The following is a 71,375-nucleotide window of genomic DNA, read 5'->3' as shown; positions in this document are numbered from 1 at the left end:
AACAGGACTGGGAAGATTTGCTCTGCTACTGATTTCCTGTGTGTCCCTGGGCAACTCACTTAACCTTCCTGCATTTCAGCTTGACCTGCATTAAAAAAACAGTGTTGATACTGTTTTTCTGCTTCTACAAAGAGCAATGAGGCCAAGACCCTTAAGAGATTGCCTGTATGCTTTGGCCCTTGAGGCCTTTTAAGTCTTTATATCTTTAAGCCTTTTAAGATAGACATCAATTCAAATTAATGTCAAACAATTTTCACAGGGCCAAGCAAAGAGATGGATCTTTGTGTCGGAGAGGTCACCGCAAAACTATGTGTTGTTCTGAATTGTGCCAGAAATTCTCTGTAGTTTTATTTCCACAGCAAGGGGCTCTGTTTACATCAGCATGTACAAACTTTAAAGGATCTTCAGGCTTTCTGCACCAGGCTGGGAAGCTTGCAGCAAAATCCTGGGATGAGGCTGATATTGTCCAGTGTGCTGGCCAAGTGTACTGTACAAACTCTGCAGTTTTCTGCACGTTCAAACCGTAACCAAACTAGTTTAGAATGTACAACATCTAGGAGACATGGAAACAGGCACTGTACTAGGGATGATCTCCTACAACATCGGTGGAACATCGTTCTGCACAAGAAGGAGTTCATGATATATTCCCAGATGTCACCACCCAATAACAGAGGAGAAAACCTGCGGAAGCTCCTTGTTGGTCTCAGTGGTTTTGCACATAATAACCCTGTGGCAGCTACTGTCATAACCACTGATCCCTGTTCTTACTTTTCCTCAGCCTGGAAAGGGAATATATAACATCCTTGACACTGAACTGGCACTTTAATTTATTTTCTTATAATCTGAATAGTTACAAAGTCTTATCTTGCTCGTCTTCTAATTTGCCTTCAGTTGAAAGAAAAAACCCCAAGCAAACAGAAAGCACCTCTCAGCAGAAAGAATATTCTCTGGAGGTACTTGAAGAAGGATGTCAAGGAGGCATTAATGTAGCTGAACAAACATTTACCTCCACAGACAGTATGAAAACTTATTTCCTGTGCTCTGCATATCTGAAACAGGACAAAACAATCTTGTTTCTGTGCTTTGTTCACAAATCTGTTTCCATCTTTAATATGGGCTTTGGACAGAGGAGGTCAGCACTAGTAATCTTCATCTACTTGTCACTCAGATACAGTCTTATCATAACTAGGCATCAGTAATGCCTTCTTAATCTTGCCTTTACATGGAAAACAAACCTATTCTTGGTGTATAGAATAGACCTTATCTTAGTGCTCCAGTTTCAACCTTTCTCTGGTTTGTGTCTAAAGTAGGAAGTGCCCAGTTTTTATGGATTTACCTTTCAGATTATAAAATATTACTCCTGGCACTTAGAAACCCATTCAGTTTTGCTTTTGTTGCTGCAAACAAGAAGTGATATCATCCCCACCGTTCATGAGTTTTTTCTTTGATGTTAAGTGCTTTGTCTTGTTCAGAAGCTGTAGGGATGGATCTGAAAGGTCCTTTCCATGCGTATTGTAATGCACAGCTGTCCTCATGACCTATAAGCACAGAGCCCAGTTAGCATTTCCATGTGTTATTCCAGGTTACAACTTTGAAATGTTCTAAGATTTAAAATGTAAGGACCAATTTCCTCAGTGTACTGCACAGCCACAAGCTCATTTCAGTGCTTGCAAATACCAAGTCTCACTGGATGCAGAATATAGATTTTGGGGGGTTTTTTTCTTATTAAAACAGTTTTGGGCTGCAGACCTTAATACCCTATATGGTCAGATATGAAGACATTTCACTACTAGGAGCACTGCCAGCTAACGTCCTAATCATTCCTCTGTTGCAGTGGATTCCATTCCTTGGAGCACAGTATGGAAGTCCAAAAAGATGAGCTGAATTTCAGTCCCTCTACCCTGAGGATGTCAGGAGTTCCAAATCCAGCTCTGAATTATACTGAGTGTAGAGCCAAGTCGAACTTCACTGTGATGTAGGATTTTATGAATATCCCTAGGAGACTAACGAGAAAGTCATCTTTTCATACTGTATGACAAGAAGCTGTAATAGAATCCTGCACAGATAACCTTTACCGAGACAGAGGGAATACAAGGTTCATCCGTATGAAATACCAAGAACATGAGCTGTGCAACAGGCAAACAGAAGCTTGAACGACTTACAATTTTAGGTGTCGACTGGGGGACTAACAAATTAATCCAATTATTAAACAACCCTGGCTTGTCAACGTTGCAGAAATTCCCTCTAATTGCGCACTGCTTCTTTCCTCTTTCCACCTCACCTCTGCCTGCATCTGCTTCGGCTTCAAGCACTGGAGAAGAATGAGATCAAAGCTGAGATAAGGCAAACAAGCATATATTTTAAAACAAGTAATCAAGCATAACTATATTTCCACACTGTGGCATCCGAATTATGCACACGCGTGTGTACACCCCTCCAGCATGTCCAGAGCCTGCCTGGTAAACACCGGTGTGTGATTTGTGAGCTCCCAAAGTTTTGGGATGCCTCCATGCTGTGCTGTATGTGTCCTCCATGGTGACATGTGTCTTCAGTACACTGGGTTCCAGTTCTGGCTTGTGTGTGTTGAGAGACAGAGGCAAATGATGGAGCCTCTGAAAGTGTGCAGGAAAATAAGTCAACCTTCAATCTGAGAGGAAGAAACGCTTCTCCCAGAAATAAAGAAAGAGATGCTCCTACCTCAGAATTAGGTGGAAACATTTCTTCGGCAGCTGTTCAGGTTCTTTACTCTTTCTTTTTCTACTCCACTAGCGTGTTTTAAAGTTAATTACCACATTCAATAGCCTGTTCACATCACGTCAGCGAGACTCTAGAAGGAAGTCTGTAGGTCTGTGGTCCATGCTAAGGCAAATTTTACAAGAGCTTGCTTTCCCACCTGAACCACTGCAGAGATAATAAAACATCTTTCCTCCCTGTGCTGTTACTAGAGACTGTTCATTACGATTAGACTTCACAGCAGCAGTTCTGAGTCATCTCCACACACAGAGGCTTTCCTGGTTGAACAGAGGAGGTTCATTAGCATCCCCAGCAGCTACTCCAGCCCAGCCACCCGGGCTGTGGTGCTTAACACCCTCAATCATTTGATTTGCCTCTTCAGATCAAATTAAAGGAACTTTACGTTAATAAAAGTAGTGCTCACCCTTGGGTGGATTCCTCGTTTTCCTAAATCTTGTCTCTTTACATTCCAGACCCTGGCTACTCTGAAAACCATTACTTCCAATAAAGGCCCTTGAGGGCAACTGATGGCTCTATTTAGTTCTCCTCTGCCATCCTGAACTGTAAAAAGGGTTTTAATCAATAGTTCCCAACTATGCTAAATGTAGTGTAAAAAGAGGTGCAGGAAGCAGCAAAAAGACACTGAGATCTTGCATGTTAATTTGTGTGCAAGCAGATCTGTATTTGCTCACATTTAGGCACCGAGTGGTGAAGAAGTGCAAGAGTGAACTATCTTTGCCCTTTGTTTCTGTTCTTTCCCTGCCGTACCAGACTTTAGTCCCATCTCATGATGGCCTGTTTATGAAGGACACTGACCTGCTCAATTCAACCCTTGAAAGACCTACAGTGCTGTTTTGCCAAACCAAAACTAAAAGCAATCTTTGAAAAAAAACAGTTAAAGAAAATCCACACACACTAATCCTTCTGTCTTGGCAGAACTTCAAAACGTGCCTCAATGCATGAGTAAGCACTCAGACATCTCCATGCATCCCATTTTTCTCTGAGACCTGGGTCTGTGTTTGCCATGGTCTGGAGCCTGGGGGTGGTCCCGGGGTGTCACTAGCTTGCATCGTTGTCATCTCCTCTCTTTGGGCAAGGAGCTGACAAGCGCTGGACACAGTGGCACTAAAAGGGTTTCAGCTCCCCCCCTGGCTTTACAAACTACCATGTCAAGTGAAAGTGAGCTTGAGAGAGGTGTCCAAAAAGATTTCCTTGGGTGCTATCAGACCTTCTGCTGTGCAGATATAAAGGGTGCTGCCAGCTCCCCATCGCTTGCTCTTAGTGTCTCCTCACTGTGTGTCAGTCAAGTCTTGCTGAAAACTAGAGGCCATCCTGCTGTGTGAAAGCAGGTTTTGAGAGACGCAAATCAGGCTCATTACCCTCCACTGTCAGCCAGCAGCGATGCTCTGAGCTACTGATGATTCAGCTCTGCAGTTGCTGTTAGATCCTTCTCTTGTTTTCCCAGGACAGCCCTCCTGACGGAGCAGAACAAACAATCGCCCGCCCTTTGTTGAACAACGGCACAAATGGGAGCTGTCAGCAACATCTCAGACCATCATTGAGGAACCCTGACCACCAACAGGCCTTTAAGAAACTCATGATTTATAATTTGCAATGGGAGCTATGCACTGATTTCCCCCCACCCTGGAGTGAAGGATCCAAAGCCGACAATGCTGTGTCCTTATCAGCAACAACATTTGTTGCAGAGTGGTCCAAAAGTGACTGATGCAAGGTTCTGTTCTCTGAAGTGCTTTGTCCTATTCCCAGATGAAGTACGCTTGCATCCAGTCAAATCCTTTGAGCTTTATCAGTGGGTGTATATATCGATGTGAGAAAGAAAGAAAACAGCGATGGACACAGTGGTAAAAAAAACCCTTAAGGCTCCTTCATTCCTTATTCCAAACCAATATATTATGTGGCAGATGGCTAGCTGCATTTGAGCTGTGGTATTAACTGTATTGACCATATAAAGCATGCACTTCTCTACCCACCATCCTAGAAGTAGTAGTGGATACCTACTATCAGTTTTCCAGTAACAGCAGAGATAACAGGCTCCAGAGATGCACAGACCCTTTGTAGACAAAGAACAGATTATTTGGCTCTACTGACAACCCAGATAAGAAATTCAGTAGTGCTGCCACCAGTAGGATGGAGAGAACTGGAAAGGACCCATTAAATTTTTTTCCAGTCTTCAGGATGTGGGTTTCTAAGCAAGATCACAGGTCCCAACACACTGTTGGTCATGGCAGATGGCTACTGGGCATTACAGCTGTGCAGAGCAACATGGAGTTGGGATTATTGAGCCTCAGCCTCAATTACCCGCAACGGCACCATCACTGCTGAAGTCAGAGGTGGTTTTATTTGAAGTGATTGCGTGGGGCCCATTGCAGGACGAGGCGGTTTCTCCTCAGCCCTGCTCAGCTTATTACTGGCAGGCAGATGCTGCCTGAGAAGCAGCTCTAGATGAGATGGTGCAGTCTAGTAAAGGACACAGCAAAGGAGTTTCAGAGTCTGTGCCCAGCTGCACTTTTGCCTCCTCGCTATGAGGCACCTGTTTCTTGACATGGGCTCCACTTTGAAAGATTTTGGCTACAGAGAAGCAGTAACTAGGCATGAAAAAGTCAAGAGCTGGGTCTCATGGGGCCGGGCCAGATGTTTTTGCTCCTTCCCTCATAGCGAAGCTCCTGTGAACTGGGGTCTCCCACCTCTCCCACAAAAGCTGCCGACTTCACTCATAATGATAATAAGAACACAGACTGTGGCGGTTGTTTAGTTAATGAGCTTCAAATTCTTGGGGGAAAATAAAGGTTCAGAGACTTGGCTGGAGAAGTGAGTGATGGAGCCAGGACCCACGACCTCCTGGTCCCACACTTGATCTGAAGGAGAAGATTGTTACTCTTGGCACAAGAGACCAGCAAAAAGCCGCCACCTCGTGTGTTCTGGACTTCTTTACCTGCTTCAGTAAACCATCCACATCCACCCTGGCTGGGAAATACAACTGCTGAAGTCAAGTTGCTAGCAGGTGAAGGACAGGGTTGTTATTTATTTTAGTTTAGCCTATTTAAAAGCTTATAATTACTTTTCACATGGCTATTTCATTATTGTTTATTTTGGACTTCAAGCAGGATTTTCCCTTTTAAAACTGCACCCACTCAAACTCGGCAGCTGCCTTAACTCATGCAATAGGAATGAGCTGAGATTTACAAGGAAAGGGAATGCATACCTTCCTATGAAATGTTTCCATCTTATCAGGATCTATCAACAACAGTCACCCTAAAACTCTAAATCTGGGAAGGGATTATGCTTTTTTCCAGATGAAAAGTAATTGTGTCTGGGATATGCTGCACTAGACTATAATAGCTGGTGCAGCGTACATCAAATAGGACAAACCACCAGGTCTCCTCCTTGTCTCTGCTTTGCCTGTAAAATCATCTATGGGCTTTTAACTTCAGACAGTCTCTTTGGAAGCTATTTAAGTTGTTATGGAAACTGTATAAGGGAGTGAGTTGGCTCAAAAGGAAGCCTTCACCTCAATTGTTTCTCAGGTTTTTTGTGGGGAAAAGCCCCATGCTACATTCGGTGGTGGCAACAGCTCCTGAGCCACCTTGGTCTGCAGCTCAGTGTCAAGGCCAAGCACAGGAGCTGTGCCCATGGTCCTAGTGGGGACATTGAGCTCAGGTTGCTGTGAATCTCCTCAGCCTGTTTCTTTCAGCTGTGCTACAGTAGCTTATGATCTGTTGCAGGTATCTGGTGAGAAACAAGGGTTTTGTGAACAGATGTTGGTCAATAGTTCCTGTTTCTAGACCAATGTACCTCCACCCCTATGAGCATAGCCCGGTGCTGTTGGCTCTGGGATGCAAAGGCTGCTCCTGTACCAAGCTCCAGTCTTGAGAAGCAAAAGCAGCTGCTGTGCTGGCAAAGGGACAGTCACCTTCTGTCTGTGCCCCGAGTGAGACCATGGACCAGCAGGGAGCTGGGAAGTCCACAGAGTGCTGCCCCATGGCCCCTGTGGCTAATCCTGCACCGAGGGAGCCGCTGGTGCTGCCAGGGGTGCACACAGGTCTGTCCCTGCGAGCCTTTCACCTATGGTGCACAGCAGCCAGCGGGTTGCCTCTGGTTACATTACAAATGAAACAGTGATGACTAATGAATCCATCAATGAGAGGGACAACAGGGAGAGTGGGGAGCTGTGGTGACTCACAGAGGGGCTAGAAACTGGAATAAAAGCTCCCGCTGGGAAATACATGGGCTCCTCCTGTGCAAAGGAGGTGGGACAAGGACAGCACTGCACACTGGCTCTCTGCTAGTGTTGGGGGACACTGGAGGAAAGTGCACAGACCCCTCTAGCTTCCAGATAGAGGATTAAATCAATTCATTTGACTTCGTCTGCATTTACACCATCCCCCCTCAAAATGTACAAGTCCCTGAGCTTCATGCATGCTGCTCCTGTTTGGCTGCACAGAAGAGGTTCCAGGCACAGGCAATGACATTTTGACAAGAGCCTTCAAACCCTGACTCAGAGGGACGTGGCAGCAGTGGGGAGAAGAGCTCAGCATGATTTTCAGGGTAACAAACGTCTCAACAGAGGAGCCAGGTGGGCTGCTAGAAACCCCATATTTGGAACCATAGTGGCCTGGAGGGAGGGTGTCTGTTTCTAGAACTAGAAATGTAAGTGAAAAAACTCCTCCCGGGGACATCTAGTGGCATGGAGGTCCCCATGGGCTCAAAGAGCTGGACATAGGTGACTGTGTGACAGGAGTGGGGCCTCAGATGTTGGGTTCCTGCAGAGCTCCCCTGCTTTCTGTGCCGGCTGCCAGGGCTGGACCATTGCTGCAGCAGCATCGCCAGGGGTGCAATCAAAAAAGTCATCGGGCATCATGCACAAGCTTTTTTTTTTTTGGTGCAAAAACCTGAGCCTTCGATACTTTCCTGGTGAACTGAGGGGGAGCATGTCTGTCCTCTGGGGAACGGGGAGCAATTCTGAAGGATACAGGGTTCTCAGAATGTTAAGCCTGTGCCTCCATCGAAGAGGTTAATAGGCTGAGTGGGAGAGAAAACCCGGGCTTGCAGGTTTTCTATCGATTTAGCTGGTCGAACTTGCAATTATTATTATTCTTTTAATCCAAAGTATTGTGCCGTGAGCTGGCGGAAGAGGAGACTTTGAGTTTGCCAAGGCTAATTTTAGTAAGAGACAGCCTTACACCATTTCCCTCAAGGCTAGCTACATTAACAAGAAATCAACCACAGATTAAAATCACCCAATTACCATACTATAGCAAATAAAAACACTAGCCAGAGATGTAATCTCACGTGCTATTAAAATGCACTAACACACAAAAACACCATTCACAGATACCATCTCCTAGATGAATGTCACACACAATAGCCCATCTAAAAGCGATTACTTACATTGTTTAAGGAGTTACTCTGACATTCCAGAGTGGGCTGGGGTGGGTAAAGAGTCCGGACAGTCAAGAGACTTGATGCCTTGTGCTTTCACGTGTTGCTCTCAATCTAGCCCGATTTCATTAATGAGCAGAAAATGCGGGCTCTTGGTGTATAGTAGGTGAAATATGTGATACGAGCTGCAAGTGTGCTGCAAATTTCTCCCAGAGCCAGAGAATGGGTTAAACAGGGTTCAGATCGCAAACGATGTGCGAGCTGAGACTGAATTCTGCCCACCTTCTCCTGTCCACACCACCTGCACATCGCAGAGCTCACCACACTTCTTGCTACAAGACAAGCTCCCTATTAGGCAAATTTGGTGATTGTAACTAGCAAAATAACTATTTTTCTATGTTCCGGAGATGTTTGTGTCCAGGGCTCTCAGTGTGATCATTTTCCTCAAACGCACTAACTATTAAAGGATCTTCCTGTTCCCCAAATTTTGCGTAACACAACTTCTACCTTTCTCGTAGGGTGTCGATTCACTTTCATGCTAATGGTAAAACTTCCATGACAATTCCCACCGCAAATTTCCAGTCTTCATGTAAAGCAGGAAGACTGATGGCTACAGTTAGACTGAGACATTACAAAGAAATGAGACAAGCCTGGGCTTACCCTCAGCCACTTCAGAATTGTAATTTCCTTTTTCCACCAAGGTATTTAGGGGAAGGGTGGGACTATATATTTTGTAATCACAGAGAAAAACAATATTTTTAGCACTACCTTGTGAAGTCTGCTCCAAAAGACCTGATAGACGTTAGTGGATGTTCTCTTCAGATGCCTGGAGGATAAGGATTAATTAATTTGCCTCACTGAGGGAAAATAGCAAATTAAGGGCACAATGATTGAAAAGGTCGATGTGATCTAGGAACTAAATGCCAAAGACTATAGTCTTTTCTCCTTGTGTGTAGTGACACTCCAGGTCTGGAGCCAGCCATTCAAATGCAAAGTACTTGCCCGAGGGCTCAGAAGACCTCATAGCTCTGCAGGGACAGCTTTTGAGCGATGGCCACAGGATGGCCCGGCACCTGCTGGCACTGTGGGCATGGTAGACTTGACCTACCATCCTCTATATAGCTAAGGTGCCATAATATCCATCACGGGCTGTTCAAATCTGTCCAGGACCTTGGCACTGCTGAAGCCGTTCCTCCTGCACCACTCCTGCTGCTGTCGGTCCTCCTGGCCATGCACACAGTGCGGAGCTACCGTTAGAGCTCAGCCCCATCACCACCTGGCCATCTTCTCCTTTTGCACATCTCAGCTCCCCAGATGGCTCTGTCCTGCCAGGGACAGGGCACCCAGGCTCCGGCTGTTGGCTTGGCCCTAGCAGATGTTGCTGTACCTGCTTTCAGACCGTGCCAAGGGCCTTTCCCCCAGCAGAAAAGGGAATTAACTAAATTAAAATCCATTGTCTTAACACCAGCATGCACAAAATACCTGCCATGGCCATGCCACTGGAGCAGCGCCTTAGCAAGTCCTCCTCTGGTCCTTCGACCATCCCTCAGATCTGAGGGAAAGCTCAGTCTGACCAGCAGCCACACAAGCTATTTTGGGTTTGATATGCAGCAGATTTGATAAGAAAGCTCTCAGGAAAAAACAAATTTCCTCTTGGACTCAGTAGAACTGGGCACATATTCCGGCACACAGAGTTCCTTTTCCTATAAGCGCATGAAGTAGCCTTCTAAAATTAGGAATGAGAGGTGAAGCTCTGGCCCCACTGCAAGCAGGGTCCTCTGTCCCCAAGACCAGGATTCACCTCAGGGGTACAGCACGTTGATGGTGGAGAGTTGAAGGTGGCAGAGGACCCTGTATGTTCTGTGGTGCTCCCCTGGCGTGCCTCCTATTCAGATGCCCATTATTAATGTGAGTCAAAGGTTTACGCTGAGTCAGTGTAGGTGCTGCACAATCTGCCGCCTGCCTGATGATACTGAGGATTATCTGGGGAGCTCACAGCACCTTGCAAGAACAGGGGCGTGAAAGGGGGTAGAAGTGAGAAGCAAGGCGCCTCAGTATGGCCACGACTCGGTGCATTTGTGTTTGCATCAGACTCGTCTGCCTCATGTTATTAGTGTGCAATTCAGCATGGCTCCAGCCCAGGCTCCCATGAAATCATGGCTACCTTTATGTAGCATCATCTGCCTTCTGGCCCCAGGTGCCCATTGCACCTGACTGGTGTCTCCTCTGATCTGCTGGGTGGGGGAGATGGAGCAGAAGCCACCTCGGTGCTGTTGATGCCTGGAGGTGTTTGTGCTCCAAAAACCTCCGCTGTGTGGCAAAGTCCCCTGCTGCAGCCTCACACCGCGGCTTTGCACCATGCAGGGAAACCAGATCCTGCGGAGTGGATAAGAAAAGCCTGTGGCAGCAGGGGCTCGGAGGTCACTGCCAGGGACACATCAAGAGAGAGGTGCAGGTTAGACAGTGATCTCCACTGCTTGTGAAAGTGATGTTCAATTATGGGAAAAAAAAAGTTATAAGAAGAAAAAAAGTCTTGATAACAATCTTTTATCTCTAACTATTATTCTGATGCTCCCTCCTGTTTCCTCTGCTGCCCTCATGTTGTGTCATTTTGTAACCTGTATTCACCATCAGTATTGATTTACAGACAAGCAGCTCAGTATTTGGCCCAGAGACAATGAATCTCTGGTGTTCAGCTGTTCCAGCCAGTGTCGTGTTCCACATAAAGTGCCTCAGTTTTTTTCGCTGGAATCATCGCTCATATTCAGCAGTTTAGCAGTTTCCTTTTTCCTTGATCTAAGAAAGGACACTAACTGCTTCCCTACAAATGCCAGCACTTCAGCGGTTAATAACCATCATCTTCTGGATCTCTCCAGGATCTCCCTCTGGAGATGCACAGAGAGGAGCAGAGGGTCCTGCCTGCCGTGAGGGAAGAGGATTGATTTCTCCCCTCGCTTACTTCACACCTCCATGGCACACTCACATGGAAGGACAATATGGGGACAGGCACTTTTTAACAGTGGTGACACCTGTGGAAGCATCAGGGATGCTCCCGTGTCAGCTGGGTGCCCTTCGCACCATCCTGCAGCCCCCGGAGCAGAGCAGAACCCCTGCGCTGCCCTGTACCCTGCAGAGCAAAGGGTGGGCACAGTTCTTGTGGGGCTGGGGACGGCTGCCCCAGGGAAGAAGTGGCAGCATCTCCCTATAGCAGGAGTGTTTCTGTCCCTTCTGCTGTCTTCCCCGCTGCAGGTGGGTGCCAAAGGGAGCCCTGGGCTTCTCCTGACTGCTGGGGGCTCCTGGAGCAAGGAGACACCCCAAGGCTCTCACCAGGGTGTTCAGGGAGCTCCAAGAGAGAAATAAGCAAACAAAGATAAATATTTCGTCACTCAAACCCTGATTTCTCATTGCACTGTTTTTCCAACAGAGCATAACGGAGATTGCTGGGGAGCCATGAGTCATGGGTGGCTCCCCCTCATGGCTTGTGAAGCCACAGAGGAAGAGAAAGTAAGAGCCAGGAGGCTGCACTGCTGCTGCCACGGGGAACCTGCTGCAGGCTCCCTGAGCCCGGCCAAGCTGCTTTGAAGCAGGAGAATGAGGAAGCCAAAAGCCGCCAGAGAAAGGCAGAAGTGACCATGGCAAGTGTCCCCATCCCTCTTCCCAGTGACCTGCCCCAGCACGGCGCTCTGCTGCGGCGCTGCTGGCAAAGCAAACAAAGGCAGCAGGGAAAAGGGGGAAAGCAGGATGTAGCCCCACCGAGCAGGCACCGCAGGGCTGTCCGGAGGGTGCCCACCTGTTCACCTGCGGCAGGGACTGGTGCTGCTCGGCAGCCACGGGAGGAGGAATGATTCCCTGCTCTCTGCGCACGGCTTCTGCTGCTCCACAGCCACATACCAGACAAATACTGTTGCTTATCGGTTCTCTGCAAGCAGAGGATTTTACAAATTCCTCTCTCGCCAAACACTGTGTTGAAGACTGTCACATCTGAGGGCTTGCCAAGGACCTGGTCTGGCCAGCTGCTTGATATCAGAGTGTTTCATGCTTTCCAGCCTGTGATAAGCATCTTGGCAGGCAGGGTTAAGGCCAGCATCCCAGCTAGTCCTGAGGAAGGTCTTGCATGCCCCAAAGCCTGGCTGTTCCTTCCAATTATGTCAGTTGGGCTAATAAAAGTGATTACCTCTTTCTACCAATCCTGCCTTTCTCATTGATCCCACAGGCCGTTCTTCAAATGTCACCCAGCAAGGAAGGGGCACACATCCAATTATAAAAAGAGAAAAGATTAGCGTGATGACAAAGCAGCGGGGTCAGTGATGCAGATATGCTGCATGAAACAAAGGAGACGTGCCTGTGTTTGATATCCTCTAAATGCAAGGTAGCCAGAAGGAGGAATTTTGGGGTGTGCTGGGGCTCTCTCAAGTGCTTTAGGAAGTGTAAAAGGCGCAAACTTAACTGTCTTTCTAACCTCCCCGCTGAGGTTTGGGTTTATATTTGTTTAAATAGGAAGCCTTGAACATGCTGGAAAGCTAATCACTACTCAAAAGCGCAGATGAAGGCATGCAAACCTCAAAAGCAACTCAGACTTTGGGTGATGCAGTTTATCTTTATGCGTGGCAATTTCCTACCTATATTTTGGACCTGTAGTCACCAGTCCCACGTGGTGTGGGTCACAGCTGCATAGCCAAGGGCAGAAATCAGCTCAAGCCATGGGCTCACCCCAGCACACCCCACACAGGTGAATGGAGGTTACCAACACAAGCAAGAGCTGCAGAATCAAGGGAGAAAAATCAGCATTTCTCTGCTTCCCCCACCACACTCTGTTAACCAAAGCAGAGGTTTAGGCTTCTATGAATATAGTACAACAAAGACAAAATATTTAGGTGTAAGTCAAGCTGATTTCTGTACTCTGGGCCACAGAGACTTCCACAGTCATGAAGCAGGCTCAGGAGAGGGATGCAGGACTGTTACCAGGGATGTGCAGGACATACGGGGGCCTTTGATAAAGCACTTGTTATGAGGCAGAGAATTTAGCTGTGACTCTCCCAGAAAAATAGCATTTCCCACCAAGTCCCCAAATCTGCTTCTCCTCCTTTCAAGACTCAGTGTGCCATGCAAGTGATGAGCATTTGTATATCTGTTAGGATAGGGGACCTAATGCTTTTTGGACACTTTGATTTGGTGTCAGAGTATTCCCAAATGTTAGCCTAACCCCTAGGAAAACGTACAACAAACGTGCTAGGTTATCCCCAGAAACTTACCCTGTGCACTTAACCTTTTGGATCAGCTCTTAAAAAAGAAGGGAAAATAGGGAGCTGAGGACAACGCTTAGTTCCCAGACCTTCTGCTTTTCCTTCCCCCTTCTGCTCTGTTCTCCCGCTGCTGCATCTCATCTGTATCTCTGTTTTTCCAGCAGTTTCTTGTTACGCTTCCCATGCGAGGTGAGCACCCCCAGGCCCCATGCAGAGAGGGTGAGCGGGAGCCTGTGTGCACGGGAGCTGGGGAACAGATATTGCACCCAGTATGTGGTAACTGAGCCTGCGGCTTCAAACGACCCAGACCCTCAGCTGATGTGAACTCCGTGAAGGCCAGTGGAGTGTTACAGACTCACACTGGCTGCTCACAGTTGTACCTCTTGGTACGTGTGGGAAACGTACAGTCTCATTTATCTCACCTGGCAATTAGCTTAAGTCATTAGCACTGCATATGTGGCTCTTCCAAAATGCTTTCTGAAGGCTGCAAGTGTGTGCAGTGGGAAGGGGAGCCCTGCAGTGTTTCTGTTCACGTCTCTGTATTTTTAAAAGCCCTGAGGTGTGCAGATGAGATGTGGAGTGTGGAAACGGTGCGGGGAAGCCACTTGTTAAAGAAGATCCCCACCTAGACAGGAACCTCATACCACTGAAACTGCCTTTCATCTGATTTCCTGATTCCAGCACCTCATTTGCCCCTCTGTTTTAAACCACAAAGCTTCCTCGCTGTACACCCATCTCTTCTCTATAAATAGCTTGTTTAACAGCTAACGAAGGCAGGAGTCCCTCCGCTGCCTTTGCCGTGGAAGGGACACGGTGCAGCACACAACGAGACACTGAGCTGCAGCTACTTCTGGCACAACCAGTGGCATGGGGGTAAATCTGGGCAAAAGCAACTCTTCCTATTCTCCATTTCTGAGGCACAGGGCAACTTTAGAACCACAGCATTCAGGCTTCACTGTCACCTTTGTGAGCCCCCTGAGGCCTGCAGTAACGTGATCTGTTTCTGTGGAAGAGCAGCACGAGACTGGACGGTGTCAGTACAGAGCAGTGGGTAGAAACGAAACTCCAGCAGTGGTGTTATCTCCTGTTAGGCTAAAAGGAAGTTTGCAGGATTCCTTAGTCCTTATTTATCAAATTTATTTGATATTGAGCAGCTCTGGGATTTCTAGGGCTGGGCTGCAGCTCCGGCGCTTGGATGCACCCCCACCCTGGCTGCCTGGGTGCTCACAGGGGTGCTGGGCTGTGAGTGAAGCCACAACGGTGGCAGGCTGGGGGATGGCAGGGACAGAGACCCGGGTGACATCCTGGCACAAAGTACCACTGGTGAGGATGGGGGCTCTGGGGAAAGCTAAACCCCAGTGCCCAGCAGGGACAAAGTCTCTGTGAGCACCAGTGTCCTCAGGATTCTCCTGGTGCCATGTGTCCTGCAGACAGCCCGGCATGGGGGGCATACTGGGTGTATGGGTGGGGTGGGATGTGGGGACACCCCAGAACAGGGAGTTCATGTGTGGTGTGGAGACATGGGTCGGGCAGGGGGTGCAGGGACTCCCCTGAGGCGAGGAGTGGCACCCCTGTGGCATTGCGGGGTGGAAGGCATGGGGACACTGCAGGGCAGGCAGCACGTGGGGGTGCATGTAGGGTGGAAAGCACAGGGACACTGTGGGGTGGGGAGCACGAGTGGGGGGAGCGCGTGGACACAGCGCGGTGGGAGCACGCGTGGAGCAAGGGGACATCAAGGGGCAGCGACCGCGCGTGGGGCACGGGGACGCGGCGGGGGCACAGCACGCGCCGCCGAGGGGGAGCGCGCGGGGCGGGGACACGCGTGGGGCAGGCAGGGGGGTGTGGAGGGCTGCGAGGTGCGCGCGGGGCGCGGCGCGGGCTGCCATTGGCTGTGGCGAGCTGATGTCACGCCGGGTGTCGTTATAAGCTCGTCGGCGCCTAACGGGCTGGGAGTCGGGCGGGAGCGCGGCCGCCGCCCGGGGCGGAACGGGACGGAGCGGGAGGAGACCAGATACAGCGGGACGAAACGAGACGGAGCGGTCCCGTCACCGGAGCGCACAGCCCGTCCCGCACTTGCCGTCCCGTATGCGCGGCTCCCGGTGCAGCGCTGCCGCGGAGGATCCCTAGGCAAAGCCAAGCCCCCGCCGCCTGCCCGGGGGGCTGCTGGGGGACCATGGAGCTGGCAGGCACTGAGCTGGCAGGCACCGAGCTGCCCGGTGGCAACGTCAGCGCCAACCAGAGCGCCGCCGACCCCACGCTGTCGCGGGAATTGTGGGTGGTGGGCATGGGGATCCTCATGTCGGTGATCGTACTGGTCATCGTCTTCGGCAACGTGCTGGTGATCACTGCCATCGCCCGGTTCCAGCGCCTGCAGACTGTCACCAACTACTTCATCACCTCGCTGGCCTGTGCTGACCTGGTGATGGGGCTGGCTGTGGTGCCCTTCGGCGCCAGCCACATCATCATGGGGATGTGGAATTTTGGGAACTTCTGGTGTGAGTTCTGGACCTCCTTGGACGTGCTCTGTGTCACGGCTAGCATTGAGACCCTCTGCGTCATTGCCGTGGACCGGTACTTCGCCATCACCTCCCCTTTCAAGTACCAGAGCCTGCTGACCAAGAGCAAGGCACGCGTGGTCATCCTCGTGGTGTGGGTGGTCTCAGTCCTTACCTCCTTCCTGCCCATCCAAATGCACTGGTACCGGGCAGACAGTGACGAGGCCATCCTGTGCTACGAGAAGGACACGTGTTGCGACTTCTTCACCAACCAAGCCTATGCCATTGCCTCCTCCATCATCTCCTTCTACCTGCCGCTTGTGGTCATGGTGTTTGTGTATGCTAGGGTCTTCCAGGTGGCCAAGAAGCAGTTGCAGAAGATAGACAGGAGCGAGGGGAGGTTTCACACCCAGAACAAGGAGCAGGAGCAGAAAGGGGGAGCTGGGCACCGCCGTATCTCCAAGTTCTTCTTGAAGGAGCAGAAAGCCCTCAAGACCCTGGGCATCATCATGGGCACCTTCACTCTGTGCTGGCTGCCCTTCTTCATCGTCAACATCGTGCACGTCATCCAGGACGACATCATACCCAAGTACGTGTTCATCCTCTTGAACTGGCTGGGCTATGTCAACTCTGGCTTCAACCCTTTGATCTACTGCCGGAGCCCGGACTTCAGGTACGCCTTCCAGGAGCTCCTGTGCCTCCGCAGGTCCGCCCCGAAGATGTATGTCAACGGCTACTCAAACAGCAACGGCAGGAGTGAGTACAACGAGGAGGACAACGGCTACCCCCTGGCATCGGACAAAACCTGCGAGTTGCTCTGCGAAGAGGGATCCTTCCCTCATGCCGAGGACTTTTCGCACTGCAAAGGTACTGTGCCTAGCGGGTAGCTTCGAGACGCGACGGGCTCTGGCGTGCCACACGTTGGTTATAAAGTGGAGCCTTTCTCTCCAAGGAAAACAAACCCCCCCGTTTATAATAATAATGATTCTTTTCTAGAGCGCGCCTAAAATCTAATGGCTGCAAGAAACCCAAACCTCAGCAAACCTTCGGTAAACAGGCGGAGGGTTACCCCGGGCAGGATCGGGGGAGTTACCCCGGGCAGGGTCGGGGGGGTTTCTCGCAGTCTGCCTGTTTAGGGGCACAAACGTGGGTCCCTTGAGGGAGGGGTGGGGAGAAATTTAAGGCTGTGCAGAAAGCTCGTCCCCGGAGGAAATTCCTGCCCGTGGCCGGTGTTTTACTACCTCATGACCTTACTGTTCGCAGCCGGGAGTGGCTGCGGGAGCGGGCTCGGGGCTGCACCGGGGGCAGCGCTGCCTGCGGAGCCGGGCGTCCCGCGGGGTCTTCCCGCTTCCCCTCTCACAACCGAGCCGGTGGCCGTGGGACCCCACCCCAGCCAGGACGGCAACCTCAAGCGGTGGTGCCAGTGCTGTCCCCGACAGGGGACTGTGCGGAGGTGGCACCCTGCGCCAAAATCCATGGGGCTTAAGGGGTGGCAGGAGCAGGGCTGAGCGCGGCTCAGTAGGGCTGTGTCGGCTATTGCCGTCAGTGGGACAGTTTAAACAACGCCCAGGGACAACGAATGCTTTTTTTGCCGAGTGGTATAGGACTTTCTGCTGAAATAATAATAATAGAAATAAACGGACTATTTGCCCAGAATGTGAGACTGTGACTGTGGGACTCAGGAATGTGGTACTGGGAAGTTGGGTGAAACGCTGCTACAAGCACAGACCATCCTTTTGTGGAGGCTCCAACCAAAGCTTTTAAATTGCCCGGTTTGTTTAACTTAGTCTCAAATGACAATGAGCCCGAGGAGGTGGGAAGAGAGGAGGTGTTTTTGTTTTCTGTGGCGGACTGAAGCACAGCTCTGGCCGCGGGACGGCTGGAGGTTGGTTGGTTTGTTGAAGGTTTTTTCCCCTTGCAGCAGGCTCTGCATTTTGTTCCCGGGTTGTGAGAGTTGGCGGCGGGCGCGCAGCGCTGTCAGGGAGGCGCAGACACGGGCGGGCAGGTGTGGGCTGCGGGACACCCCGGGACGGGGACAGGGGTGGCACTGCTGCCGAGAGCTCTGGAAGTCCCTAGCTGGAGGGAAGCAGTGGGGGTGGAAATGGAGCCGCCCTCCTCGCCCCCCCATTGCTTTCACCCGCTGTTGCTGTGTGAAAGGCTGGACTGGAGGTTTGCAAGTGCGAGGTGTTTTCAGAAACATTCGGGAGAGGTGGAGGGGAATGGTGCTCACAGGACCTCTCTGCCCTCCGTGGGGCCGTGGTGTCCCGCGGGGGAGTGCTCGGGCACCGCGGCTGTGCGGGCTTTTCTCCACCCCCCCACGCATTTCCACGCACTTATCCCGCACTCCAGGGGTTTTGCTTGCGCTGCTGGTGGGGCCGTGCTGCGGTCAGTGCGTGGTGTCTGGGGGTCGCTGGGGCCCCGGCAGAGCTTTGCAGGTGCAGTGGTATGAGTCCCTTAGGGCTGGTACCCCCCGCTGCAGACGGCAAAGGGAGTTTGAGGCAGCACTGCAAGAAAGCAGCGTGTACCGTCCCGGGCAGGCTGGAGGCTGGGATGGACCAGAGTTTCTGGCTACCGACATCTCTTTGCAGTCCCTGTGTAGCCTCCCATCTCCTGGCTGCTCTGAGAAGAACTTGCCCCATGCTCTGGTACCATAAGGGGCAGCCCCAGGGAGCCCTGGAGGGGAATGCGCCCTGGCAGGGCTGTGAGAGAGGGGGGTTGCTGCTGATCTCTGCTGCAGCTGCTGAAAGGTGCAGGGCAGTGACAAACTTGTCTTGGAGCTCTCACACCCCACCTCTGGAAACTCCTAGTATTCCCTGCTTTCTTTCCCAAAGCAGTCCTGATCCTGCTTGGAAAGGGTGCTGAGAAGGAGGAACCCCTGTGAGAGTCCTGTTGCCTTCTAGCCCTGTGATGGATGCTGCCTCAGCTCCACTCACTGCCTTTCCAGCGGAATGTACCTGAGAGCCTTCCCTCCTGCTTCTCACTGTCAGCTTCGATGCCTGCACCTGTCTGTACCCTCACCTGCTGCCTCGGTGGGGTTGTCAGCAGTGCCCATGATACTTTGAGCATGAGCCATTTGGGCAAGGCAGGGTGTGATGGCATGGTGTGCGTGTGAGGCCCCAGGTCAGCAGAAACATTTGCTCCTCAGATAAACATTAACAGGCTGTCCCAGCAACAGGAGACCCGGTGTGGGACTAGGACTTGCAGTCAGGTGCTGTTTGCTTCATACTGCACAAGGGGCTGGCGTGCTGTGCAGTGGGTGCTGTAGACACGTTTGGGCTAGAGGTGCACTCTAGATGGGTGCTGGCCATGTATTATTTAGCACTCAAGGGGAAGTGAAAATTAACCTCCTGATTTTAGCAATCAGTATCTCCGGTGTCTAATCTCCTGTGTTTTTCATGTTGCCAGGTGCTTGCTGTATTTTGCAATGCCCAGTGGCAGCTCAGGTTGGCGGGTGGCAAGGGCACAGAGGGAGGACGTGTCCCACAGCGTTAGCTCCTGACAGGGGACCAGGGCCAGCGGGATCAGCAGCCAAACTCCAACCGGTTTTGGGACAGGAGCCTGGGGCACAAAGAAGTCCAGTGTCCACATTGCAGTTGCTGTCTGTATGTTTTCAGTGATTAATTATTTGCATTTCATTAGCACATGTTGTGGAGCAGGACTTTGTTGTCTAAATAACTGGTCTGTTTGTTTGGCTGTGTTCATGCTTAAGATGTTGTGGCTGTGTGGAGCCAAAGCTGAGAGGTGAGGAAGTGCCTAACTGCAGAATCACCACAGTATCCAGAGCACGTGGACGTGGAAGGGACAGGGGACACCGGACTGTTTGCACTGGGCAGTTGCCCTTGGTACTCCAGTGCTCAGCTACAGTGTTAGGAAACCTCAGGCTCGCAGTGGATTCTGAGTGGTGAAGAACTGATTTCTTTCCTCTAAGGCAACATTAGTAAAACTTGTGAAACATGAACTCTGTGGTTCTGGGGGCAGGTGGAACTGAAAAAGAAACATTGGTGAAGAAAATATTGTGGCACCACCGGGGCCAAACCAACAAACCTTTCCCGTTCCATGGTTGAAAAAGAAAAGCTGTGTAAATGGATCTTTTGGCCTGTTACAATATTTTATAATAAAAATAGAATTTTATAGATACACGCTAAGCATTAAAAAAATAGAGCACTGAAGTCAGGACACTAGCTGCTTAAATTGATTTTAGGGTTCTTAGGATTTTACACTAGCAGGGAGTTGGCTCAGTTTAAATGCATCTGATAAATCACAGCGGTGTCTTCATTCGAGGAAAATCTTTGTGACAGAACACTAAATTCTTACTGCAAACAGAGCAGGCTGCCTTCTGTGCTGCTGGTTTGTTCCTTATGCCAGTGTCACAAAGGTGAAGAGAGCACGGGTGGGATACTGCCCAACCCCGCCTGTCAGTGTGTTCAGCTAACTGGAGCTTTGCAGCACATTTGCTGCTTTTGGCCACTTTGGCCAGACAGATTGTTATTGTTTATAAAGTCTTAGTCAAGATGAGCATCACAAACACAGATTTTGTGTTGTTAGAAAATACCATCCTTGCCGTAAGTCAGGCTTGTGATTCAGGCAGCTGTACTTTCCACATCAGGGGCTGTCTTTGCTTTGTCCTCCAAAACAGGCAGAGTACCCAGAGCTGCTGAGTTATGTCAGTCCTCTGCCTCTTGGGAGCATTCCTGGAGAGCTTTTGCTTTCTGGGAAGCCAGGCCTTGAAATACAACCGGCTGCTTGCTCCAGCACTGGGGAAGTGTGGAAGTGCAAGGGGGGCTGGCAGAGGGAAGGTCTGGGAGCAGATCCCCCCGGAGCAGGACTCAAGCGCCTCTTGAGGATCCCAAAGCACTTTGTATTCCAAATTGTTGAGCAGTTCCTAATGCACAGCATTGCCTGTCAGTGCGTATCATGTTGCTGTGAGGTGTTGGGGTGGCCATGAGGAGCTTGACCTCGGCTGTGTAGCCAAGTCTACAGCTGGTGGCCCCTCCTGTGGTTCAGGTGAAGGTGGGACCCCAGCCTAAGGTTGCTACCAAGGCAGTGGGTACAGCAGAGAGGGAATGAAGAGACTTAAGTTCCCAAATGTGCCCAAAAGTTTGAGAACAGGCCAGGGATTAGCAGTGTAGAAAGAAGAGCCCGGCTGCTGGAGAGGGAACGGGTGTGTGAGCAGGGTCTCCCATGTCACAGCCACCAGGCTTTTCAAGGGGCTTATTTCTGTGTTTATTTACTATAAGGGATATGTTTTTGCTGCGGGGGGGAGGGTATTGATGGGGCTGGTTAGGAGTACATAGCAAGCTGCAATCTCTTGCCCTTCTGGTATTACAGTGCTCCTGCTGCCAGGAGTCTCAAATACCCGCGCTGGATAAGGGGAGGGCTTTTGTCCTCCTCCCTTTGCCAGCACTCTGCCTCTGAGAGTTTGTTTTCATTGGTATGATGAATTCATTTCCCAAGGGGATGCTTTTATGAGCATGTTCATTCCTCTGGCAGGAGGGAGAATGGCCCGTCTTGCATGTTCCCTTCTCTGTTCTCTGTCAGCAAACAGAAAGTGCCACCCTTCTAAAAGCAGAAGGGAAGCAAAGGTTTCCTGACCAACCGAGTCAGCGCCTGCCTGTGTCCCTGGGCAATGGGAATGGAAAGAAGGAGTCAGGGAAGGTGCCTGCTGGGCTGATCACTAGTGTCACCCCAGTCTTCCCCCTCCCCAGCTGCCTCTGCAGAAGTATCCAGCCTTGGTGAAGCACAGTCCATGGGGCTGGATGGGATCCACCCAGGGGTTCTGAGGGAGCTGGTGGAGGTGCTCACCAAGCCACTTTCGATGATTTGTCAGCAGTCTTGGCTAATCAAGGAGGTCCCAGTTGACTGGATGTTGGCAAATGTGATGCCCAAATACAAGAAGGGCTGGAAGGAGGATCTGGGGAATTACAGGCCTGTCAGTCTGACCTTGGTGCCGGGAAGGTCATGGAACAGATCATCCTGGGGAACATCCCACGGCACATACAAAACAACCGAGTGATCAAGTGCAGTCAGCATGGGATTATGAAAGACAGTCCTGCTTGACCAACCTGATCTCCTTCTATGACAAGGTGACCTGCTTAGTGGATGAGGGAAATGCTGTGGATGTTGTGTACCTGGCCTTTGACACCGTATCCCACAGCATTCTCCTGGAGAAGCTGCAGCTCACGGCTTGGATGGGTGTACTCTTTGATGGATAAAGAACTGGCTGGAGGGCCAGGCCCAAAGAGTTGTGGTGAATGGAGCCAAATCCAGTTGGCAGCCAGTCATGAGTGGTGTCCCCAGGGCTCAGTATTGGGGCCAGTTCTGTTTAATCTCTTTATCAATGATCTGGATGAGGGGATCGAGTGCACCCCTCAGTAAGTTTGCAGATGACACCAAGTTGGGTGGGAGTGTTGATCTGCTGGAGGGTAGGATGGCCATACAGGGGGATCTGGACCAGGTGGATTGATGGGCCAAGGCCAACTGTATGAGGTTCCACAAGGCCAAGTGCAGGGTCCTGCACTTGGGTCACAACAATCCCATGCAATGCTACAGGCTTGGGAAAGAGTGGCTGGAAAGCTGCCCGGTGGAAGAGGATCTGGGGGTGTTGGTGACAGCAGCTGAACATGAGCCAGTGTGTGCCCAGGTGGCCAAAAAGCCCACCAGCATCCTGGTGTGCATCAAGAACAGTGTGGCCAGCAGAACCAGCACAGTGATCATTCCCCTTATACTCTGCACTGGTGAGGATCCACCTTGAATCCTCTGTTCAGTTTTGCACCCCTTGTGACAAGAAAGCCTTGAGGTGCTGGAATGAGTTCAGAGAAGGGAACAGAGCTGGTGAGGGGCTGGAGGACAAGTGTGATGGGAGCAGCTGAGAGACCTGGGGGTTCAACTGGAGAACAGGAGCTGAGGGGAGACCTTCTGATCTCTGAACTGCCTGAAAGGAGCTTGGAGCATGGAGGGTGTTGGTCTCTTCTCCCAAGTAGCAATCAATACAATGAGAAAAAATGGCCCAAGTTGTGGCAGGGGAAGTTTAGACTGGATATTAGGTTTGTTGAACATAGCAACAAGCTGCCCAGGGAAGTGGTTGAGTCCCTGTTTCTGGAGGTGTTCAAAAAAAGACACATAGATGACGTTCTTAGGGACATGGTTTGGTGACAGCATTAGGTTAGACTCAATGATCTTGAGGGTCTCTTCTAACCAACGTGATTCTGTGATCCCATACCTCATACCTTGGCTGACCCACATATTTTGTTAACCTGTAAGCGCAGTATTGGTGCCTGCACTTCAGGTTTGCAATGTGTGTGGTACCCAGGGTTGTTCTTCCAGTTCAGATGAGCAAGGGCTGTTTTCAAAAGCCACGCTGGCCTTGAATGTTGTTCTCAGCAGAAAGGTGTTGCGACCCCAGGGTCCTGAGCCCAGTGTTTGGCAAGGACTAAGGTCCTTTACATCACTGTTTTTGCACTTGTGCTTGGTTTCTCAGGTCTATGAGTAGGACCACAGCCACTCTTGGGCATTTCCTCTCTCTGCAACAAAGTCTTCTTCAATGTGAAAGCTTGTCTCCTTTAAGACTTGAGCCCAGCAGCCTGAACACTTCTTCCCTTTGTTATTCTTCTATTTATTTTTTTTTTCTGGAACTGTTTTGAAAGTGAGCATTAGTCCTAACCTTTCTTCCTGGGGGCAAAGAGAACATTTTGCAATGAGCACACATCCCGGGCTGTGAGGACACTGTCATTTGGCAGCTGGGTAGCTACAGTGTCTTGTCAGAGACATTCCTGTGGGGTGACCAGCTGCACGGGGCACCCATGGGAACCCGTAGGTGCTTTTTATCGTATTACAGGATTGGGCAGCAAATATTTCACCCAGCGCTGCCTCTTGAGGGATGCACTGGAGCTGTTCCTCAGGGCACAGGCAGGTGCTGTGGCACAACTGCTGCCTCTCGCACCCTCGGCTGAAGGACAGAGGCTCGTGTTTGCCACAGAACAAAGTGCAGCCAGCTTGGTCAGGAGCACAGATGCTCCCCTGGGGTCTTAGTGACACAGCCTGGGTCCGGACACAGTGCATGCGTGGAACTGGAGTTTACACAGAACTTAGAAGGAGGTTATCGCTCCTGCTAAGTGTTGTAAGAGCAGAATACAAACTTGATTCCCCTAGATTTGGCAGTGGGTGTCTGCTGGAATTGCTGTGTGTAAGGGTGAATCAAGCAGAGTGTTTCAGGGGGCACTGAGTCTCTACAAATGTTGTTCGGCATGAGAAAAGTGGATTTACTGCTTCTGCACGCATGCAATTTCAGGTTTTCTCCCATTTCCTCACTCTCCCAATGACAGAAGCATACAACTGAATTTTGGTGCAATATTGCTAGTGCCAGCGAGAGTGGATTGGGAAATATTTGTTTACTATCCTTGGTAAGGTCATTTTTGCACAAGTGTATATATATATATGCATTATTTATATAGACTGATATATAGATCTGTGTATAAACAAGGAAATGTAAAGATGTTTTGTTGTGCTAGGTAGAGACATAGATGAAGATCTGTATGTTCAAAAGTTCAAGTATTTATTGCAGGTCCTATTGATTGACATTGTGTTTAAATAAAGAGTATTTATGGTATGCTTGCAGTCAAGTGTCAAGGCTGTTTTGGTGGCTGTATTTCCCCCATACTCTCCAAGACTCTTCTAGTGAATCCTTCAGGGCTCATTAAAAAGAAACAGCATCTGAATAGCCTGGTGCTGGTGGGGAGGCACACGCAGCCTCCTCGAGCAGATGAGCGTTTCATTAATTAATCCAGCGCTTTGAGCCCTGGAACCGGGGAGGAAACTGCAGCTGCCCAGCACCTCACTGTAAAAAGGCGTCTCTGCTTTCCACCTCTTATATTGTCAGGGTTTATAGACAAAGTGGTTTTTAAAAATCCACCTGTTTTTCTGTCTGTTTAGACTTGAAACACTGGTGGGGCCACTGCAGCTGGTGCTGGTGCTGGTCACCAGTGTTCCCCTGGACTGGGAAGCAACACAGATGTCCAGTGCAGAGATGGTTGGGATGGGAAATATGAAACACTGCAAAATGTGTGCAGGGCTTGTCTGTAAAGCTGGTGCTGTCTCCGCTCTGAACTGCCCTGCAGAATGGGGGTGACAGGAGCACAGTGCAGTATGTCACTGCTGTCTGTCCCAGGCTGCTTCTATCTCCTAATTAGGATTGGAAGTGCTTCTGGGGGGGTGTCTTTGGAAAAGTACTGTAGTCTCCTGGTCTGTTCTCTGTTACCTGTGGCCCAGCCCTGTTGTCCTGGTGCTCTTATTGCTTCAGGTGGGGGTGAAGAAAGAGTATGGTTAATGTAAAGTAGGATCCCAGCCCAGCATGTCGCAATGACAGGTATTTCACGTTCTTTATGCCACTTAAGACCATGATGAAAGTCTTGGCAGCAGAGGCCGGTGCGTGTGCCCTGCACATTTCAAAACTTTTCCTTTCCAGAAACAACAGTGGGGAGTAGTTGTGCAGCGTGGACAGGGAGGGATTACACCAGGCACTTCTAAACACAGCAGATGCCCAAATTCTAATGTTTTATGGGTTTGTAACTTTGTGCTTTCAAGGGATAGAGACCCCCAGCTAGAAACGCAAGCTGTTGCTGACTGCGGGGGTCCTGAAGAAGGAATCAGTCAGACCTTCAGCATCTGTGGGGGAATTCTGATTAAAAAAGGACATTTCAGACTGGAGAACATTTCATATCCCATCATAGAAAGGTGCTTGGTCCTAATTGATGCTTAGAGCCCAACCTCTGCTTCCCAGCGTGTTTAGTGGTTGCTGCCATCAGCCCCTCCTGGCCCTGGTCCTCCAGTGATGCCAAAGGAAAGGCGTTAGGAAACCGCAGCAGCCGCTGCCAGAGCCACCTGCCATCTCGCAGACATGACTTCATTGCAGGCGTGGGCAACAGGAGCAATATCGAGAGGATCTCTCACCAGCCCCAGATACGGTCTGAACGCAGCTCCCCACTTGTGCCACCTCCTCGGTGGCTCAGAGGGGTCCGGATTCCACTGCCGAGCTCTGCAGCCTCAGCCCAGTCCTGAGAAATGCATAAACAAGCGGCCTCTGGGAAGACCCTGCCAAGTCCTTTCTCCCTCATGTAAATATTTTTTCCTCTTAAGTGTACACAAGTGTGAAAAATCCCTCCTTAATCTCTTCTTTCTCTCTGTCTGAAGGAAATGCTTGTTCGTCCCTGGGTGGGGACTGCCCTCATCTTGATATTTTGCAGCCATCAGTCCAAGCAAGAATGATACTGCCAAAACATTGCTTGTTGCTCCCAAAGCCGCGCTGCTCCTGCTGCCCAAGCCCACTGGCATCAGAACAAATGGTGCCTATGACAGTGGTGTCAGGCTGTCACCGTTCTTAGTGGCTATTGGATGTAGAGTGTGGACAGTAAATCGGTTAGGCAGCCTTGAAGAAGCCTTTAAAACCAGTGGGAAATATCCACGGGGTTGCAGGGTCCCTGCTCCAAAGTCTGAAATGCCCATCCTGTTGTATTGGTGTCATGTCTGGAAATGAGTGGCAGTTTTTCCCCGGGAAAACCTGGACCAGAAGCGCTAGAGAAGTCTCTGTAGGCCTGGCCAACAGCTTGGTGAGAGAGCTGCTGATTTTCTGATACGCGCTTAGCAGAGTAAGGAAGCACGTCTGTGTGTAGCAGAGGGGGTGGAAGCCCCATTGTATTGATGTGCAGGGGAGCGGAGTGGAGGAGCTGCCTAAATACCCCTTCAATGGGGAATCTCTTCTCACTGTTCAGATGGTCACCTGGCTGTTCTGCTTGGGGATGGGTGGGATCAGGTGCAGGCTGCCACCCCCCTCTCCCAGCCCTCTGCCCGGGACCTCAGCTGACCTCTATGTCTCACCAAAATAGGAAGATGTTGCTCTTGGTGGTTTCAGAGAGGAAACGAGTGAGCATGCAGCCAGCCTCGCACAAGGGAACGATGCTGAGATAAGCTTTGACTGTAGGTCTTTTGTGATACCTCATTGTAACACAGATTATTACTGTGATACTGTGAGGCTGGCTGAGCATGGGACAAGTTAGTCTTAAAGCTGGAGTGAAGAGCTGCTGAATGTGAAGGACTATACAAACAGCTTTGTAGCTAAAGAAAAGGATAAAGAAACAATTCCCTTGTGCTCAGATGAGAACCACCCTCAGAGCAGCCCAGCAATTTGATATGGAGAGATGTTGACTTTCTAGGCTGGGCTGTAGGATGCTCTCCCAGATTTGCTGTGCTGGGACCTGCCATGCCTTTCCTGCCCCTGTGTCTTGCCAGGCTCCAAGTCAGCCCAGTTCAAGCAGGACCTCTTTCCACCCAGCTTGTCATCTGTGAAAGCCAGCTGCTGTAACCCGTCGGGTCACAGATTTTCTGTTGGGATGTGTGTTGCTCTGCTCCTGTGCTCTTGTTGAGCCGGACTGCAGTGCCAGCTGCCATGGTGGGAGCTGGGAGGTAACTCTTGAAATCGGTCGTGACAGGGACTTGGTTGACAATCTGAGTGATCTTGACAGGCTGCTTGTAGCAGGGTCAGTCTGATTACACAGGTCTGTGGCATGGGAGGGGAAGGGAGATGCTTTCATGCTTGGTCTGGAGGTGTGAGCGTTCCTCAGCATGACAATGTTTTCAAGCACAGCCATCAGAGCAGTGTCATACCCTAGACTACGGTGTTTTCCTTTGGGTTGCAGTGGGTGCCAGTAGGGACCTGCCTTTCACCACGACCAGCCCTTTGAAGTGCTGTAGCTCAGAGAAACCCCTCCCCTTGTATCCTCCTGGCAAGCACAGGTTGTTCTCTTCTTTTCAGCTTCATAAAAGTGGAGTCATTTGTGAACTTGCTAGGGTTTTGCACAACTGGGGTGTCAGCACAGTCCCTGCCCTGGGCGATGTGGCCCTGAGCAATGTCAGTGGTGGTGGAGAGGCAATGGAGACAAGTCCCACTCAAACCTGGAGGTCCTCCTGTCTCCAGCTGATATACAAATATAGCAATACAGAGTAAGAGTATGTACAGTTATAGATGTGGAAGTGGGGGAGGCGCTAAGCTGAGGCACAATCCACAGCTATTGGAGTTGATTCATGGCATTTCAGCACAGCAGCTGAGGCAAAGGGGAACTGTAGGGGGGACACATGGGAGGAAAAAGGGGGAGCAGAACCGCAGAAGGACATTTTGTGGCCATTCCTCAGTAACTACATAGCACGATTTGTTCAGTTCATTTAAAAGCTGGCTGTGTGGCCCCCCATCCCTCTGGGGCTCCCTGCTGCAGATAAAGACCCTTCTTAAAAGGGGATCCTCAGGGTACCTATTTTTAGCATGGAAACCCCTCTAGGAGTGTCATCCAGCCCAGAATGAACACCTCTGTCCGCAGCAGCAGAGCGATGTACAGGCTGTTCCTCCTGCCGTCCCAGCCCCTCCTGCGCAGGGGCGCAGCTGACATTTGCTAGCAGACTGTAAGGGACAGTTGTGGGCATGTCTCCGCGGCCCGGGAGGTGATGACACACCGGCTGCCACCACGGCGGGCAGGAGAAGGCGGCACAGGGGCAGGGGGCTGGGCTGGGCTGCCTCTCGCTTGGCGGTGGGGGAGAGTCAAGTGATGGAGGCGAGGGGTGCGAGCTGTTCCCAGAAAGGAAAGGTCAGGGTGCAGAGCGGGGCTGTGATCAGCCTCCAAGCCACAGGGCAGCAGGGCTGTGATTTCTAGGCATGACTTGTGGGTGTTGGCCAGGAGACACAGAAATGAATTGGAGAGGAGGAAAGGATTTTTGGTCTGAAGTGTGAAGCGTGGGGTAATGCAGAAGTGCTGGCTGGGGGCATGATGAGGTGTCCCTGCCAGTTCTCAATGTCCCTCTGGACCCCAGAGGGACCCCGGGAGGGGATGCTGGCATTGCATCTGCTCAGGTTTGGTCTTGGGCTGGGCTGGCTCCAATCCACCATGCCGGGGACAAGCAACCGCTGAGCAGCACACTTGGACTCACTGATAGAATCATAGAATCGTAGAATCATTTCGGTTGGAAGAGACCCTCCGGATCATTGAGTCCAACCATAGCTTGCCTGCAGGGTAAGATTTCAGTTTCTACAGATGGCAGAGCTTTGGGGATTTTTCTTTCTGATATGAATATACCAAGCCAAAGACTTATAACAAAGTCAAAGTTATTTCAGAGATATTGTCTTTCTCTGCCTCAGAATTCCATTTAACACGCAAAACTCAGGAGAGGAAAATGATGATAAAACTGTTTGGACAGGGCCAACTTTTTTAGTGTAGGTTTGGACAGTGCAGCTGGAGCTGGGTCTGTAAGGAGCCTTCCATCAACTTTGCCAATAAAGTCATAAATCCAGTATATAGGCTGGTGATGAAAAACTGAAAGAAAGAGAAGGACTTGAAGGAGAATGGTTGGAGGGGCAAATGAGGGCAACCGGAGAACAGAGGCAAAATGAAATATAGCCCCAGGATAGTGTGAAAAGACGGCAAAGAAACAAATGGAGATGAGAAAAGGGACTTAGGAGGGACAATGACTCAAATACCATCAGGAAACTCAAGGTGGAAAGCAAGAGGCTGGATCCCGTGTGGAAGAGGAGGGAGAGGCTGGAAAGGGATTTGGAAGGAGAAGAAACAGGGCTGGAAAATGCCATGACAGCGGGAACTGGGTTTCAGTGCAGGCAGCCTGACTGGTGCCTCTTCCCTCCCACACCGGCGGTTCCTTGCCTGTTGTCAGTCTGATTTAGCAGCTCTGGCGGGAGGAAGGCAGCAGGACGAAGGGAGAGGGGACAGTTTCTCAGTGATATCGAATTTCTGGGGAGCTGTGAGTGAGAGAGGATGTCCATTGGAGAGGCAAAGCATGCACAGCGTGTTCCCAGCATCGAGGGGGTTGTCCAAGGCAAGAGTCCAGCCTAATTTACACTCCCAGAGCAAGGAAGGCAAGTGTTGTTTTATTTTTGAAGACGGTCTTGTCCGCCTCGTGCCATGCTACCCCCTGCAGTGGGGTTCCAGTTTCAGGAAGAGCAGGGGAAAAACAACCTCAACCAAGATAAAACATTCTGCCTTTACCCATAAATGGCATCAAATATTTTTGTTTCACACCATTACTCTCTTTTCCTGCCTGACAGAACCAGCGCTGCCCTTGCAACCCAGCACTTGTGGAAGATGTCCTGGGCAGGGAGCGGGCAGGGCTTGGCACAGGGCAGTGGGGTGATGTTTAAACCCAAATCACCCGAGCGATGAGCAATGCGAGGGAGAGCACACGCTGCCAGGGAGCTTCAGAGCCCACCAGCTGAGCCAGGTGGCTGTGCAGCAGGACCGTGCCAGGGAACCGGTGACAAATGGGAGCTGGAATTTTTCCACCTGAGGCAGAGCAAGCACCTGATTCACCGAGAGGGCTATTGAGAGATAAAGGGAGGTGTTGTTTGAGTGCTGCCTCTGCTGGGCGTTTCAGGGGGAAGGCAGGCTGCTCAGCACACTCTCCTTTCCCTTGTCTCCAATGCCTTGTGCAAGGTTCGGTTTCTCCTGGGGGTGGGAGATGCTGGAGAAGAGCTGGCTCATTGTGAGCAACTGCTGCACAAGGCAAAGCTCTCTGCTTTCTTCTCTTTGTGCTTTGCTGCCTGGATCTGCATCTTACCCTCCTATTGCACAGGGCTTGCACCTTTGGCATCCCTATCAGTGACCCCTCCAACATGCCCCACCGGTCCTGCCCTTCCTGCCGTGACAGCTGGGAAAGGAGAAACCTTTCATCCTCTCCTCTCCTCTCCTCCAGCCTGAGCTGCCTCTGGCCTCTGACAAAACTTATCCTCCATCTCCTTGGGACGTTGGGGGGTCCCCAAGCAGCGGTGCTGGCAGAGCTGCCCCATCACCCTCTGCTGGGATCCACACGGGAGCTCGCTCGGAGCTGGAGGTGGGAGACAGGACCCAGCAGCTGCTGGACCCAACAGTGGCTGCAGAGAGATGTCTTGGCACAGGGACTGTGTTTTGCCAAACAAGGGCTATGTGGGAGCCTGTGTGGCTGCTGGACCAGAAGACATTATCTATATATGTGCGGGCAGCAGGCTTTGCCCGCTGCATTGAAGCGTAAAGCCTCTGAGCGCAGAAGCAGCCTCTGCTGTTGGTGAAATGCCTCTCCCGATGTGTCAGGAAGGTTCAACCCAAGCAGGTGCTCTGACAGTGGAAAGGGAACAGACCTGGTTCTTACCATCTCCATCTCCAGCAGCAGACTCTGGGTCTTCGGCTCTGCTCAGAGCTGAAGGGACAAAAAACTTCTGGGAGTTTCGGAGTCAGGCACCCACACAACCCTGTATACTGTGTAGGAATGAAGCAAAACTCACAGGGCTTCTTCATCCAGCACCCAGGAGCCCAGGGCCAAGTTATTTCCTGGCAAAACTGGAATTCCCCAGCAGACTTCTGCTGGTGTCAAGTGGAAAACGTGGCAGTCTCTGCTTGCATTTATTTTAAGAAAGAGCTGCTATGGATGGGATGAAATGCTTGTGAGTGTCATTCAAAGGAACACAAACCAAATGGTCAAGAAGAGTCCCTGCCAAATGCAGTGCTTTTTGAATAAAAGCCATAGCTAGGGAGAGCAGCATCTTGATTTGGAAAGTGGGGCAGACATGCTCATGTAGTGCCTGCTTGTTCTCTGGCTGGCGTTAGCTTGGGTTTTTAACTCTGATGTCCTTGAGTGCTGAAAAAATTAGAAGGTGGCTTTAAAAAAGCATTTAAAAATGTGTTTTCTATTACGAGCCTCCATCTGTAGACAGATACGCTCAGAGAAAATCAGTGATGGACAACAGAGGAAAACAGCCTGATGTCCATACCTTAATATATCATCTTTATTTTGCTTATTTTCCATCTCTCCCTTCTGGAACTGGGGCACTTGAGTCCTACAAACTGGTTCGTTCCTGAAGCATCTGTTTCCTCCTCTTCCTTGTAGAAGACACCAAGACAAGCCAATGCATGTGGAAAGTCCCCTCCTAATCCTTAGAGCGGGGCAGGATTAAATAAAGCAATAACTCACTATTTCCTCTCAGCTCCCAGGTTCCTTCCCGAGTTGCTGGAGCTCTGTGCAGGGGGATGATTTCCTCCAAAATGAACAGCCCAGCTCGTTCTCTGCCGCCTGCCGAGGCGCGATTCGGGAGGGCACGGAGCAGGCATTCCTGCCATTCTGCAAGCACACGTGCCTTTGCAGTGAGCGTGTCTGACAGGTATGGAGACAAATCAGGACAGCCGGCTCCCTGCCCCGCTGCGGCGATGACCTTGGCGATAAGTGGGGGATGCAGCTGCGGGGCGTGCAGGGGATTTCCCGCGAGAGCCGTGGGAAGGGTTGGGTACCTGGGTGGCACTAGGGATGCTGCTTTGGCTTCGGCATCAGCATCACTCCCAGGAGTTTTGCTGCTCTTGTTTTGCCTTTTATTAATTATCTTGGGGTGTCTCTACAATGCAAGATGTGCCAGGTAGTGGCTATGGTTTGGAAGGGACAGGACAGTGTAGCTCACTTCTCCTGGTGTGTCCATCATGCACACTTGTCAGTGCGGCGAATGGGCTGACAACAATGTGCGGAGGGGTAAGGACAGTCAGACCACTTGCGGGGAGGTGGGAGCCCAACCCGACCAGGACCTGGGCAGGACCCTGGCTGTATTAGAGGTGCAAAACCATCCATGGTCCAGACCTTGACTGGAGTTGTCCTTCTGTGTAAGGCACCGTGGGAGTAACATGGAGATACCCCCAGTTTGCAGGATCTGTAGCCATCCCTGAAAAGCAATCTGGGTTATATTGCCACTGGGGAGAGACCGCACTGTTAATGAAACACATATGAGTCAGTAGTGCCAAAAAGTTTGCCCAGGCTTTGTACGTAATTCCTCAAGACCTCAGTCCTCTCCGAAGCAAAAGCTTTTATGTGAGGTTGCGGGAGGAAACACAGCATGAAAATATCACCCTGTTCCGCAGTGACAAACATCTACGATGCAGGACCCAGATTAGAAACCGGGAACACTGAGGTCCACGCTCCACTGCGGTGACTCATCTGACATCTCGGTGCACTTGCCTGCAAAACGGGGCCATCCAGGCGCGCAGTGCCTGGAAGGACAGTGTCTCTGCAAGCGGTGTCCCGGAGTTTGGAGAGAAGATGCTTCACAACTGCCAGATATTGTCCTTTCTTGGCTTCCGCAGCAGGAAGCTGAACCTCAGCCTGCTCCAGTTTCATTAACAATTAAACTCTTTTGTTACTTTGCCAGAGCTTACCTAAAGTACTGTGAGGTTGTAAGACAACTGCCACTAGGTCATTACGCCTTGCCACCCAGGGCGAGAGAACGGGGCTGGGTCACCAAAGGATAAACCCTTTGCTCTGAGAGGGCAACCCTTGCCTAGTAGCAGTAGAAGCCCATGTTGTGTTATATTTATCAGTTAGTCTTGAGTCATCCTGCCTAATCTAAAAGTGACTGCATCCCCTGCAAAAGCTTCCCGTTTTCATTAACTCTGCGTACACGTTAAAATTTCCTTCCTTCAGCCAATGATAAAAGAGGTTGTGTTTGCAGAGACCTTTATTTCTTCCCCCCGTGCTTCTTGCATGATTCATCCAGGGATGCCGCATTCTCTGTAGGTGATACAAGAAGTCGACTCTAAGAAGGCAATTGCATCATGAACACCAACGTAAATTGGGCCAGAGAAGCTGATGAATGCTAACGGGTACTTTTCCGTATACAAGCTAATTATAGCACCAACAAAGCCAGGTCCAAGCTATGGCCTTGCCTGAGGAAATCCCCAGTGATTATAGCCAGCAGTTCCAGTTACTGTTTTTTACAAGTAAAGTGACTAATAGAAACTAGATCGCTTGGGTAATTTTGTTCATTTTTGGAGGACTTTTCTGCTTTACTGTAAACATAGGGATGTGTATATTGTGGTCAGAAGTCAACTGAAAGGTTTTCATGCTGTTTGCCCTGTGCAGGACAAGGGGGTGCCCACCTCTTCTCTAGACAGAAGGGTCTGGGGCACCCCAGAGGGACACTGTTTCCTATGCCTGGGTCCCCTTCGGTTTACCCCTTTGCTCACAATTATGGTTTCAATCCTTCCTCTTGAGCATCTCTGTTCAAGGAGGGCAGCAGAGGCATCCCGGGGCCTCTCACTGCAGGCATCCTCATCTGCAGCTGCTACAACGGATGGTGATGCAAATAACAAGCTTTTTATTGTTAATAATAGAGACAATTTAGAGATGAGCTGTTGAGTGATTAAAGGGCTGGCTGGACAGGTTTTTGAGGCAAGAATAATAGAGCTGAATATATGTGTGCATCTCACCCGCTACGCCTTTTATCTTTCCTTACATGGAAGTTGTTAACATTTGACTTCCAGTAATTTATGAAAAGCTCAGTTACAATTTCCACATGGACTCCCTCAGGATGGATTTCTGTGCCACAGAAACCACTCTTTCATTACACACCACGGGTTATCTATTGGCCATTTTAGCACATAGTTGGTAACTCCTGCAATCCTGAGCACTGCTCTGTCCTCTGGCCATTGCAGAGAGCCCTTGTATCACAGAGTCACATGTGAAGGAATCAACATTATACAGCTGCTGGGCACTCTCCAATAAGAAGCTGGAGACCTTCAGATTTCAGTGTTGTCATAACCACGCAACTGATTTAAAGTACAAAAAACCTGAAAGCCCTTCCATATCAGGCCATCAGAGGGCTGTAGATGAGCTGCTCAAACCCCTCGTAAATACCGGGGCTGTCACTCCTGCAGAAGTCTTAGGACCTTCCATTTTTAAATGAGGTTTCTGGTTACAGCTGGGTCTCACAGCACAGCCTGCAATTGCTGCAGGGTCATGATGCTGCGAGGTAAGATTCAGCGCTTCCTAAAGAGCAGGGAAATTACAATAAATAAATAACTGAAATGAGAACCCAGTGTCCCTCTAACATTCTGCCGCTGCCATTTCTGCATGTTCTTGGGGAGGTTTTGCTGGGCTTTTCCTCTCCTTTGGTCAACCTCTGCAAGGGTTGTATCATTTCCAGCCCCCTTTCTGGGGACCAGGAGGTTGTTGTGTTGTGTGCAAGTGAGATGTGGACTGTAAAGGATGGGTTTGGCAAAGCCAGCCTACCTGTCTGAGGGCTCAGATGAAGGAAGAAGTAGCTGCTGATGGAGGAGGACAAGGGCAAGGGCGCTGGAGGAAGGGGTGCACCCAGCAAGTGCAGCAGGTCACCGTGACTGAAACCATGAGATCATCAACAAGTCGAGCTCCACCTTGCAGGAAAGTCTTTTTATATCTCCGTGGCAGATGCCAACCATTTGCTCACTCACTGAAGAAGGTGCTTGCTAGAGAGCAAAGCAGAACAGCCCCTGAGGGCTGCTGTGGTGCAATCACCAGCTCAAAGCCGGGCTCTGAGACAACACGCCTTCTTGCTGGGGTTGTATTTACCCAGGTGCGATGCCCGCTCCACCCATGGATTCCTGGCTGCCGCTGCCTTGATGCTGTTGGCTCTGCAGAGCTGGGTCGCTGCCTGTGCAGGGCTGTGTTGTGTCTGCCCGCGATACCATCGGCCCCATGCAGCACCGCGCCATGCCAGCGCTGCTCGCCGGCTGTGGCTTTGCTGTGATGAAGGAAACCAAAGCGTAGTGTGGACTTGGCCGTGGTGAGGCTGAGCGTTTTCTGCACAAGTTTAGCCCTGTCAGCCCTGGCACAAACCTCTGAATTCCACCATGTGATGTGGGCCAGCAGGATAAGAGAAAAAGAGTCAGGACTTTCATAGAATCATAAAATAGTTTGGGCTGGAAGGGACATTCAAAGCTCATCCAGTCCAACCCCTGCCATGAGCAGGTTTCTCTGGATGGCACCCTGTCCTTCAGGTGTGTCACCTGCACCACTTAACTTGGTGTCATCTGCAAACTTGCTGAGGGCGCGCTCATTCATCAAGTAATAACTTACCCATGAGTGAACGATTAGCCAAGGCAATTTTGAAAATGTGACTTAAGCTCCAGAGCTGCTTTTGAAAAAGTTACTGGGGATTAGTTGCACAAGAGAGAACGAAAGGATAGCTAGGGCTCCATCTCTCTCCCTGCCCACACAGTTATGTATTTCTAATGTAGTTGCCACTGATTTAATGGGATGATAGAGCCACAAGACCTCCTAAGAGCAGCATTCTCCAAACACCAATGATATAACCGTGATTGCCAATAATTGCCACTTAGACTCTCCTTCAAGTTGTTTGTATGACTCCAGCATAAATAGTGTGAAATGAATGTATTTGCTTTTAGGTTGCTCTTGTGTAAGGTGAAAAATAGGTTAGTTCTTTATTAGATTAAGTGTTATGAGGAGGGGATGGGAAGGAGGCCAAGAGATGCTCTGCACTGAGGCGTGTGAGCAGTTACGAAATAGTCTATGGGGAGAATGTCTGAGGGGCATAACACGCTGCTCAGTCTGGGAAGTAAGACTTTGCGCTTGTTCTTAGGTGGGAAACAGCATCATGTGGGAACCCACCTGCCTCAGGTCTGGTTTCAGGGCTGTGCTCTGCACTTCTGCACGGCTCTGCCACGTTCACATCCTTTTGTAACGCCTCGTTGCTCTCTGGCTGGACAAGAGTAAGCCACTTGCATTGCTGCTCAGGAGGCTCCAGGCTTTCTGTAGTCTTAGCAAATAGAGGCGAGAAACTGCTGCTGTGGAAAAAACAGGCTGGTATGGGGGAGAGCTGCTGTGTGCCGTGCCCATGCGGGTTCGGGATGCGCACAGGGAAGGTGCCAGCTCAGGGAGTGTTAGTGCCACCTCCACCTTCCCCAGAGCCACCGTGTCCCGTGGGACAGTCACTGTGCAGCACGGCTATGGAGAAGGGCTGTGAGGAGGGTGGCCACGCTGTTTATACTGCGTTTGTGTTATTTCCACACTCTATTAGTCAGAGCCACTGCTGCCACTGGTGGAGAGCAACTCCCTGTCTTCAGATGGCTTCCTTGTGTTGAATCACATTTATGTAACGGCCTTTCCCGGAGTGTTGGCAAACTATACGGGCCCCCTAAGTCTGGATTAGAAAAACTTAAAAACCTGTGGCTTTTCTTTCTTCTCCTTTTGTTTGCTTTCCCCTGTTCTCGTTGCCTGCTCCCTTCTGAGCCATTAACCTTCGTGCCAGCTTCAAGTCTTCAGGCTGCCACCGACTACCCCAAGGGGCACCAGCATATCTCTTACTTCCACGTGGCAGCAGCAATGCCTCACCACATCAAATGTTGTCAAAACCTAAGGCTCTAAAAAAGAAACCCTGACCTTTACGAGCACCGTAACCACTCCTGAGAGCAGAGAGCGTTTCCTGCCCTGCTGCAGCGTTAACATTTCACCAGTTTCTCTTTCTACTTCGGTTCCCATACATCAGAGAAGCTTCCATTTCATCAGGATAAAAGGCACCCTGAACCCCTGAACAAACCCGATCTGTCCTTAGCAGCCCCGGAAATATTTCCACACGTCTGGGTGAGGTTCCTCAGCAGCAGGATGGGAACAGAACAGAAACTGGTGATTTCTTCCTCTTTCCTTCCCAAGCTGTGATGCTTAAAAACAAAAATATATCCCCAAAGTCATATTTAGGAACAGCTGCTTTTGAGATGTTCCATGGCCTGAATCCTCTCACCAAATATGAATTTGTGTAACGTGATGGAATGATTTGAAAATGCAAGATCTGAATTTATCCCATGATCACCTCTCACAGCTCCTGCCCTGCCCTTCGTCTTCTTTGCCACATCCCAATGACAAGAAGTCAAGCAGGTGGGTGCTACACAGTTCTGGAGAATATCTTCTTCTAAGGGAAAGGAAGGGATTTATTTGAATAAAGAATTTTATTTGTGCTGAAATGGCTTCCACTATGTCTCTGAGTCTAAACTAGTATCTGCATTACCTCATTAGTCATGTTAATCATAAACTAGCATTAGTGTTAGCTCACATGTTTGCCAGGGGATGTCAGAACTGTGCAGAGAGTTGGCTAAAGATTGGAGGTTTGGAAACCAGACCTGGATAATAGTGGCTTTGGCTCACTAAGCAACCCTGGTCAGATCCTAATCCATGATCTGCTGGGTGGGCGAGATATAACTTGATTCCCAACTGCTTCAAGATCAGTGGACGAAATGCACCATTTTGAAAATGAGTGAAATAGTGGTTTTCTGTTGACATGAACAGGTTAATGCCTTCCATTCCTCCTGCCTCCTGGCTGCCAGTGGGACCACAGTGGGACCACAGTGCCACACCTGCAGGCAGGAGCACCTCCTTTCTTCTCGAGGAGGGTCACAAGAGTCATTTCCTCCATCTGGCCTCACTTCAGGCCCTTTCCAGCATCTCGTGGTGTCAGCGCCCAATGCACATCACACTCTGGCTTTAGTTGAGGCAGGAGAAAGAGCAGCGTGGGGACAGGCTGAGAGGCAGGAGCATCGCAGTGTGATGGACACAAACCACCCGTGTCCTTCTCCAGCGAGTCTCCGCCAGGCTCTGCTCCTTCCCAGCAGGAAAGGAAACCCCAGTGCCCACCAGCTCCCAGCATGTGGATGCTCAGCAGGGCACAGCAATTATAGTAATTGTGGTGGAAGGCTCTTGTTCAGCCTCCCTGCACTCTGCCTAGCCCCTGGGGCTAGCGTGGGGTTCATAGGCTGTCTGAGGATAAAGGACTCGGTTGTAAACCATTTCCCACATCCGAGGCCGTTCCTCTTGTGCCCTTGGGATCAGAGATCATCCACACTGGATCCTCACATGGGAACAGCGCCTGCGGGAGAAACAGCGCAGAGCTGCACGTGAGAGATGGAGGGAGGACGTCCGCTGTGTCTCCCACTCTCTTGCTGCCTTGTCCTCCCAGGAAGAGTCTCGAGGGAACCTCAGCAGCATCACAAAAGCTCACAGCAAAGTGCAAAGGAGAACGTCGAGTCTCTGTGTTTCCAGAGGGGGCGACGGTAATGCCCAGTTGCGGCTGGCCTGAGTTCTGCCTTGTTCCAGGCTGACAGCCATCCTGGAAATGCTCGGTTCAAGGAGGCAGAATTTAGGTTAGGACAGTCTGGGTAGCTGTCTGTGAGTTACAGGTGTATACATGTAGAAAATGCACCAAATTTCTCTAAAAAGAGAGATTCTGTGCTCCAAGCAACCACAAGACAAGCTGGTTTGGATGTTTGCCAGTGAATGAGAAGCAGGGATTTTGACCTTCTTCCCCATTCCCTTATCTCCAGCTGGGTTGCTGGTTGTGGATTGGGTCCCTGAATTGGGAGTACACCCATCCAAGCCACGAGCTGCAGCTTCTCCAGGAGAATGCTGGGGGATACAGTGTCAAAGGCTTTACTAAAGTCCAGGTACACAACATCCACAGCCTTTCCCTCATCCACTAAGCAGGTCACCTTGTCATAGGAGATCAGGTTGGTCAAGCAGGACCTGTCTTTTATAAACCCATCCTCAGGATGATCTGTTCCATGACCTTCCCAGCACCAAGGTCAGACTGACAGGCCTGTAATTCCCCAGATCCTCCTTCCAGCCCTTCTTGTATTTGGGCATCACATTTGCCAACATCCAGTCAACTGGGACCTCCTTGATTAGCCAAGACTGCTGACAAATCATTGAAAGTGGCTTGGTGAGCATCTCCACCAGCTCCCTCAGAACCCCTGGGTGGATCCCTTCTGGCTTGTGTGCGTCTGAGTAGTGTCACAGGTCACCTACCATTTCCCCTTGGATTATTCTTCGGTCTGCTCCCCAACCCTGTCTTCCAGCTCAGGGGTCTCACTATTAAAGGCTGCTCCTGGAAAGATCTCACTGGAGTCATTGAGGGACCACAACTCTTTGGGCCTGGCTATCCAAAAGAGTTTTTACCCAGTGAAGGGTACACCAGTCCAAGCCATGAGCAGCCAGGACGGGTTATAACAGCACACTCGTCATAATTTCAGATTTGCAGAGCATTGAAAGGATGTGGTTTTTCATGTAGCCATGAAACTGTGTTTCTGTACCTCGAGAGCATAGTGAGATCCCACATACAGGATATTTTACACTTGCATCATGTGCACACACAGTAGCTCACATTTCAGAGTAAAGCGCTTCCATCAAGGCTTCAGAAAGCATCTCCCCTTTCTACAGTCCTCCCACTTGCCCTGATAGTCACAGCAGCAACACTTAGACAAAGTCTTATCACCTGCAAAGAGTTGAGTGCACAATAGCAGCACATGCCCTAGCACATTTCTCTATTGTCAGAAAAAACACAAGAAGGGAAAAAAATATTTGCCAAAACCCATAAAACCCCAGTAAAGCATTACACAAGGCTCCCAGGTCTCTGACAGTCAAGATTCCCCACTGGGGAACTGCAGGATTTTACAGTTTAGAGTAATAGTTTCAAAGATAATTGTTGCTCTGTTGGGAACCACCTCCAATCTGCTCAATGATTAAAAAAAGGCGAAGCAAATAAAGTCCTTCCTACTTCCCAAAAATTAAAAAAAAAAAAAAAAAAGAAAAACAAGAAGCAGCAGCAAACAAGCCCCTCAGAAAAGCTGGGGCAAGCAAATGAGAGAGAAATGAGACAGCTTTTAATAGCCTGTTGCTTTGCAGCTGTTCCCATTCTGGCTGCTTTCCAGAGCTACTCTGATGATCCTCTGTCAGGAAAAGGAGAAGTCCTTCAACCCTAAAATTTGCTTAGGACATTATTTCTCAGCAAAGTAAATGAAGATCCAGATTTGGGGTTTAGTGATGGGACTGCCATCTGCATCAATTTAAGAGCTGATGATCTTCACCAAGAGCCTGGCAGATATCCTGGTGGTGGGAGATCTGTGTTCTTCAGCTGGTGATTAAAGACAAAGAGGACACAGGACTTCAGAGGAGTTTGATACCACAACCAACAAGTGGAGGTATGGAGTAAAATTGGTGCTTGGTTAGTGGGCAGCAGGTTGGACATGTGGTGAGAACTGACACTAGCTGGAAATTGTGTTGAAGTTTGGCTTTGTTGCATTGACTGCTGGATCCCTGCCCACAGGAGAGCTCATGGGGAAGGGATATAAAACAAGCACAAACTAGTGGGACAATGACAGGGAAGAAATACCACCCCTGAGCTGATGGGTACGTCATAAGGTGTTGAGAGGCGCTGACAGGCATTCCCAAGGCTGTGACTTGTACCTCGGAGTCGTGGCTGAACTCTGGAGGGAAGATGCTGTGTCAGAGCCCTGCAACAAAACCAGCAGCATCGCCGTGTGTCACTCAGAGATCGCCTCGTACAGCCAAGTACAGAGATGCCTAAAGCACAGGTTTGAGTTACAGCAAACTGAAAGGGCTCAGATGTGACTTTTTCATTTCTTAAGTATGGTCATGAAGTAGCCTAACTCTGGGATCGGTACATTTTGATGTTCCTTGTGCCTTTATGTTACACCCCAGCTTCTTAGCACATATTACCTGGTGCCTTTTTTTACCTGGATCTGTGAAGAAGTAACTGGTGGTTCATTTAATGTTGTTGTACCCTAGGATTCTTTTTACACCCTGCACTTCTAATATATGCTACTTGAAAATTGTAGAAAGAATTGTTGGCAAATGGTAGATGACAGGTTGCTGAAACATCATAAGACACCAAGAGTTTCCAATGAGAGATTGAAGAGGCAGGAAAGGAAAGAGGGGAGAATCTGTAGACAACCTCTGCCAATCTTTACTAGGTTGGAAGACCCCCGTTTATTAATAGATGCAGAAACTGTGCAATGCAAGGCTGTCTTTGCCTGGAGTGCACGGAGGCTGTAGAGTGAAACCCTGTTTTGTTCTGCCCTTGTTCCCCCTCAATCCCATTGATGCTTTGGGGAATATCTGCTCAGCTGCCTCGCAGATAGCTACGTCGGTCTCAGGATGTCCACTTCTCTAGCTCAGATGCCTCAAATTAAGTGAAGCAAATCTAAGATTTCAAAGAACACTTGGAAAATGACTAAAACAATCTACTGGCAACTTGCAGTTTAGGGCCAAAGAGGGAATTTTTTCCATCTTCATCCCTTCCTTGACCCCCTGGAAAATGTCCCTTAGGAGGCATTTCTAAGTCCCACTGTGACCACGTTGGCAATAGTCAATTCCCATTGACTGAAAGGGTCATTTTTACTTTCTCATCAAATCTTCACCCTGCAGAATGGCTGCCGTTGATCCTGGTGTGTATTATGACCAATGACCAAAACTGATCTCATCATTAGTGTTCCTCCTCTTCTAGGGCTGTACTGAAACAGAATAAAGGAATGTAAATTAGTGATGTTCAGCTGTCTACATAGATAGCAAGATGAATGTGTGTAGCCTGTCTTCACACATCCCTTGCTTTGTGGGATACGGGTGGTCCGTCCTCTCATGATGATGTTTGGTGAGCAAATCCAGACTTTACACAGGTGAACAGGCACCGGGTGGGAGCAAAGGCTGCGAGGTTTCTTCAGCTGACTTCTGTTTTGAATATTATATTTTGACTTGTGAACCCCGAGGAATTCAGATCTCAGGGCAGAGGAAACGTTGGAAGAGGTCAGGCAAGCTGTGCTCCCTCTGTGTTACTCGGAGCAGCAAATAGCATGCGTTCCAGGGCAACATCTGATTTTCTGCTTTTATGAGGCAGATGTTTAGGGGAAGTGATCTGCTGTTTATTTTAATTGCCATCTTCCAAACCTCCTTCCTACGTGCGCGCACACATTTGAAGACCATAAATAAGGATTCTTCAGATTACGCCGTTATTTGGGTTGCTGGCCCTGTCTTCCATCAGTGTCTGGACGAGACTGTGTGCTGCAAACCCAGTTCTCCTTGCACATTCGTTTTACAGTGGTGTAAATCATTAGGTCTAATTCCTTTCTCAATGACACTAGCATAAATCTGAAATCACTCCACTGACGTCAGCGCTGTAATGGCAGTGTAAAGGAAAGTTAGGCTCCCTTGACTTCAGAATGTTGCCGCTGATTTACACCAGAACAAGAGCAAAAGTACTTGGGCTCAGCACTGTGTTACTGAACAGTAGGCCAGGGTTTGCTCTGGATACTGTGGTGATAATGGAGAGCAACTCCATGGATTTCACTATCATTATGCTGATGCTAATGAGCTGCACCTTCACTACAGTTTGGGTCTTGAAGAACTCCGTATAGCAGGTCATTGGTGAAACAAGAATAAACCAGTGCTCTTCTGTAAAGTAATTGGTCCCATAGCCTGTTCCAGGAGAGTCATATGGAGATGAATCTGACCATTTGGCTTGTGTTGCTGATGATGATGGAGAGCAAGGCAGTGGTATCTTCATGTCTTGAGGAACGGGTGGTCCTAGATGACAGGGCACGTGGAGGACCTACCCTTTCAACTGGTGCTAAGGGCTGGAGGAGCGGTGGGAATGCTGGCTGCGCTCTTCTCCTCTGAGAGGGCACAAGCAGTTGGTGTAGGTGTTCTGTACTGGCAGCATGCAGGGTGTTGATCCTTGCTCACTTGCTTCTCTACATTTTCCCACCTTGTCTCCTAAGAGCTAGACATGAAAGTCTGGTTGGTAAAGGGGTGCTGGCCTCTCTGCTCTGCTCTGCCTTCAGCCTGCAGATTTAAGCAAAAGAAGACGAGAAGTGGGTATTTCCCCTCGCAAACAACCTTGCTGTTTAAAGACACTTGGGCAAGGAGGGCCTGGATTTCTGGTGGCTGCTCTTTGGGAAGCTGGAGAGCCCAGTGGCCTCAGAGCCCGTCAGCCTTGCTCCTTTAAAACCAGTAGAGACAAGCTGATTTACACCCCTCTTCTGCTGGAATCTGGCCAGTCTCTTCATTGTTCATAAGTGACTTTCTTTTTTAATAGCACGCGTTTGCTCTGAGTGGCTTGGTTTTAACACAGTGAGATGCAGCCATGTGTGGCATATTGGCTTTAAAGCCAGCGAGTTGAAATGAGGTCCATGTGAACCACCAGGTAGCCTGGAGGTGCCACAGAGCAGGACAGGGCCACGGGTGTCCCAGGGAACTCAGCTTACACTTTCTTGCTTTTTTCCAAAAAGCTGAGGCCATTCTTTACCAATTTCTCAGCCTCCCCCATGTTGGCAGAGGTGGGAGGCAGCAGAACCTCAGAAACCAGGGAACCACAGTCCTTCCCTTTCTATTTCTTATCCAAGGGTCCAGCCACAGCTATCATCATCAGGAGAAATAAAACCATTCTCCATGCTCCCAGCCCCAATGAACCCCAGCAGGTGCATGAAATGGATCCCACATCCACACTGTACAGCTGTGGGGACAGATGTCTGCTCTGAGCTCCAGACGTGGGTTTCAGCAGCCCAGGCTGAACCTGTGACCTGTGGCAGCTCGGAGCTTCCTCCCTGTCCACATGCTTGGCTGGGAGGTGGCCCCGTGAAGATGGAATGAGAGCTAAGGGAGCACGGCCCCAGTTCTCCCACCCGTTTTGCTCTCACTAGCAGCCTATACGTTTAGTGGTGGGGAGAGGCAGAGTTTACCAGTCATGAAGCAAAACTCTGACTATTGCCATAGAAACCAGAGCTTGAACGTGAAGCTCATCCAATAAGGCAGCAGGAAGAGGACATTGCACTTCTGTCTCCTGTCAAAACTCTCGTGCGTGGCTTTGATTTGGAATACCAGAAAGTCACTATTATAGTAGTCATGTCATTAAATATCCAGATATGAAGAAACATTGACTTCTTTTGGGTTCCTTGGAAGAGCTAAGTCAAGACCTTAGGACTGGCCTGTGAGGGATGAGGGTGGTTATAGTAGCACCATTTCAGAGCAAAGCTCTTTCAAATTAGGGAAGGAGGCAATTAAATCACAGTGGCTGAAACAGAAACATAACCTTGCTCTGCTTCATGGCTTTCTCTCCTCAATGCAGACATGCAGTTTGTTTGGAGAATTCCCTCCTCCTTCCCATTTGAATTCTATAGCAGTGGCTTTGCCCTGGAAGCTTACAGCACAGTTCAGATTTCCTTGTAAGCTTACAAGCTCCATCTATAGGATAGCCAAAGAAGAGCCCTTTGGCTTCAAGCTGATGAAAAAGGGCAGAGAAGCTTCACTCAGAGATTCTAGTTTTATTCTGGAAAAACTCCAGCGTGCTTAGCATACCACATTGCAGAAAGTCACTGGTTTCATTGTTGTTACTTCATATTTGGGTATAGCGTTCCTCCCTGGTTAAACCATCGGTCCTCGCTGCCATGCTGAATGACTGTAGGGCTGTTGTCTGTGAAAGCTGCTGTTGTGGAGCTGCTGTTATTCCTTGTGGAAAATCTCAGGGATTTTCTAAAGAGCTTCTGATCCATAAGATTTCTGGGCTACGGTGGTGATGCCCCCAGGTTCTGAGACCCCACAGTGATCCATGTACAGAACTAAACAGTAGCAATTAATATGTCCAGATCATCTAAATCCAGCTGATTTAGCGAATGAGTTTCTCATGGGCTTGGTGGTAATGATCACCAGCCCAGCCCACACCCCACTGCACAGCCTGCACCAGCAGAAGGAATTGCGGTCCAGGGGGGTTTTTAGGAGGAGGAAACACAAGAGGGGGAAGACTCTTCTTCCTTCTTTTGTGCAAAGTAGCATCCTTGGAAATAAAGCGCAGCACAGAGTTGGGCTGTGTGTGTTGTGAGCAGTCTTTTTAAAGAGACATTGGCAACTGACACTGCAAACCATCTCTCGCATGTTGGAACTTTATCTTTGACTCGCACAAGAAATACAACTACATTTTGGATATCCAGGATTCCTCAGAGGGAGACATTGTGTTCCCAAAGAACAGATATGAGCTTTGGCTTTCTGGTTTTAAATGCTGCTTTCTTCCCGCACAAGCACAGACCATAATCTTTGACATGCACTTATTAAAATATAACCTTAAAATAAATGAAAGCACAGGCATATCCCATACTTGTTCCTTTATTTCAAGATTGATTCCTCATTTTTCCATCTAACATGTCTGTCCTTCAGGTTTCCTGACAATCACGAAAATGCCCTGTTTCTTCTCCTTTGTAGATTCACAGATATTAAAACCAGAAGGAAATGTGTTGTCATCTCCTAGACAGTTGACCTGAGTGTATCTGTAGAGATGCATCTGTTTATTCCAACTATTTAACGCAAAGAAGTTTTGCTTTTTGGTAGCTACTGCAGGAGAATCATCGCATCTGAATCCCCCCTCTGCCCCAGTCTCTACAATGCTAAACTGACCATTTCTTCCTTTCCTTCTCTGTCCCACAGAGATCCCAGGGTGTCCAGGAACGGTTGAGAGCTGAAGGGGCTGACCTCTCTTCCTCACCATCCTGAGCTCATGAGGGCTCTGAAGAGGTCGAGTTAGGAGCATGGCCTTGCTTCTCTGAGCCCGGGGATGCTGTGGGAAGTGATTGCCTTGGCAGATGTCTTCATCCCAACCCATAGCCCATTGTGCATCACCTGAAGGAGAAGCTGATGGAGTACAACCAGAGGACCAGGAAAGGCTCTGCTAGCCTCGGAGGACACAGCTGGGGGACCGGCACTAGGAGAGGCACTTTGCAGGAGTCACTGCATATGAGACTGGCTCTGGAAAGAAGCTACAGGAGCCCTGTGAACTGAAGGAGGGGAATGTCCGAATCATCACAAAAGGTGCAGAGGGGTCTCCCTGGCACAGCATCCTTGGAAAGCACTTTAAAAAGGGAAGGGGGTATCAGGACCACGTGGCCATCTCCGGTGGCTGGTTTGGAAGCGGCATGGCAAGGTCCGTGCCTTGTGGTCAGGTGAGGAGCAGCGGGATATGCTCCAGGCAAAATGGGAACCTGACCAGGACTGAGAGAGAAGGAGCGTGGAAGATTGCTTTGATTTATTCTGTGCTTGTTTCTCCTTCTGGTGTCTTCTCTGTCTACCTCTTTTTCTCTCTAGGCCTACGTGTACTGCATGTGGGGCCCGGACCCTCACAAACAAGCAGATTATAATAGCACAGGGCAAATCCTGCCCAGTATTCAACTGTGCTGCCCAGTGCAGAGCTGTTGCTAGATGGGGCTGACATTGCACAGTGCAGATGTAACAGGGCCTTTGTTTGCTCCATATGCCAACAAATCCGAAATTGTAATGCCTGGACTTCAGGCAGGAGAAAGGCTTGAACGTGGCAATCCTTTTACTTGCAAGCAGTCACACACTGGCATGACCAGCCACACTTGGAAGCCAAGTTTTAACACTTGAGCCCCAAAATATTGTAGAGCACCCGTCCCTCTCCGGTAGCTGTGGAAATGAGCATGCTGGCCGGCTGCACACTCAGCCATGTAAAAAACTCATTAAGAAGAGAAAGAGACAGACGGAGGGAGTGACAGTGGGCTCAGGCAGAAAATATTAGGTAAACTGATTCAAAACCAACAGGAAAATATGCACTTCTTGGTTGCAGGTGGTGTCCCACCTGCCGACCGTCGTGCCCAGCTGGGCAGCTGCAGGTCACTGATCACCGAGCTGCTCCTGGAGATTTGGGCAGACATGTTGGTACCAAACTGTGCCAGGAGCCCCATCTCAGACCCTCTCTCTTGGGCTTCCAGCTGCAAACCCCCATTCCTCATGTGCAATTGTATTTATTTATTTATTTTCTTGCTGCTTGATGCAAAGCTGCTAAAACAGCACCTTCCCCCCAAACATCCGCAGCTGAGAGGACGGAGGGAGGGAGCGTGTGCTGTGTCTGTGCAATGAGCGTGAGGCCGGTGTGCGCTGGGGCGGGCTGGATGTGTGCGCATGGCGTGTGCACATGGGGCAGGGGGAAACCACTGTGGTTAAACCAGAAATACTTTACCTGGGTTGAGTGCGCAACTTTGATCTTTCCAGAATTAAGAAGAGACAGAGCAAACCTTTGTTTGGAAGGACGGCAGGACAGCTATAGGGCTGCATAAGCTCTGCAGAGACCCTCTAGCTAGATTTTCTTTGCCCCCGTGCTTGTGCAGGGTATGTGTGTCTATGCAAGTTGCTTGCCCAGGTTGTGTGTTCCCAGCTGTAATGAAGCAAACTTACTATGCGTACATCCCAGCTTTGGACACTCACAGGAGGCCAAATTTCCAGCCAGGCAAGTTCCCAGCAGTGTGTATACAGAGGTTTAATACCTGGCAGCCTCTTCTGCTCCGTCCAGAAGAGACATCCACATGCAGACCCATTTAGCACCACCAGTTTGAGACCGGCAGACATGAGCCTCTCTAGATAAAGCTGTAGCTGTGCTGTAGCGGTTCATGCTCAGCCTTGGCTATTTCTACCCATTTTGCTATAATACTGGCCTGCTGACAGCATCTACTCATTGTCAGGTGTCCTGTTTTATGGAAAGCCTGGTTTCTCCCTTACCCTTCCCTCTGAGATGCCCCACCAAGGCTTTGTCCAGACCTGTGTACCACCACACAGGATGGAAATATTTCCCAGTGAAAACCTGTTACTCAGAAGATTTCTGGATGGCTCTAGTCAGAAACACTGCCCTTGGGATTAGTTTTCAGGTTAGAGACACACATGGGATCGTTGTAGCTCTTTCCCTCACAAATCCTCTCACGTGTGAGAGCAGGTTGCAGTCAATGAAAGGGATACACTTGGTCTGGTGATTTGCCAGCATGGCCCAAAAGCGGTGACCTGCTTACTGCTTATTGCTTCCTTGCAGAGTTGAAAGAGTTGGAAGAGATGTATTGCAAATCCATCTGCCTGTGACCCTTCAGGCTTGTTCCATGTATTACATTTAGCAGTGGTGTGCTGGGTCTATTTTTAAATGCCCCGACACCAGGGTTGTTGTGCTGTCCTTTGGGAGATTGCCCTGTAGTGCAAGTCAGGACCTGCTATCAGTATTCTACCTGTATTTCCTTCCGAAAACTTCATTCCATTATTCCTAGGGATGCTCTTCAAGTACTTGCTGCTCATTGTGTACCGGTCAGGCTCTGCCACTTAATCTGTGCTCCTCTTTCCTCCTCCAAGAATCTCTTTGGCTTCGTGATTGCTGCTGCTCCCTGTCCTTCCTTCTCATAGTCAGGCACAGAATGAGCCTGTTTGTTAATTCAGCCGTGTAGAGTTTGTCAGGGGTCCCATGCACAGTTTGTCAGGGGTCCCGTGCACAGTTTGTCAGGGGTCTGCACCCACCAGCGGAGCAGCCAGGACCTCTGGCAATGCCTAGTGTCCCCAGCAGCTGTGCAGCTGCTCTCCCCCTCATTGCAAAGCATGTGGGGTGCAGGAAAGGTGCAGACACAGAGATGTGTGCGAAGGCAGATCAGTGTTAGCAATGAGCACTCATATCATGTGGGGAATGAACGACTGCTGGGGACAGTACACAACAATGTCTCCATCTCAGCAAAGCCCAGGCTGAGCAGTGGAGGTGGGTGATGCTCCACAGGCAGCGCTTGCTTGGGGGGGGGTCTTTGTGTGCAGCACTCAGCCAGAACACCATTGTGATTGTGAGAGCTCTGTTCTGCTCACCGAACAAATTGTTCTTACAAATAAAGAATGAAAAGTCCTCCTCATCCCACTCTTCGCTTTTATGCTGTTTGTCGAGCGGCGGCAGAGGAAGGGGCTGCACCTGGACGGTGGGAGCAGAAAGGGCCTGTGGGTGTTGGGGGCTGTTGGGAGAGGCTGAATGCAGACAGAACAGCCAGGGGAAATCAAAACACAAAGTGCATCAGGGCAGCTTGCAGGGCCTCTCCATGATGCTTGCTGATGGGTAACGGGTTGCAATGTCTCTGGGCACTGGGAATGGGGCTGTGGGACAAGGCGAGAGAGGAGCTGAGCAGCAGCAAGGCAGCCCACGTATGTATCAGCCCTGCGGGAGCTGTGGAGCGGAGCAGGAGGGAGAGAGAACAGAGAAATCAAGGAGGAGGAAAACAAAGACAGATGAAAGAGGGTCCTAAGTCTCCCAAGGGTTTCACAGGATGGCAACAGAGGAATGTGGAGACTCCCATGTGGCAGCGTGTGGTCCCAAGGGCTGGTTCTGTGCCCAAACACCAGACTGGTGACAGAGCAGAAGGCTCCTCCGCTCCTCCTCTCGCTCCCCAGCTGTTCTCCCCAGGGATACAGGCAGGGTGGCAGTGACACAACAGCTTTTCGGAAGCAGTTGTCAAAAGAAGAATTTAGTCCCCAAACAACAATATAATCAAAACCGCTCATTTCCAACAGAATTCGTGATTAGACAATCATCCCAATTGAAAATATTTGAGGGCCTGGAGTGCCCCGATTCTCCATCTCCCAGATTTTGTATCTGGATTTACTGAGTTCTAGGGTCAGCCCTGGGTTTTGGGACTGGATAAATTGTGAACCTTATTTGCCAAGAGTACACACAGCCCCACTGCCTCCAGACATCCCAGAACACGTCCAAATATCTTTTTAAAGTTCCTAAAGCTTTAAAGCAATCCAGATAAAAGAGCCACGAGGAGATTATTGCGGCACATAACTGCAATAAACCTTTTCTTCATCCTTTCATGGTTAGAGGTATGAACATGAATTATGGCAACTGAAACCTCTTGAGAGCAGCATGTACAATTGTTTTCTCAAATGGCTGGTAAAGAACCTCGTTAAGCTGGGATGTCAGCACTCGCAAATGCTGCTGTCTGAATGGGGCTATTTTACAAGTCAGTTTAATCCTTCCAGGAATCAAACGACCCCTTTCACCCACACCGAGCAGCAGATTCACTCTGTGCTCCTTGTTTTCTGACCTGTTTGTTCATCCCAGGCTCTGGCTCTGTCACCTCTTGCAGCGGATGAGGCACCTCCTGACTTGCAGATGTAAACAGGTTAATAAAAAGCTCCACATCTGGCCAGCTTTCCTGCTACCTGCCAAATAGCAGAGGCTATAGAGAAGTTAGGGGCTTTTCACATACAGCCAGCGGCAAAACAAGAGGAAAGAAATGTTGGTTTGCTCCAGCCACAACTTTTAGGGTCGTTAGCTGCTGTGTAAGCAGAGCTGCTGGTCCCCATCAATCCTTGTAGCACACATTCCTGCAGTGCCCTGTTGCTTCTGGGCATGGATTTTCCTGTGGGATGGAGGAGGATTGAGGGGACCATGCCCACAAGGGTGGCTTGGTTCCCAAACCGACCCCAGGTCCCTCCCAGTCACGGCCACATCCCCTCGTTCAATGGGCCCCCAGCTCTTAGCATCTTTTTAAAATCACACAGCTGGGCATAAGCAGCAAGAACCTTCCCTCCCTTACCTGCCTTTTGGAGGACGTGTCCCTTTCCCTGGTCTTGCTCCCCTGTCCTGACACCACCCCGAAGGGCACGGCTGTCACGGCACCGATTTTACCCCCAAACCTCACCTGCCAGCCCCAGCAGCCCCCGCTGGCACCGCGCTGCCTCCCCAGGCAGGACCTGATCACTGGGTCTCCCAAACACATTTGCTTTCAGTTCTATAGGCACAAATCCCAGCAAATGTTGGATTAAATAACTTCGTGCTGGTAATTTACCATAATTGTGATTATTATGGGAGAACGTTTAAACCCCAGATGCTCTGTTTTGGTCTCCATGGAAATTGATAAAAGGGGTCACCTTTTGATTGCAGAATCCTGATGCTGAGGGGAATGGTTTTGACTCATCAGTTGAAGAAGTAATGGGGGCTGGGTTATTTGCTGTTCTTTCTATATGTGTCTGTCAGTGAAATTCATAATGAAAATGTGAATCTGCACAGACCAGGCTGTCATCTGACAGCAGGAAGGGAAAAACAGGAAGAAGGGGTGTTACAGAAATGGAAATTATGGTAATTAAAACACAAAAAAACTCCCACCAAAAACCAGCAAAATATATCTGGGCATTACAAACACCAGGCTGGTTTATTGAAGCTGCTTCTCTAAAGACTGTTGTGACTGGAAATGGAAAGAGTAGAGAAATATCTAATGCTGTTGTTAACCACTAACTCCTTTGCTGCTAGTCTTGACTTCAGCCTGCATGGGGAGCCAGTGTTTTTAAGAGTTAATCCTCATCCAAAGCCCACCCAAGCCAAAGGAAAGGCTTGTATGGGCATCCAGGGGTGCGGATGACTATTAACTGTGTTTGCAATGGCAATAGCAACCCAGCAACCGAATCAGGGAGCTCCACAGCTCTGGTTATCACCTCAGCCATGCACAAAAGGGGCTGGTCCTGCAAGGCTCAAGATCTAAGTAGGCAAGAGCAGGTGAGTACGAGAATAAAGGTCTGGCAGAGGAGACATCCTGGGGTAGCAAGCATCATCTCAGTATATACCCTGGTTAAGCAGAGGTCAGTTAAACATCAGGAAATGATGACTGTCCTGTGCTAGGGTAAACTGTCTCTCTAAACAGGCTATTTTTCTACTAATCTTACAAAAGCACCTTGGAGTAGCTTGGCTGGAGACACCTGCATTGGGTCAGACACATCCTGGCCACTTGCTCTGCTGTTCGCAGCCTTTTCAATGGCGCTGCATGGGTGCAGCCATGGGGACTGGGCTCTACGGCAGAGCTGCATTTCGGTCCTGGTGCCAGCGTTCCCAGGGCAGAGAATACAGCATTGTCCTGCTTTGGGGAACAGCACATTCCCCTTTGCATCCCCGCACACCCTGACTGGGGTGCAAGTCCGGCAAGAGCATCGGCTGCTGATCCTTGCAAGAAACATGCAAAAATTGCAGAACCAGAAAGCACTTGCACAACGAGCATCAAGCTTGCAAAGGTAGGTTTTTGGGAAGGTTCTGATTTGTTTGTTTCGGTTTTGGTTGATTGTTTGTTTTATAGGGAATGTTTGTTATCATTGAAAAATCATTTCAGATGTTTCCTTTCAAAAAAACAAATAAGTCACATTCCCATTGCCACATTCTTACCCTTCCCTGTTCTAACGCTAAGTGGAGTGCACTGACCCATGGACTGTTCTACACTCATTCAGCTGGAGAAGCTTTGTGGTTTGTTTTTTGTGGGGTTTTTAAATAACAAAGGAGGGGGAGGGGAAAAATGAACCGCCCTCAGCATCATCTGGACAAGAGCGTTCAGGGACAAAGCAAATGAAGAGGAAATTAAATTTTTCAGTTCTATGATCAAAACCAAAGCAAAATGAATGCGTCAAACCAAAATGAAGTTTGCCATGTTTCAGAGATACCCCTATGAAAGCGTCATCAGAAATTACGTGGGATTTTTTGAGAAAAATATGGTTTTGATGGAATCTGACTCCTTGATCCCCAAATTGTGGTTAAGCAGAGTTGAATGGCACTTCCAGCTCTCCATCCTGCGGCTGTAGTTTAGTGCTTCGCACTGGTCCCTGTGCAAACCCTGGATGGGAATCTGGAAATCCCACTTGGCAACGGAGCCCTCGTGCCACACGGACACGCCCGCCCTGGGGTAAACTGGTCCCAATGTGATTTTTGGTGGGATAGGTGGAGGAGGGGGAGCCCTTTCTTGTCCTCCTGTGTTGCCACCTGCACCTCAGCCTTTGATGCATCCCAGGTGCCCCTGGCAACGAGCCACAGGATAACGGCATGAGAAATGACCCTGTATTTGCCAAGCGGCTGGAGTCTGGGGGCTCCGGGCAGCCTGGTCGGCTGCAGCAGCTCCAGGATGGCACCTGTTGCTGTTGAGGGTGCGCTCGGCGGTGCCTTGGTGCTATTTTTGGAGTGTGCTTGATGGCAGGAAGGATTAGCAAGCCTCAAATGCAGAAGAGACGGGCTTGTTATGAACAGAGAGGGCTCAGATTTGCTGAGCAAAAAGGTCTGTCCAGCTCGGGGCTGGAAGGGCAAACCTGGACCTCCGTGGGCACGGAGGGAGCAGGTCCGGAGCAAGATGCTCAGAACTCACTGCTGACAGCAATGGGGACTAGGATGGCAAGTTTGCAGCAGTCTTGGCATGGCTGAAAGGTGCCAGCCAGAGGCTGAAGCTTCTCTACCACATGATGCTGAGCTAAGCGCCCTGTATCTACACTGGGCTGGGACAGAGAAGAGAAACACAGCCCCTAGATGGGGGCTTGAAGGAGGGAAGCAGGGGGAAAAGATGCTTTTTCTAGGGTCAGGGAGGTGGACTGAAAAGGGACAGTCATTGCACGGATCCAACAGAGGAACTTCACAGGAGAGGATTTTCTTGCTGCTAGGAGCCAGATCATGTGGTGGCACCCAAGGATGCCAGAGGAGCTCCAAAGCTGACACCCTTAATAAAGATACACCAGCAGGGCAAGTCCCTGGAAAGCTTTCAAAGAGTGTTGTTTTCATCCTGATGCAAACAAACACACCACTTTTTCTGCCACCTGAAGCCCTGACTGTGCCTGCAGCCTCCCCTCTCTTCTGGAGTCCTGCAGGGAGAGGGGACCATTAGCCCACAAGATGCTCATGCCAAGTCCTGAAGCCTCATCAGTGCTTCTTTCTGTGTGCACAGGACAATCTCCATCTCTTGGCCTCCCAGCAGCTAAGGTGTGTTTTTCCCAGCCAAAAGGATTGCTCAAAAAGGGGTGGGCAAAACATGGCACCGGTGAGATGAACAAAGGCAGTGGGGTTGACAAAGGAGATAAAGCAGTCGCAGGGAGGCTGACAGCAAAGCAGCTTTCCTGAGGCAAATGCCCTGAAACCTCAGGGGAAGCCCATGCTTCTGGTTTTACCCCCAGGAACAAGAGAACAAGCCCATCCCTAGAACAGAAATGAACACCCATTTCATTAGCTAAGACTTCCCTGTGCTTATTTAAGCATTGATTCCTGGGGCGGCTGCAAGCTATAGAGCACTGTTAGCAATTACAGAATGTACCAGAGCAGCGTCACCACGGCACAGCTGGGGACTGCAGGGCTGAGCGAGGTGATGCTGTGTCAACCTGACGGCTGCATCTCCAAGGTTACTTTTGGTAGGAAACCACTTGCTGGGTAACTTTGAAGGAAGCAAACATGTTTTTAAATGGCTGTGAATTCCCCTTAGCTTAGCACTCTATAGCTGCCCTTTCTAAGAGTATTTTGTCTTCTTGCTCTTCTCCTTCTGATATGGGGATGTATTTTCCCAAAGCGCATAATTTCTTGGCCACAGGCTGCAGAAGGAGCCTGCCAGCTCAGCACTGATCCCTGCACTCCCCTGTGTGCTGCTGAGAAGAAACCAAGTCCCCATCTACCCACAAGCACATCTCGCAGGACATTCCATGTCCCCTCCGCCCCTCATCCGTTGACGGTTTAGGCACTCATGGTCCCAAACCCACACATTTGTCCTAAAAGCTGCGGAGGACCCATTTGAGATGGATTTGTCCTGTCCATTGGGAGGCTGAGCTTCCAGATTCAGCCAGACGAGGGTATCAGAGAGCAAGGCAAGGGGGGCTTTCCTCCACCAGCATGGCATTTCTGCATCCTTCCCACCTTCCCATGGCTGGGGAACCAGCCTGTTGTGTACAGTCTGATGGCTCCCCTGAATGAATTGGGATCAGCTTAAAATACAGTGCAGCTCTCCGGGTTTGAATGCTACTGTGTTACTCGTTTGGCAGAGGAAGAGGAAAACCTTGTCTGCTTGGCCAGGACTTGCTTGCTTTGTTTATTCCCTGTGTTCCTCTGGGACATCAGGTGCTGCTATCAGGATGGGATGTTGGCCTCAATGCAAATGTAGTGTCAAGTCCCTCTCTCCTACAAGCCATCCCTGTCCAGGGAGCAGCCTCCTCGCACAACCACAGCAGCGCTGGAGTGGTTTCCCACCTCCCATAGGACTGGGATTCAGAGGGTAAGAGCAGCAGTTTGGGTGCTTCGAGGTCCCAGGGGTTCACCAAGTCCTCCTGGCCTGCCCACAACACTGCTGCTGCCTGTGCTAATTCTGCCTGGGGCATGCTGGCATTTCCAGAAAGTCCAACAAAATAATGGCCTCATCACTATTCTTTCCTTTGGTGCAGACTCCCTTGTGCCCACATGAATCCTAATGTGCTAATAGGGTATTAATGCGGGCGCCCTGTGTGTCCCTGAGGAACCGGCACCAACACAGAGCATTAACAGCTCATCTTCATTTCCACTGAGAAGCTGTTACACGTGGCGTAACGTGCTGACTTTAACCCGCTCTGAGCAAACCCTTTTTCCAGACTGCCGTTTCTTTCTGCCGGTGGCAGAGACCAGCTGCAGTGGGGCAGAGCGCGGCGGAGCCGCAGGTCCTGGGCACGGAGGGGACTGTGGGCACGTTGGGGACCATGGGCATCTTGGCACCGTGCACCCCTGGAGCAGCAGATGCCTGATGGACGGTCACAAAGATGGAGTTCATACAGCCCCATGTATGCATCCAACAACATTTACTCACCCCTTATAGCTTCCACAGTGCATATTCCCCTGCTATGCTTGAATCAACCCACAGTGCCTTTCCATGCAGCCAAAGCTCTGTGACCTCCCTTCCCAGGCAGGCGGTGATGTGCAGAGCGGCTCTGAGAACAACCAACAGCTTGGACCCCCATGCCCAGGCAGAGGAAGGGAGGTTCATCTCCTGGTTGCTCAGCTCATGCCCTGTTTATGATCTGAAACCCAGGGCTGGGCTCTCTGCTACAGCCCAACATGCTCAGCTGCCTCCCTCTGACCCGGGAAGGGAGCTGCAATGTGAAAATTGGGTAGTTTTAATTAACCTCAAAAAGAGAGACAGTCTGTCTCTGGGGAAGGAGAGAAAAAAGAGAATTTACACTTTTGGTTTCAGAACAGCTTCTGCCAACTGAGGGATGTCTGGGACAGCAGGGAGATGGGGAAAAATACTTGAGAAGAAAGACTTCCAGAGACACCCGGGCTCGGAGATGAAACATTGAATAGAGTATATTTTATACGTAAAATTCCTGCTGCTACAGGAACCTAGGTTGTTAATTGGACCGACAATCCCTTTCATCTTAGATATATGTCTCCTGGCTGATTCATGCTGAGACATCCTTTTGACCTTTAGATTATTCAGCTTTTTGGGGAGAAGCAAAAGGGAAGCAGCTTTCTTTTAACAGACTGAGCAATAAAGCAGTCACTGCAGCAGCGAGCCTCATTTTCCTCACCACGATGTGTCAATATCTGACTAATGAATGTAGTCACTGAGTAATTTAACCTGATGAGAGTGTGACCACAGGAAGGTTGTCCCACGAACAGCAGTGCCAAGCTAGAAAGGGAGTGGGACAAGTGGCTGCTGTTGTTCCAGAACTTTATCAAATGTGACTCCACAAAGAGGGAGCTGGGATTAGCTCAGGTCAGGGCTGGGGACCATCCATAGCAGCAAGGTGGGTGACAAGGTGATGACAAGGCAAACACACCAGCATCAGCCCAGCCCCGTGGTGTCTCCTGGGGATGCAGAGCACAGATGGAGCCTGGGGAGCGTGGCTGCCACCCCCAGCCCCTTCCTCAGACAGGGAGGTGGGTGCCCAGCCCATAGCACCTCAAGGGAGAGGGACCTGATGTTCACCAGCAGCCCCGCTGTACAGCCCCTACACAGACAGGTTGCTCAGTGGCACCGTCACGTTGCCCCCTGGCACAGCATTTGCAGCATAAAGCATCCCCTCCTGTCTCCGGGGGGGACCAGGGAGCCGGCAGAATTACTTGCCTGTCCTTTTGGTGTGTGACAAAGTTTTGTTTGTCATGGGAGCTCCTAATGAGCTCCCTTAATGTTCCCCTGGGAGAGACCAAGACTAAAGTCTTTGGGAGATAAATAGAGCTTCTGCCAGACTGAAGGGATTTCTTTTTGCAGCAGCAATTTATCCTTCACAGCTTTTCCCAGTATTTATTATCTAGCTTGTCGTCTTCTGGAACAGAAAAACTCTTGCGTGGGCACTTCTGCAGGAGCTCTGTGGGACAGAAGAGTGCTCTTTTCAGGGATGCTGTACCCACATGCATATATGTGCCTGGTTTTCAGGGTGGTATTTCTTGATAAGCCACGTCAAAACTGGATCTCATCTCTCATTTACACAGGTGTAAATCAAACACCACACCAGGCCCTCCGGAGTTACCAAAGCTGCACTTTTCCCTGGAACCCTCCCCTGCTCAGGCTGCCCCATAACCTCACATAACCCAGTCCCAACTCCCAGAGACCCTTCTCGGGGTGGTATTATTAGAGGGGAGAAAAAGGAGCCTGACTCACCAGGTCCTGCACCTGCGGCTGAATTTCCCTCCAAACTCTCTAACAGGGAATGCAGGTTCATGTCAGGGCTGTTTTTCCATCCCCTTTTCGGGGTTAATCTCTCCAGGACGGTCCCTGACTCTGTCCTGCTTTGGGCAGATGTCTGTCTGATGACAGAAGTGCCCTTTATGCCTGCCTGAGACCTTCAGCTGGTCCCCACTGTGCCTGGGGCAGGTAGCAGGGGCTCCAGAGCAGAGGAGAAGCAGCAGCGTGGCCAGGGGTGCTCAGTCCTCCCCACCCATGTGCAGTTCGGGGGGTCCCTGCAAAGGGACAGGAACCCCAGCAAAGAGCCCTGCTGCTTTCTGCCAGAGTCAGATGGACAAAGCTCAAGCTTCACCCACGTGGATCTCCCCATTTTCTTCCACCCTTAATGGTTCCAAAGCCAAAGCAAGGAAAACCAACAGAAGTTGTTTTATTCCTTCTATCTCTAGATGCAGAGCACTGAGATGTATCTGTATTCACTTCAGTAGAAAATATATTTCTGTTTTTTAGTGATTAGAGCAGCCTTCAGCAACATAAAATTCTCCTGCTGATGCAACAGAATTTATAAGTGAAAGGGTTGTTTCCTACCTTGGGAACTGAACCACAGGTCTTTCAACCCTTCCCATAACTAAACTAAATAGATAAAAATGGTCATTCCCCCCTGTCAGGGGATCCCCAAGGGCTCCTCCACAGCAGCTGGGGTGGAGACATACATTTCCAAGTAGAAATCTCAGGAGAGACTCCTTCCTGCAGCAACACCAGCCACAAAGATACCCTAATGATTAGGTTGGCATATGAAACCCTAGGAGAAGAATCAGAAGAGAGGCAGCACAGCCTGCCTGCACAATGCAGTTTGCAGAATAGAGCAAGCACCCCGGGCACAGGGCTCAGCCTGGCTCCTGCCTGCAGGAGAACATAGAGGCCATCAGGAATGCCTAGCAGAGACACAGACATGAGCAGCTCCCACAGAGGTGAACATACTTCCTCAGCTATAAACCTGCAGCCTGGGTAATCTAGCAGCTCCCCAGCCAAAGTGTATTAGAAACAAACCATTATTTATACCTGAGCAGCCAGTGCTGCCTTCCCTTCATTCCTGCCAGCAGCCACTCTTGCACAGATGAGTCGTTAAATTCTCCACAGCTGCCCTTAATTTACAGCTCTAATTGTTGTGGTTATGCTGTGGAGGGAATAGGATCTGGTGCTGTTTCCTAAAGTAGCTCCACAGGTGTGTAAAATAAGTGCTAATGGGGGAGCTCCTCAATCCAGGTTGCACGTGAAAGCTTAAGGGAGGGAAATACTGCATCTATAGAGAGAAAGAAGGATTTGTCTTTGTTTCATGTGTGTTTGGAATAGGGGATGCTATGGGAATGTACCTGCTGCGGGTGTTTGTGGAGATCACCCTGGCTGTGATGTTCTGGCAATCCTCTGTTCTTCAGAGAAGGTGAGCTGGGAGAGGGGAAAGAAAGTAGGGTGGGAGAAACTGGGAGGATTCCCAGGCTGCTGACTTTCCTATTGGCAGCGGTGAAGAAAAATAGTGTGGTGTTTGTTTTGTTTTGGTTTGTTTTTTCCCCCTGGAAATGTGATGATGAGCAGACTGGCAGGGGGCTGCACCCTCGCTGCAGTAAGGGGTCTCTTGTCAGGAGACAGAAGTGGCTGCTTGCATTGCCTGCTCATCTCAGATGCCTTCAGAGAGCTGGAAACCAGGCCCTGCAGGACCATGCTAGGTGGCTGGAGATGCACTTGCTGGTAAGCAGGAGTCTATCGGAGTCCTCATCAATCAAGCCATCGCTGGGAGTAGCTTTGTTACTGAATCATCAGTGTGTGACTGAGTCTTGAGCTCCCTATCAGAAGCCACCAGCAGCTTTGAAAAATCCAAGTCCTTGGCTTATAAAGCTCTCTGGAGCATCTTCCCTGTATCTAGACTGAGAGAAGAAGAAAAAGTCCAAGTTTGCAATTACAATGATGGAGGCTGAAAGCGAAAGGTGGATAATATATCCAAATCCAGCTCATGGCTTGGACGTGTCAGTATCAGGGCTAAATCAGGCATCTCCTAAATGAAGCACTAACTCCTTTATTTGACCATTTCTTACTTTGTGCTGTTTTCTCTCCTTTTCACCTTTGGGTTTTAAGGCTCATAAGCGAAATGTCATGAGGCTGAGGAGGAGCCCTTGCCTCCATAACGTGTTGCTGGGGGAGCTGGCACCGTGGTGGTGACTTCCCCTGTGCTGGGAAGCAGAATTCCTAAAGAGAAAGCTTGAGTCTGATGAAGCGTTGGAGGAGACAACGGGACAAGAAAAAAAGAGGATCTGACATTAAATCGAATTAATTGCAACATAATCTTGAAAACTCTGTTCCTTTGATGAGGAAATGTGTACCTACCTTCCTTCATCAAGGGTTCATTTCACATGCAAGTCACAGCAGGATCTGTCTTCAGCTGCAGGAAGGATTCCTCCTGCTTTTGCATGCAGAATGCTTAACATGTTTGTCTGGTAGTCTCTCTTTTAAAACACACTCTGTCCCCATGTGTTTTAAAACACACTTTGTGTTTTTCCCCATGTTGTCCCAGATCAAGCAAAGCACTCTGCATCTGCAGCTCTCCCAACCACAGCCTGCACGGGCAGGCTTTGCTGGATCCAAGCCCGACTGCCCATGGAGAGGTGCCTCAGGTCAGCCCAGCTCATGCTACTTAAATCCAAGGGAACTGTAACCTGTGGCAGTAATTAGGAAGAGAAAAAGTGAGGTAGTTCCAGAAACAGCTCTTGTGGAAAAGCAAATCCAGTCATTGCTGCCTTCACCCTGGTGCAATGGGTCAGAGCCAGGCTAGACCCACCAGGGCATGAAGGCTTGGGGGTTTCAACCTCTTGGTGGGCTTGACATAAAGACCAACATCTGAAACCCAAAGCATTGTGTTTCGGCAGGTCAGAACCAGCTGCTTTGCCTGTTTGTATATGACCAGCACACAAGCTGTCTCACTGTGTTGAGGGAAGTGTCCATGTGTGGACACTGAACTCATTTCCCTTCTCACCCTGGCTGGCTCTCCCCATGGGAGAACAGCTCAGCTTCAGGCGGCAGCTCTCCAGGAGAAGCCCCAACCCTCCTGCTGTCACCGAGGATGGGCAAAGCTTGAGGTACGCAGCTGCATCTCAAACCTCATGGTGGAAGTTGCACAGAGGATGCTGAAAATAAACCCAGAGAGTCCAGGCTGGAGTGACAAGGGGGCTCAGAAAAGCCACTTTCCACTACAACCACAACTTTCCATGCACCCTGCTCCAGCAGACCTCATTTGACACAACGTGAGCTCAGTGCAGAGGGGAGGGGGGCACCAGGCAGGAGGCTTCAGTTTCCTAAAATAGCCCTGACAGGTGCCCTTAATATCCTGGCTCCAGTGTGACACCGCCGAGCGAGGGCCATGAGAGATCCCAAAATGGATTTCATCTCGTTGAGCCTAACCAGATGTAAGCCCAGACCTCTGGGTCACTTTTATTTTGTCCATCTCCTCTCAGGTGCAGGGACGGGGGAGCAGAACCCTACTCATGCCCACACATACGCAGCAACCATCTCGCTGCTCAGGCACGTTGCGTTGGGCTGGGGCGGGCGGGCGGTGTCCCGGTCCCCAGGCGCGTCCCTGTCCCCAGGCAGGGATGCTGCCAAGCCCTGGGAAACGCCGGGCTCTGCTGCTCCCCACCATGGACCCATCTTGCTGAGTTGCAATCTGTCTTCCCTCTGCTGCTTCTCACAGAGTTTCTGTCCTTTGTCAGGTCACGGGCTTTTTTTACTGAATCTTTGATTTCACATCTTCTTTTTAAACTGTCACGAACCAGTAGCAACTCAGCAATTTCACTGTTGTGTTCTCTATTTTATTTTTCTCTCTTTTTGTTTTTTTAACGTGTGCGGTTGATCCCTCACATGCTGTCTGTCTTAAAGATGAGATGAAAAGTAAATACTATGACACCTCTCAGTAAAACTATGTATTGGTTCGCTTATAGCTATTGCCCCAGATATGTACAGCAATTGTATCCTACTGGTCCTACATGGAAACATGTCCCTCCTTCAGATTTGAGTCTGAACATCTCCTGCGGAGGCTGGGAGTCTGGGATGGATGGATGGATGGATGGATGGATGGATGGATGGATGGACGGACTCCTGGTAAACTATTGGAAGGCAAAACTGCACAGTGCTTTGCACTGGGGTTTTGGGGATTCCTTCCCAGCACTACCAAGAGGATACTGGCAACATCAACTAAATCACCTTGTTCTGCATTTTGTCTTCTGGCTTGCTCAGTAGACGCATGACGTTCTCTCCAGGACAAGCACCAGGTTTTGTAATGGTTATTCTCCCTACCCGAGGGATGTCATCCACAGACAGGTGCTTTGCAATCGTCTGCCTTTGCTGGGACCTGTTCTGTCCCCTATTCTCCAGCCTGTGGTTTCTGGGCAGGGTTGGATCAGTCTGCTGGCCCCACGGGAGCTGGTGATGGCTGTGGGACATGCAGTATATCAGTTGTCTGATTAAGCAGGAGGATGTGAATCCTTCAGAGATGGAAGTTTTTAATAAAAAGGCAAGAGGGTAATTCTTCATTTGCAAGATGACACAATGTTCCACAAGGAGAGAGAGAGAAAAAAAAATCAGCAACATAACTGAAAACAACCCACCCAACCTCAAAACAGTAAATCCAATCAAGCTTTCTTGTCAAACGCAGGCTTTGAAGAACATTGTATTTAGTCATTAACAGTGTTGAATCGATATGAATAATCTGAAGCGACTCCAAGCAGCAGGGGCAGTTTGTGTTTACAAAGAGATGAATATTGATGCAGCCTTTGCAAGTGCAGCCTGAATGCTGCCGAGCCCTCTCCCACCATGGCCTGTATATGGGGGTGGGGACAGGGGTGGCTGGGGAAGGGTCCCTACAGCCTGCCAGCTGAATGCAGGGAGAAAAAGTGCACTGAAAATATGTAGGCTGCTGTTATCTGCTCATTGTAGCGGAGTCCAGCACAGGTTGTTTTCCATCCCTCTTCCCTCCAGCTGGCAGCAGACACCGTGTTCACGCCGCCAACCAGGACCAGGTGATGCTCCCCCTGTCCCTCTGCAGATTCAGCTCCCAAGATCATTTTCCTCACCTGAACCTTCTGCCCACCTCATGGTGACAAGGAGATAACTCAAGGCAGGCTTTGACCTGTTGACTTGTTCTTACAATGAGCAAAATGGCAAGTCTACTCTCACAATTTAAGATGCATTTGTAGGTCTAGAGTATCCCAGCTGCCTTCCACCCTCTCTTTTCACTGACAAAAGTCAAGTCCCAGGGCACTGGGGTGACACGATCTGCCTTGAATCATTTGGTGGAGAGTGATGGTGGGTGGATGGTGGGCTGTGAATCACAGAACTCATCACTGCAGCCTCCGCTTAACAGGCAACTGCTTAAGTTTTTGTTTAGTTTTGTTTGCTGTCCTATTTTTCCTCTTTGCCCGGCCGTTTGGCAGTGGTTATTCATTAGAGCGGTTTTTATTTGGACATTTTGAGAGGCCTGTTGCCTTTGGCTCTGAGGTGCCAATAGTTTTATAAATGAATTCTCATTAATTTCCCCCAGATGGAAATGAACAAAGAGCCAGAGGAGAGGATATGATTTCCAGTTTCTGGGAGCACTTTACAAACAACTCAGATAATTAAAAAGGTGAGGGTGCTCTTTTAATAACAGGTTTCATCAGGATCCAGCCAATGCATTTTGAAGAAAAAAGAGGCATTTTGTTAAAGCATCCACTTGAGCTTCTTTCTCTGTTCCTCTTCTTTGGCTGCATCACGGATTCTGTGTGTCATTTGAAGGGTGTCACTGGGGGAGCAGGACAGCCCTCCAGTTCCCACACACAGGCTTTTTGGGGGGAATATGTGTTAAGCAGACAGAGAGATGGGTCATCAGAGGGCAGATCAAGGGCTCACCTCAGTGCTCCTGGAAGGGAAAGGTGGCTCAGCCCCCTCTGGTGGCACCCACCACCGCAGCCCTGACCACCGCAGGTACTGTCACCTCTCTCCGGGCTGAAGAAGCATCTACCTGCTGTCCACAGGGAGGTGGGCGCACTGTTCAGCAATGAGTTAATGAAAGGGGTGATAAAATAGACTGGTAAAATGTCCCCGTCTCTATAGCTTGGAGAAGAGGAGACTGAGGGGTGACCTCATCAATGGTTACAGATATCTAAAGGGTGAGTGTCAGGAGGATGGAGCCAGGCTCTTCTCGGTGACAACTAATAACAGGACAAGTGGCAATGGGTGCAAACTGGAACACAAAAGGTTCCACTTAAATGTGAGAAGAAACTTGTTGGGGGTGAGGGTGGCAGAGCCTGGAACAGGCTGCCCAGGGGGGTTGTGGAGTCTCCTTCTCTGCAGACATTCCAACCCGCCTGGACACCTTCCTGTGTAACCTCATCTGGGTGTTCCTGCTCCATGGGGGGATTGCACTGGATGAGCTTTCCAGGGCTCTTCCAACCCCTGACACTCTGGGATTCTGTGACCTCTGTGGTTTCTTTGACTTCCCTTTCTCTGCACAGTTCATTCCCCTCAGCATTTCAGACTTGGTAAGAACAAAACCAAACCAAACCAACCCAACTCCCATGTTGACAGATGAAAAGACTCGAAATAAATAAATAAATCTGACTCAACATCATTAAGTCGGCGCAGCTTGGGCAATTTCATTCTCCCACACAGACTTCTCCCAGCCAGCGCCTGCAGCAGACACTGAAGAGGGATTTGTGCAAAAGATCCTTCTGAAAACATGTTGTTTTATTTCTGAGGATTGAAACGGGCTCGCTTTTTACACTGGTTTTCAAACTCTTTATCCATATTTTTCCAAAGGCTTTAACGCTCCAAAGTAATCGATGCGCTACAATACCAAAAGTCAAGTTTTAATTTAGCTGGTGCTTCCTGATGTTTCTGTTCCTGAAAAAATGTATCAGAAATGAAAAATAAAGTGCCTTTGGACAAATCGTTAACATAAAAATGATTAGTGGCTCAAAACTAGCGGTCTAATCATGTATCTTTTGTGAAAATAGAATATCTTGATGGCTTTTCTCCAATCTGAAACAGTTAAGAACGGTATTGATCTGGGAAGACAAAAAAGAAGAAGTCTAAATGACAATTGGCAGCTATTTGAAATAAAACTTTTGCAGCTCATATATCTCACAATCTGCAATCACATAAGTGAGCTTCATTAACTGGGGAAAAAGGAAACAGAACATACAGCTTTGAAGAGAAAGTGAATAGAGTAATCAAAGTATGTGCCTTTATACTGGCTTATGGGTTATAAAATAAGTGACAAAAGGAGAATGGTTACTAAAACTACCTTCTGCTGATTGTCAAGGGAGACGTTAAAGCCTCACTTTACAGAAACAAAAGGAAGTCTCTCCATTTAGCACACTAAAAAGCAGCTTATAGAGGTGGTTTCCATTGCCTGTAGTTTGGTATTCTGCAACTTTTCCTTCCCACCGCCTACCTTACTGCATGGATGCAGCATAGCCTCACATATCAGGGCATTTCCCCACACCCCCTGTATCTTCTTGGCTTTCAGCAGCTTCACTCCCAGCCCTCGTTGCTCTGGTTAGGATGCTGCTCATGCAGACTATATGTTGCACCCCATATACTAAAGTCGTTAGCAAAGCAGTCAGCAAAACTTGACATTCTCCTTGCAAATCCCTTTGCGTGGACAGCACAGGAGATAAATGCATGTGAATGACAACGTCTTCAGCACTAAAAGCCTCCAGAATGGTTGCCCATCTCCTCCTGGTCTTCCCCAGGAAGGTGACAGTGCACTGGCACCCCGGGGTGGTCAGACCCAGTGCCCCCAGCTTTGCAGCAGCTGGTCCATGTTGCCTGGGGTTCCCTGGTCCCGTGGGGCCACCAGCCATGTGCCACCAGGCACTGGTTCTGGTCCAGGGGTTCATCGCATGGTGCTCCACTCCAGCCCCTTCTCCTACCAGGATGCTGGGCTGAGAACACCATGTCTCTCCTTCATCTTCATCAGCGTTTCACATGGTTCCCAGCTTGAAAAAGGTTTCTGAGCCAATACTGCGAACAAGAGCCCTGTTGTGAATCACCCACCACCTAGAGCTGGGGTGTCAGCTATCAAATTAATTTAATTAGTAGTTACTGCAGGCTCTCAAGAGCTGTTTGTGTGCTGAAGATGCCACAGTGGCCACACAGCCGTCTAGCTGAGCCTCAACCTACAGCCCGTCTCCCCGTGAGAAATGCGAGCAGGGTGAGAATGACGAACCATCCACGCTGTGGCCTCAGCATCCTGCAGGAGAACACAGAGAAAAAGCTGTTTGCAAAAAAAGAAATTCAAATTAGCCATGCCTGTCCTCTCCTGCCGCATTGACAGTGGCACTTGGGGTCTGGATATGCAGCTAGTGAGGCTGCTAAGAAATCAGGCACGAGAAGGGGATGGTGAGAACGAGCACATAGAATAGGGACACGTGAACTGGGAAAAAGGAGCAGCAAATAAGCAGGATATTGCATCCATTAGGTCCTGCAAAAGATAAAACTGCTGGTTAGTTTGCACTGTAACCGTCACCTTATTTAGTGGCCATGAGCAGACTGCTGGTCCAACCTCCCCATCCCTGCTGCCCTCCTCTTGTTATACTTATGGTTAAATAAATGTCTATTTTTGTGCTCAGCTTCTGCTTGTTCACCACGTACTCACAGGGAAATGAAGAGCTGTGTTTATACCAAATGGGTTTATTGAAGTATCAGAAAGCACAAATCAATTTACAAACGAAATTATACGGTACCCCAGGAATCACAACTGACAAACACAGAGATTTGCTGCTAAATTAATAGCGAGCCAAGATAAAAGGCAATGCAGACCATAAAATTAGTCAGGTACAATATACTCCCTAAATTTAGAGCTCACTGCTTGCTTTCAGAACTAAATAGCCAGTAGAAGGGTTTTAAAAATCAATATCGCAGACCACAGGGCAAAGCAAATTCCAGAAAGCACTGTATGCATTTTGCAATGGAGGATTCACTCCTGCTCCTCCTGTCCCCCATGAGCCTGGGTCAGCGTCAATGTGCACACTGCCTACGGCGTGGGCTGCAGAAGAGACACTGGTAGAACTGCAGCAAGTTATTTTGCTTTGTAAATTAATCTGGGCAGAGACAAATTCAGCACTGCTGCTCTGCCTCTTGGGCAGAGACTGAGGATCATCTCCTGTCCTCCTCCAGCACCGGTGGGTCTGGGAGTTGGTGCTTCCCTGGCTGGTTGTGGCCGGGGCTGAGGGTGCTCAGCGCTGCAGAGCTGGGGAAACACTGCTCATTCGCTAAATAAATAAATAGGAGACTGCCAACGGCAAACCAGGAGCAGAGCAGCCGTCACCTCTCCACACGACTAACAGGCAGCTTGGCTTCCCAGGGGCAGCATAACCCAACTCTGAAGCGCCGTAAAAATCATGCAGTGCTGGAAATCACCTTCAAAGGCTGGGGGACAGCCCTCAGGTGGCCAGGAGATGCTCCCTTCACCCTGCTGTGCTGTGAGGAGGGTTCCTGCTGAAAGCTGGGACCGTGGCATGTTGCTGATGGTCACTCGTGGACAGGAGGTGCCCTCTGGGCACGGTGCAGCAGCGAAACGCTGCACTCAGTGTATTTCTCCACTAATAGAGCTGTCCTGGCACGGCACAAGGATTTGCCCACGCTCTGTGTTCATCCTGAGCGACAGGAACAAGATGCCCAAAGTGTGGCTTTCGCAAAGGGCAGCACCGTGGGCTTTACTTTCTGAGCTCATTTGACATTTTCACACGTTTTGTAGGACTCCTCTGACTTCTGCCGCTTGCTCTTCCTTCCTCTAATTAACTAACGAGACATATGATGAAGCCATGACACGCACAAGAAATGACAGGGCCACCGAGTGCTTCAGCATGGCATTCCCCTTAAGCGCCCTGCAGAGCAGCAGGCGTGGGGCAGGCTTCCCGAGATAATGTGCTGGTATACATTGAAATACGAGCGCTTTTAAAAGTGAGAACAACACACGCCTTGATAGAGACTCAAGGCACTTGAACCCTGGGGTGCTGCTGTCGCCCCGAGCGCCCGGCACCGCAGATGTCAGCAGGAGGGCTGGGAGAGGTCGCTGGCTTCTCTTTTGAAACCACCGTAGAGCTATTGTGAGCACTCATATCTCCAGGACATGGGCTAAAGCTCTCCTGGAATGTTCCAGGCTTTGAGCTCATAAAGCTATTATCTGTAAATTAAGTTATAGGTGTCTAATATCAATCTCTTTGGTTTTCATTGCCTTTTGTTTATGAAACTAAATACAATGACACATAATAATAATTAAAGATTGGCTGAGGAGCAGGAAATCAATCCATGTCTCCTGGGCAGTCACTGAATCTCAATCTTTTTTAAAAAGTCTGTTGTTTCTTTATAAACATGCAATTATTGTCTCACTAAGACCGAACTAACGAATTCAGCTGATGTATGCCTGTATGTAAAGCAGCTCTGGTGGGCAGTGACTTCTACAGGCTCCTGCTTGGGCTTCTCTCTGGAAGAGGTCCAGGGCAACCCAGCAGAGCCTGCTCCGAGCAGCCAGTGCTCCAAACCATGGGAACGAACCCTTTCCCACCTTCAGCACCAGCTCGTGTCTTTCTCAGACAGACTCGGAGCCTGAGATGCTGTCCCTCACAAGCCCACAGTGCATGTGTGCAGGGGATGTATGTGTGAGAGGGAGAAGCTCGGGAGTAATTAACAGCTCGTTAATATTTCCTGCTCTCCAGGCTAAAGGCCATTAGCTCAGGCAGCCTCACAGACAACTCCGCTCTCTCAGGCACCCTGAACCCATCCGCTGCCAAACCACAGCTGTCATTCCTCTGTGATTGAGGGAAACGAGCCCTTTCCTTTCCCTTTCCTTCGAACAACGGTGAGAGGCTTTGGCTGATGCAAAAATAAACATGAACCTTGATCAGGACAAAGTTGAGCTGCTATTGTAACCAGTGCCTGCCCTCCCCAGGCTTTCTCGGGGGTCCCTCCAGCCCCTGCCAGCCTGGATGTTCTCCCTGCATCTGGCTTCCCCACCTTGTTTTGGTGTCACTTTCCAAAGAGCTCATGCCTGGGCTGATGTGCAGAGTGCTGCTGTCCAGTATCCGAAACAATCCAACCTCCAGAGCCGTGTTTGTTCACTACTAAATGGGAAGAGGGGCTCGTCTGAGGAAGGGTCAGGCTTGCTGAGTGAGTGAACAAGGGTCAGCAATATTCCACAGCCCAGAGAGAAAAAAGCAAAACACATCCAAGAGAATAGGCAGAGATAGCAAGCAGAAGAGAAAGCTAACTGCAAAGAAAGGTCGTGGGTGGTGCCAAGAAAAACATGACAATGGAAAATTATGTGCATATGGTTCCTGTGCAGTCACCATGGTAAGAAAACTTGTTATCCTAAAGCTTGCAGAGCAGAAAAGTGAAGGAAAGAGCCGTCCTGACAAAGCTATGACAGAGGGTTTCAGAAGAGTAGTCATCAGCCAGTTTTCAAGGTGGGTTTGGAAAGAATCTGAGAACAAACCATACTAAACTAAGACCCACAAGTGCTGGTCTTCTAGTTTATCAAGATAGCATCAAGGAGATTTAAAAGGAAAAAATGTAAATCCCAGACAAAGGAGTTTTGAGGAGTTTAGCAGGACACACAAGGAAAACAGAGCCGATAAAGGACTGACAGAAGCCAGGACAGACTCACAAACTCTGCAGGTACAGCCACGCATAAAGCAGGTCTTGTCATCCCCAAAGACTGGAGATTCTGGAACATCAAATAGCTTCCAAAACAGACCTAAAATGATGGAGACTCAGAGGACAGAAGGCAATGACAGTCCTGCCAAGTTTGGCAGCCCAAGGGATACAGAGCATCCCTGCAGGTGCCACCACCAGAGCACACAGCTGGTTCTTCTGCCAGACCACAAGATGGGAAAGCCCAGCTGATTGGTACAGAAGTCTGGAAGAGATTTCAGACAAACACGAGCCTGAGGCACCAGAGTCATAAAGCAGCTTCTGCAAATCCTTCCCAAAGCACTCGAGCAAGTTTTTTTTTCTAACCCGATTAATATTGCACTAATACTTTGGGATCAAGCATGGCTTAAGTCTTGGACAGCAGTAGCAAAAGCCGTGCTGTGATTCAGAACCCAGCTGCAAGGAGCTGAAGGTGTCCCAGGCAGAATTTAGCCTTAGAGTCAGGATGTAAATACTGCCACCATTGCTCCCCAAACACAGATGTATGTTTATGCATTGTTGTGTGGTCCCAACACCATTGTCAGAGCAGGTGCAAGAGAAGGGGAGAAAAAAAAAAAGGCAAAATAAAACCACCATCCCATAACCAGTGCACAAAGGGAATTTGGTTATGTAAGAATTTATTCTTCCTTTCTCAAAAGCCATCTGATGCTCAGGGGCTCATTTCTTTGTATTCATCCTGATCCTGGACTGTATCCCAACAGCCTTCATGGCAGCCAAATAGTAATATTGTTTTCCCTCCTCTCTTGTAGTGTGACAGGAATTGTTGGCACTTGTGCTGCTTCCTACACTTGTCTCCAGTGCTGCTGTGGGGGGAGCCTCCTGCTACCAGGTTTCCTGTCCGTGTTTCCTTCTCGGAGGAGCCAGAGCTGCTGGAACAAGCCTGGGGGAGCTGAGGAGCTACAGGCAGCTTAGCTGGGACCCTCAGTGCACCCTGGCACCGTCGCATTTGTCTGCAGAGCTGGGACAAGACAGGAACGTGTTGCTCTTTGCCCATCAGCTGGTACTCAGGAGAGCCAGTCGCACTGCATGTGTCCCTGTCACTAGCACACATGGTGTCTACCAGCTGTACACTTGGAAGGGATAACGTTTTCTGCACCATGTTTACCAGTTCACACTCTCTGCTCTCTCCAGTCCCAGAGAGATGTTAGATGTTACCCCTGGCACAGCACAGCATCCAGCACTGGTCTCCAGTCAGTCCTGCTGAACACAAAGTGCCCACAAGAGCAGAAAGCAACCGGAGATCAGTGCTGATAAGTCCTGGTGATACCTGTGTGCACGGTGACCACAGAGGTGACAGCTCCAGGGCTGACCCATGCCTGGTGCCATCTCAGCATAAGAAGCATTTAAGCTCAGCAGGGAATTTTTTTTACACCTGACTTCACTATTCCCTGGCCACTTCCCAGCTGCCCTGTCCTTCCTCTCCTTGGGGTTTTGCTTCTCCCCTTGCCCAGGGACACAGCAAAGCTCCAGGACAGGGACCAGCAGTGCAGACACAGACCCCCATCTCAGCACACACGCACAGGCTGTGTTGTGCTGCTGCCCACACTACTGCAGCACAGGGAAGATTTATTTAAGCACATGCAGTTGCTGTTAGTGACTCTTGGCTGTTGCTCAGCCTCCTGACATCAACCTCTGATACACTGTTTGGCATACATATTTATGATCCCAATTATCACTGAACAAAAACCCAGGTTGCTGTGAAAAATAAACAATTTTTAATCTAAATGGCCCAGTTTACACACTTCACTCACCTCTGCTTAGCAGAACAGCTGGTGTTTACCAACTTCTCATTACTGCTCCAAGCAACACAGGAAGATGCTGGCTGGAGAGGACCAGCCACCTCTGCAATCAGATGAGCCCAGCTTTACCTCTGCCCCAGACCCTCTGATCCCCACAGCAACGAGGAGCCTGCAGCAGAGGCAGGCTGTCTGGAGACC

At 49.7% G+C, this 71,375-nt stretch overlaps 1 protein-coding gene across 1 annotated transcript; it reads left to right on the top strand.

Annotated features, from left to right (window-relative positions):
• Window positions 1–15,549: 15,549 nt before the first annotated feature.
• On the top strand, window positions 15,550–45,990 carry ADRB2 (adrenoceptor beta 2; the record flags this gene model as incomplete). Its single annotated transcript, XM_080353306.1, has 2 exons — window positions 15,550–16,738; window positions 45,956–45,990. The coding sequence occupies 2 exons, from the start codon at window positions 15,550–15,552 to the stop codon at window positions 45,988–45,990; spliced, it is 1,224 nt and encodes a 407-aa protein (XP_080209432.1).
• Window positions 45,991–71,375: the final 25,385 nt, after the last annotated feature.

This window comes from Nesoenas mayeri, assembly GCF_963082525.1.
Source record: "Nesoenas mayeri genome assembly, chromosome: 14".
In the NCBI taxonomy this organism is placed as follows: domain Eukaryota; kingdom Metazoa; phylum Chordata; class Aves; order Columbiformes; family Columbidae; genus Nesoenas; species Nesoenas mayeri.
This window is presented reverse-complemented; position numbering and strand designations above follow the sequence as displayed.